Raw genomic sequence first — 72,089 nt, 5'->3', positions numbered from 1 at the left:
GTGGCAAGTTCTAGATTTGTAAGAACCGAGCGGCTATTCACACAAGAAACGAAAAATGAGCATTTAGTCTAAATATGTATATTTTTATGCTCAATAAAGGCTCAAAACTCACTTTTGTGGGAATGGGTTTTTAATGTGACCAAGTATATATAATCAAATTTTAACTAGACTTGTTATGCCGTTTCATAATTTTCTTATGTTGGTTCTTTTTTTATCACGACGCTATCGGTTGTAAACTTGTAAAAATATAACCTTTTTAGAACTTGTTATTCCCAACTTAAACTAAGACAAGTAAATAAAAAATTGAAAAAGTTTTTGAAAAAATTTGGGGTGTTTAGCGGTTCCAATAGAGTTTTGTGTAAGGCTTGTGTTTAGGATTTTGCAAAATTTCAAGGTTTTAGCATCCCCCCCACACTTAAATTACACATTGTCCTCAATGTGTCCAAAAATAATGTTTTTGGTTGATTAGAATTTGTAAAAGTGGGTTTAAAAGCAAAGGTTTATGTTACTGGCAGTCTGGACACGGCCCCGTGTCCATTGGACACGGCCCCGTGGTGAACTGCCAGTAACGAAAACTTACAGAAGGTGAACACGGGGTCGTGTCGGCTGGACACGGCCTCGTGTCTGGCAAAAAATTGCAGGTCAGTAGCCAAACAGCAGATCTGGGCGATGAACACGGGGGCGTGTCGGCTGGACACGTCCCCGTGTGGACAGTCTGTTAGCCTGAAAAATAGGTTTTTTCTCCCGGTTTCTCCATCTCGGGGCTGCAAGTGCTAATGTTTAGCACTCTAACCCTTGCATTGCACCTGTTTAATCACTCAATACCAAACCAAACAAGCACAAACCATCTTAATTTACCATCGTCAAGCGTCATCCAAACATAAAGTAAAAATAAAACAAAGATAAAAAGTAGTTAGAGAAAGTAAATTGTTCGACAAATGGCACGCAGGCCATGAATTGTTTGATAGATAGAAGGGCACTTAAACCTGTGGGCTCATCACCAACCAGCCCCTTGTTCCTCCAAGCCTCCTACTCCATGTCTTCATCACTACCATCACCTCCGCCCCCATGCCTCGCCATGTACTCCCAGATGCTACCGATATCATCTTGTATATCGTTAACGTTGCGCTCGATAGCTCCAACCCGGTGGTATGTGTTGTTGGCGAGATTGTAGGTGTTCCTGGTGCACATAAGGTTTTCCTGCAAAAGATCATGTAAACTTTGAAAATTAGGAAAACCACCTCCTTGAGAGGAGGATTGACCCGGATCGCCTTGGGGTGGGTACTGAAAATGGGGATGTGGTGCATGAAGAACTAGAGCCTCCTGTGGGTTCCATGCATAGCCTTGCGTCCTCTGAAAGCTCACCGTCCCGTCCTCCGCTTCATAAAGCAAGTTCATGGATCGGCAAATGTGGTAATCGACCCGTCCCGACCATGGACTCCTTTCGAAGGACCTTGGGATATTCGTGAAGTGCTTGAAAAGACGGTACACCCATCCTCCGAAGAAGATCGGTGTAGGAGCGTGAGCAAGGCGGTTTAGGTGCATGTTTCGCAGTAGGAGGTATGGAACATCGAGAGGCTTCTGGTTGTGGATGCAGTGAAGGACAACCAAATCTTTCAACCCAACAACGCCACTACTGTCGTGGCGTTGGTTCAGCGAGTAGGAGAGGAGCCTGTGAATGTAGCGGTAAAGCGGGTCCCTCAGTTTGGTGCTTTTGGTGCTGCTTGGGTTGTAGATTCCTTCACCTATTTGAGCCCATGCGGCTTGACGTTCAGTTGCATCCAAGTCTCGTAATCCCCCAGTATTCTCTTCATTCCCCGCTTCCTCTTCACTATATAGCCCAATGATGGCTCCAAACTGTGCCATGGAGGTTGTGAACGTGGTCCCTCCACATCGGAATGTGACGTAGTCGGGTGGTCAACGCGACATGCAGTGGACCCCTCACAATGTTGTTGAAGCGGTCAAGTTGATTCACCATGGTTAGCAAGTCAGTACACGCCCGCCTTGGGTACTCTTCCGGTCTTGTTTGTAGAACCTTGTATCGTGCCCTAGCGTCCAGTTCACTTGCGTTAAACCTTGTGAATTTAGCCATCTGAAAAGAATACATAAAAAGTTAGTACGAAACAAGGAAAATCAGAGTGATACTGCAAACAGTGGGCTGGACACGGCCCCGTGTTCGGCGGACACGGCCCCGTGTCCAGGCGTCTGTAACCCAAAAATTTCATTTTTCGTTCCGGTTTTGAAAACCTGAAAATTTTTAGCCCAATAGTAGCGGTTTCCCCCGAAAATGAAACCCTAAGTGTCATTTTTCCCAAAACAAACCGTTTACCCTTTCAATTTCGTGTTTTTCGGTTCAAGAACAAGGGTTTGGTGTTTTGGTTGGAAATCGGACAAATCTATCAACAATACATGCTTATTTACTTTCTACTACTCTAATCTAAACTACTGCTAACAAATTTCATCAAAAATTTTGAGTTCGATCCGGATGAACATGAAGAACCCTAGATTTTTCCCCAATTTTTGATGTTTTAACTACATGCAAGTAACTAATCTAACTACTAAGGAGGATAGAATCATACCTTGACGTTGTTAGATTCGGTGGTGACGTTGAAAAACTGCAGAAAATCGCCTCAAACCAGAGCGTTTTCGGCTAAACGGGGCGTGTGGAATGGTGTAACTGATAGGAAAAGAGGGTTTTATCCCGACAGTCGCCTCGACACGGCCCCGTGCCGAGCAAAGTTTTAAATTTTTTTTTTATATGTGCTCGTGTGCATGCCCCTTATTTCCGAAAAATGGTTAGAAGATTTACCGGTTTTTAAACGTACACTTACCTGTAACATGTCGGGTATGAGTCTATTCGTTAACCGTTTGAAGTGAGATCTCCTCTTCCTCATCCTCAATGGATCCTCGGTAGAGTTTCAGCCGTTGGCCATTGACTTTAAATGGTGTCCCATTTCGAGTTTTAATTTCTACTGCACCGTGTGGAAAAACATGGGTGACGGAAAAAGGTCCTGACCACCTAGATTTTAGCTTACCAGGAAATAACCGAAGTCGTGAATTAAACAATAGAACTTGATCTCCAACCCGAAATTCATTAGATTTAATATATTTATCATGTAAATTTTTCATTCTTTCTTTATAAATTTTGGAGTTAGAATATGCATAATTCCTTAGCTCGTCTAATTCATTTATTTGACATAATCGATTTTTACCTGCATTTTCTAAATCTAAGTTTACGTTTTTTATTGCCCAGTAGGCCTTGTGAGCTATTTCTACTGGCAAGTGACAACTTTTTCCATAGACGAGTTTATATGGGGTTGTGCCTATAGTGGTTTTATAAGCAGTTCGAAAAGCCCGTAAAGCGTCGTCTAACTTGTCGGCCCATTCTTTTTTATTTATTCCTACGGTTTTTTCAAGTATTCGTTTTAAACCTCGATTAGTCACTTCGGCTTGCCCACTTGTTTGAGGGTGATATGCTGTTGAGACCCGGTGATAGACCCCATACCTTGTTAATATTTTTTCGAGTTGATGATTGCAAAAATGGGTACCTCTATCACTTATTAAAGCCTTTGGTGTCCCGAAGCGAGAAAACAGTTTTTTCAGAAATTTTACCACTACTCTCCCATCATTTGTTGGAAGAGACTCGGCCTCTGCCCATTTAGACAAGTAATCGACTGCCACAAGTATATATTTGTTTCCCTTTGAAGGTGGGAAAGGTCCCATGAAATCGAGTCCCCACACATCAAATATTTCACAGACGAGAATGCCGTTTTGAGGCATTTCGTTTTTGGAAGAAATATTACCTGATCTCTGGCAGGCATCACATGTCTTTAAAAGGTTTTGTGCATCCTTGTAAATGGTTGGCCAGTAAAATCCCGAATCAAATACCTTTCGTGCGGTACTTGCGGCACCATGATGTCCTCCGTATGGACCTTCATGACAATGACGGAGAATTCTTCGTGCTTCATTACCATGGACACACCTTCGGATGAGCTGGTCGGCACACATTTTGAAAAGATAGGGGTCTTCCCAAAAGTAATGCTTTACATCAGCAAAGAATTTCTTTCTTTGATGATGTGGCCATCCTTTGGTGACTATACCGCTAGCTAAGAAATTAGCGTAGTCGGCATACCATGGTTCTTGTCTACTTTCCATCATTTCCAAGGATTCCGTGGGAAATTTCTCGTTGATTTGCTCGTCTCTGGTTGTTTCCAAAGCTGGGTCTTCTAAGCGCGAGAGATGATCTGCAGCAGTGTTTTCTGCTCCTCTTTTGTCCTTGATTTCAATGTCGAATTCTTGGAGGAGTAGAATCCATCTGATCAAACGGGGTTTTGCGTCTTGCTTCTTGAAGAGGTACCTGATGGCTGCATGGTCTGTATAGACTACTGTTTTAGAAAGAACAAGATAAGAACGAAATTTATCAAAAGCAAATACCACTGCTAGTAATTCTTTTTCTGTAGTTGTATAATTTTCTTGTGCGTCATTAAGAGTTTTACTAGCATAATAAATTGGGTGGAAATGCTTTTCTTTTCTTTGTCCCAAGACTGCTCCAACAGTAAAGTCACTTGCATCACACATGATTTCGAAAGGAAATTTCCAATCTGGCGCTATCATGATGGGTGCATTGACTAGCATTTCCTTGAGGGTTAGAAATGCTTGATTGCATTCCTTGTCAAAGATGAAGGGTGCATCTTTTTCAAGTAATTTTGTTAGAGGTCTTGAAATTTTTGAAAAGTCTTTGATAAACCTTCTATAAAATCCGGCATGTCCTAGGAAACTTCTGATTGCTCGCATGGAGGATGGAGGAGGTAATCGAGAAATAGTTTCTATTTTTGCTCGATCAACTTCCATTCCTTCGCTTGAGATTTTGTGACCGAGTACTATTCCCTCTGTTACCATGAAATGGCATTTTTCCCAGTTAAGGGCGAGGTTAGTTTCCTCACATCGGGATAGCATTCGTTCAAGATTATCAAGGCATTGGTCATATGAGTCTCCAAAGATGGAAAAGTCGTCCATGAAGACTTCCATTGTCTTTTCGATCATATCATGGAAAATGGCGACCATACAACGTTGAAATGTTGCAGGCGCATTACATAGACCGAATGGCATGCGTCGATATGCAAAAGTTCCGTAGGGACATGTGAAAGTTGTTTTCTCTTGGTCTTCTGGTGCTATTGGTATTTGAAAGTAACCTGAAAAACCATCTAAGAAACAATAAAATTTATGACCGGATAATCTTTCTAACATTTGATCAATGAAGGGTAAAGGGAAGTGGTCTTTCCTTGTCGCTTCATTTAATCGCCTATAATCTATACAAACTCTCCATCCTGTGATGGTTCTCGTTGGTATTAATTCATTTTTCTCGTTAGTTATTACCGTCATACCTCCTTTCTTTGGGACTACTTGAACGGGACTTACCCACGGGCTATCGGAGATAGGGTAGATTAGTCCGGCGTCGAGTAGTTTGATGACTTCATTCTTAACCACTTCTTGAACATTGGGGTTCACTCTTCGTTGTGGTTGAATTACCGTTTTGTAGTCATCGTTCATTAAAATTTTGTGCGTGCACATGGAAGGGCTTATTCCTTTAATATCTACAAGCTTCCAAGCGATCGCGTTTTTGTGTTTTTTAAGTAGGCTTATTAATTTTTCTTTTTCTAAATTACTTAATTTAGATGAAATAATTACAGGTAAACTACCATCTTTGCCTAGAAAAGCATATTCCAAACCTTTAGGAAGTTCTTTGAGCTCAACGGGTGGGTCTTTGGAAGACACCTTATTTTGTGGCTCATCTAGATTAAGAATCTTAAAGGTTTGTTCTATGGCTATCTCTTCCTCGACAAAGTGGTCTTCTTCGTTGGTTGTATCGGGTGGTTCAGCTTCATCTTCAATTAGGGGTCATTGTTACCAAAAGGATATTTCATTGAACGCTCAAGATCTATGCTCCTTTTGAAAGCCCCTAATTGAAGAGGTAGATTGTTGAATTTCCGGTTTTTCAAAGCTTTATGAGTTTGTACAAAAGGTTTTCCCAAGACTAAGGGGGCGTCATCTAGGATGACGAAGTCGGTTGGGATTACCATTTGATTTGTTTGAACCAAAACATCTTCAACTACACCGATTGATTTCATTACTTTTCGATCGGATAGAAAAATGGGTATTTGAAGTGGAGTAAAATCACTAATACTTAATTTTTCAAAAATGTAGTTAGGCATTATGTTAATACAAAGATCTTTATCAATGGTGATATTACTAATAAATGAATTTTGAAAGAAACATGGAACCGGTGTAATGTTAATTTCAAAAGGATCTTCTTTTATTAGCGAGGTTTGATCATTAGTTAACTTAACACTTACTAAGTCTTTGATTTTAGCACTAGTGTTTAACTCTTTTAAAAACTTGGCATGAGGGGTTATTAAACAATGATTTTCGAAAGTAGGTGATAAGAGATTAATTTCTTCAAAATTAGACTCTTCTTGAATTTTGACATTATTGGACTCACCTTTTTCGTTGTTTAACTCATGTGTCGGTTTTTCACTTTCTTGTTCTTCCATTTCTACACTTTCAACTACCTCTACGTTATTATCATTTTTTAGCTCTTCTCTTGCGCGGGATTCCTCTTCCCTTGCGCGAGATTCTTTTATATAACGTTCGATAGTTTTAAGTTGTTCCAATATCCTATTAGTTACTTCGGTGAGAGAAAAAGAATTTGGATCCTCAAAGCTTGAATCCGGTTGTTCGATCCTTGGTTCCTCATAATACTCATATGAAGTAGATGGTTCACACCATTGTTCTTCATTATAAGCATATGATGGATAAGGGTCGAAACTTTGTTCTTCATAGTACTCATATGAGGTGGGTTGTTCACGCCATGGTTCCTCATAATAAGAGTATGAAGGTGGTGGCTCATATCTTGAATCTTCAAAGTATGAGTATGAAGGTTCATACCTTGGTTCATCAAAATATGAGTACGAGGGAGTAGGTTCATACCTTTGGTCTTCATAGGATGTGTATGAAGTTGATGGCTCGTACCTGGGCTCCTCATAATGGTTGTATGAATTGGATGGTTGATATGAGTTATTATATTGAACCGAGCGTGCGTTACGACAATTAGTGCAATAATTACCCCTATAATCATCCTCATCATAGGTGTAGTTGTAACCTCTTGAGTATTGATCCATAAGAATCACTCAACAGACCACAACTGAGTCTCGGGACCAGAAAACAAAAATAAGACGGAAACAGAAGCTGGTCACGGCCCCGTGTTGAGTGAACACGGCCCCGTGTTCAGGGTCTGTATCTGGGCGTTTTAATTAAATTTACTGGTCACGTTGAACACGGGGGCGTGTTGAGTGAACACGGCCCCGTGGTCAGACTCTGTATCTGGGTATTTAAGTAAAAATATGCAGCACGGGAGCGTGTTCAGTGAGCACGGCCCCGTGTTCAGGCTACTGTAAATGCAAAACTAAACTAAAATGCAGAAAAATGCGCGCGTTTTGAAAAAGTTTTGAGAAACTGATTAGGCCGTCGATTTTAAGCTTTCTTAAAATCCTTGTGTCCCCGGCAGCGGCGCCAAAAACTTGATGTGCGTGAAGTGTGTTATATTTTTTATGAGTATTTAAGCCCTTTTTTTTACACTTTTAGCCAAGTTTTAAATTTATAAAACACGATATTCACTAACACTAAACACACATATGGGCAAGTGCACCCATCGTGGACGTAGTATAGTGTTGGTAAGATACCGAGGTCGTCCAAGGACACAAGAGATTTTAATACCGGTTTATCCTCAACGTCTAATCAAATCAAAAAGTTAGAAAAATGTTTTAAACTAAGAAAAATAAAAACTAACTAAATGCTGAAAATAAAAATAAAATAAAAACAGATAGACAAGATGAATCACTTGGATCCGACACGTGTATTAGTATAACCTTTGATTATTTTTGCACTTTTGCACTTGTTTAAGAGATTATCTTAGTTATTATAGTAGGCCCCTCTTTTGAAGGCGACGTTACCCTCAACCCAGTAGTTTGAGTCAGCAAGGATACAATCCTAAAGGGTCGGATTATTGAAAGATAATGAATTAAGTTATTAATGCAAATTGTGGTAGGCCCCGCTTTTGGCGGTGACGTTACCCTCGGCTAAGTAGTCTGAGTCAGCAAGGATACAGTCCTAAATAGCCGGGTTATAGTATTAATAGTAGTTAACTTATGAGGGGGTCAAAGAGTTTGGATCCCCGCCATCCAATACCTATGGGCATTGAAGGAGATCCTACTAAATTTGACCCAGGTCCCAAGCAGGACCTCTAAACGCTGAACAAGGGCAAGACCCTTACCAAACCGTTCCCTTAACCCCCGACCAGGTAGCCAACATACCTCCATATAGACCGTGGAGATATGAATGGTGAAAATCTTTTATTTTATATAGACAGTAAAATAATGCCAAGACACCACGGACAAACGATAAGGAAAGATCACCTTCAACATAAGTAACTAGTTATTAAAGTCATTAATACAAAACCAAATAAAAAGTGCAAAAGATTAAAAATAAAAAGTATTATACTAAACACTTGTCTTCACCAAGTGATGTAAGAGACTTAGGCAAACATGGCCTTGATTGTCAAGAACTCTTACGATCAATCTTGGATCCCGAGACGACTCACACACTCTACGATGGACAATGGATGATGGTGGTGGATGATGGTGTTATGGTGGTGGTGGGTGGTGGATGAAGTGTGAGAGAGGTGGTGTGCCAAGGGATGAGAGAGAATGAAGCCAAGCTTCTCTATTTATAGGCTGAACAGAAGGCTGGACACGGCCCCGTGTCCGCTGGACACGGCCCCGTGCCCGTCTGACATTCTCTCTCTTCATTAATTGTAATTCGCAATTACAATTAATGCGCCTGCTGTACTTTCACCACGCCCCCGTGCCCGCTGGACACGGCCCCGTGGTGGGCAATGGAAGCTTCTACTGGTTTGTCTTTTCTGCTGCTTCCTGGGCACGCCCTCGTGTTCGCTGGACACGGGGCGTGTTCAGACTCTGTTTCTTCTCCTTTGCTTTGGGAGGTGCCGTTGAGGGTCCGGGCAGTCTACTTTTGTTCCTTTTCTTGTATTTATGGTAGAATTAGTTGTCTTTTTGCTTCTTTTGTGATTTTGAGCTCATTTCATCCTGAAAATACAAAAGGAAGACAAAAACACTCTTTTTCCAACATTAGTACTTAAAAAGGGTTAGTTTTATGCCTTAATTGATGTGATTTATATGTTGCATTTTACACACATCAACCCCTGGACCAAATATTCAAAACACTGTACATTTTGCACAATCTGTAAACCATGTCCCTGTACAGTATGGCCCAACTACTGTTCCTCAAGTGCAATATATTTAGGTACCAATTTCACATATCCAGGCACCACCAACTACCCCAGCCCCTACACCTACAGAGGTTAAACAACAAAGTTTCTTTACTCAAGGCTTTGTTGAATGGAGTAATTTGCCTGAAGAACTCACAGATAAAATTTTTGCCCTCATGGTAAAACCTGTAAAGGAATATGTGAATCTTTATCTCATAGCACTTGAATTTATTGAAGAAGAAAATGAGCTTGAAGAAGAAATGATTAAGACTGAGGCTTCAAATGATGATGTTGAGAATGTAGTCAACTTAGTACAAACACTTGTTTGTGAAAAAAAGGTTGATGGAGAGGTTGTGATAAACAATGATCCCTCGAATCCCAGTGAAAGTGATTGTGCATTGATGGTTGCTACTGTAAGACCCCGACCACGTGGAACTTGTGACGGATATCACACCCACTCGTAGGTGGAAGTGCAAGGTATGATCGTGATTGATTCTCATTGCATACGATAAAGTAAACATACTAAATGAATAAAACAAACTCTATATGCCATTGTCATAATAGTTTCAAAACGCAACACACGGTTAAGTATATTGTTCACAACCTTTCGAATGAAAACAAGTTTTCAAAATGTCATACAACACAATGCAAATTTTTAAAGTTCAAGGTTTTGTTCACTATATCACCGCAAGGAGGCAGAATATAATGAGCAAATCCTCCAAAATATGGCATGGAGTTCCAACACTTGCTATCTTGACTCGAAATCCCCGCATAGTCCACTAATTTCCTGAAATACGTGTAAGTTTAAAAATGTCAAAAAAGTTGGTGAATTCATGCAGATGTTTTTGTATCAAATGAATCTTTAAAATGTGAGATGTATTTGTATGAAATCCGGTATGTAAAAGCGTTAATGAAATCGTTGATCATTAATGTTTAGCTATGACATTAATATGTGTGACGACATAGGAAGCAATCCAACCTTTGACAAACTTTGTGTCGATTACCCTCGACTGGGACACAAAAGCACTCTTCCGTGTGGGTCCCATGGACCAAGAGTGGGGCTCGCCAAAACCCAGTAGATCTACCCATCCCGTTCCTCGGTCTAAATGTGATTAATGGTGCTTAAGTACAACCTTATTCGCATATGATCTAAGTTGTACATGTATCTCTCCCAAAAGTTTAAAAACTAGAAAACGTTTAAAAGAGAGGACATGAACTCATTGATTGTGTTCCTTGTGTAAGCTGTTAGAAACCAAATGCGTTTTCCTTGTATGTGACACAACCTATAAGTGTCCTAAATTTGTTAGCCACTTTGGCTTATGATAAATATATACAAGTTGTCCATCTTGAATGTGTATTAAGTTGTATGGAATTATTGTGTATCAACTATGTTTTAGATGTATAAGTTTTTAAGTTGTTAATATATATATTTCACAAAATATATATTTTTGCATATTTGTGAGTTGTATGAACGGGTCTGGCCCTCTTGTGACTTCGTGCCTCCCACGAGTATTATGTACGTGTCCACAACATGTGTAGGGTCGAGCCCCCTTGTAGTCGGGTCTCACATGTTTGTCTTGTTGACAACGTTAGCGAATATATTATATATTCTTTAAAATATTTTTCTTGTTTAGTATGATCTTGGATCACTTTTCAAGTGTGTTTCAAGTATATATATATATATATATATATAGGGTGAAGATCATTTCAGAACCATTATTTTTTTCAGAACTTACAGAACTAATTACAACCCTTAGATTATATAATCAATGATTCAAAATAATAGTGGTAGTATCGTAATTAAAGGATGTCTAATGGACAATTAATAAAGTAAAAAGGGTAATTTGGGAAAATCTAAAAAATAAACTCCTTATTTACCTCCATGTATTTCTCAATTTCTCTCTCTAATCCCTTCGTTTCTCTTTTAGATCTGAGTTGCACATCAATTGCGTATTAGAATAGTGGAGACCGAATGCTTTAGTTTCTTTATTTTATTAGTGGCATTTGTAACCCTATTTATCAACAAAATAAAATCATTTCATAACCAGATTAAAAAGGATTTTTTTAATCAAAAAGTTTGGCACTGATTATAAGATTGGAGATAATTAATAAATAAGTTTGTATGGGTTGAAAAAGCTTGAGAGCTAAGTAATAGTGTTTTGAAATAGTTATATAACAAATGCAGACGTTGAATGGCTGCTTTATTAATTTATATTGCTTTTCACTAAATAAGTTTTCTTAGTAAAAACCTTTTATATGGGATTGTTGTTTTAGGCTACAGGTCTTGAGGTGTTCATTACTGTTTGGGAAACACCACAAAAATCAACGGAAAAAGAGAGCTAGTTGAAGATGCATAATGAATGTGTAGGTTAAAAATAATTTGTATATTTTTTAATAGTTTGAATGTGCACATATGTAAATATCTGTTCTTTCTTATTTACACGTGTGTAAAAATCTATATACGTTTGTGTAAATATTGATTTGAATGTGTATATATCGATTTGAATTATGTTTGTTGATATAGATTTCTTATATCTGTTTTTTTTGTTACACACATATGTGTAAACATTTATTTTTAGTTACATGCATATATGAAAATGCATGTAAATAGTATAGATAAACATACATAGAGTATTGACATGTATGTAAACAGACAGTTCGTTATGTTATCATTTAAAAATTGAATGATAAATTTAAGGGTTTACATGTATGTAAATGGGAATCAATCTGTAAATATAATATAATAATTGTGAAGATCTACATATATGTAAATACATTACCTTTTTGAAAAATCACTATGAAGATTACTTGCCAAAGAATTACATATATGTAAATAATATACTTACATATGTGGAAATATGCACTTAGTCAGTATCTTCGTAAGCAGTTTAAAAAAACAAATGATTGTATTAAAGATGAGTTTTGTTGTTAACATATACATAAATCCATAAAAATCTGATCAAGAGAGAGAAATTAGGAGAGAGGTTTAATTAACTAATTAGAGAGAAATATTTGGTAAATTACTATTATAACCTTTTACTTTAGTTTTAAATTTTTAATATTAGAAATAATGAGTGGTTTAGATTAGTTCTGTAAGTTCTTCTTAAAATTAGGGTTCTGCAAAGAACCCAACCCTATATATATATATATATATATATATATATATATATATATTTATATATAGGGTAAGGATAGTGTAAAAAGGGCCTAAAGTGTGAGAAGTGTATTATAACACTATATATAATACTATATAACACCATATAAACACTGTATAACAATATGTAACACCATATAATATCATATAACACTATGTAACACTATATAACATTATATAACACTATACATCTATCATAGACATGCTATCAGACAACCTATAGTGTTATATTTGTTATATAATGATATACAGTGTTACATAGTGTTATATGGCATTATATGGTGTTACATATTGTTATACGGTGTTTATATGGTGTTATATAGTATTATATATAGTGTTATAATACACTTCTCACACTTTGAGCACTTTTTACAGGATCCTCTACCTATATATATATATATATATATATATATATATATATATATATATATATATATATATATATATATGGGACCGCTAAAATGAAAACCACCTCCAGTTGTAAGAACCATGAGAACTACACTGTACGGGGCGAGTTGGACCAATTTTTTTTCATAAACGTAGATGGGTGTATTATAAACACATTTGTAAAAAAAATTCAAAAAAAAAAATGTCGTGTGTGTAGTTTTGAGCACCACAAGTTTGTGTTTACGGGTACCGTTTTTTTTTTTTTTTGAATTTTTTTTACAAATGTGTTTATAATACACGCATCTACGTTTATGAAAAAAAATTTTGGTCCAACTCGCCCCGAATCAAAAAGTTCTCATGGTTCTTACAACTGGAGGTGGTTTTCATTTTAGCGGCCCCCTATATATATATATATATATATATCCATATATTTGTCCATTGTCCAAATGTCCATAATTTTTATAAGGGAATATATAAATATATATTCTTGTATTTTGTCCATTTACCCATATATGGGTAAGTATATGCATTTTTATACTTAAATTATTTTTCATGGTATTTTGTATTTGTATTTGTATTTTTGTAAGTATTTAGTGAATAACAATTTCCTACATGTACACTAAATACATAATGCACATAATATACACATAAACACATAATTTTAGGTGACCACTAAATATATATAATTTTCCCTAATTATGTATTATTTATATCCATTTTTATCTTTAAGAAAACTGTATTTCTTAACTTATATTTTTGTATAAAAAATTGGGAAAAATTATGTTCAACATCTTTAAACATTTAACCAAAAAAATCTTGTTAAAAATATATTTTCTAAGTGTTAAATTTCTACAAAAATTTTGCCATAGTTTCCCCTAATTTAGGGGTTTTCCCATGTTTAAAACATGTGTTTTTGTATCTCAAAACTCAACAATATCATCCAACAATTTTAACAAGACTTTCGATTTAATAAATTTTCCAACTTATATGTATGAACTTGTAAACACATCAACTTTTAGATCTATGCTTTCCTTCTGTTCATCACCATTTTAAACAAGTTTATGTTAACCTTGAAAGCAAACTTTTTCAAGAACAAAAAGATCTTTAAATATAGTTATTTGTTACATCTTCTAAAAATTATTTTTATACCATTTTCAAGTTCAGAACATCAAGTTGGTGGATCTTGCTTGATCTAACAGTTTTCAGTTAGATCTATGTTTTTAACATAATGTTAACAAGATCACTTGGTCCATAACAACCATCTTACATGATCTAACACATAATCAACTCAAACAATCAAGTAAACAACTTATATTTTTAGTGTTCTTTCATGTTTACCAAGTATTTTATGATGAGCTTCAAGATGGATTTCTTGTATTTTATAAACAACATATGATATGAAGCTTAACTCAAGTGTTAGATGACTTACTACAAGAACTAGTGGCTAGGGAAGAAACAGTAAGAACAAGAAGATGAAGATGATATAAAGATGGTGGATAAAAGCTCCTTGAAGAGGTCCTTGAAATTTCGAGTCTTGAAACCTTATTAATATGCCTTACGACACCTTTGATTATAATTGGAATTGTTGTAAGATGAATGAAAAATGGAGTTGAATGGGAGGTGGTTATGGCCGTAGGTTATGGGAGGAGAGGAGAAGAGGGGAGTTTGAAGTTTTGATGTTTGGAAAGTGGTGAGTGATGTTTATGATAAGGTTTCTTTATATTATCATGCAAATATTTCTACCATCATATAAGTGGATTAACCAACAAGTCTTCATCCATCATCTTTAGACAACATGCGGGCTTGGGGGACCCACATGTTGACCGTCAAAATGAGGGGGCCTAGTTGAGTTTGAATGATGGTTAGTTTAATTGGTTAGAATTCAAGGGGTTTAGTTAGGGGTTTAAGTTTATTAGTGGTTTCTAAGTGTAATTAGGTGCTTAGTGGATTAAACTAGTCTTATAATGTCAAAACAATGTTAACTAGTTCATATTCTATGTTTAGATGTAGTTCGGATACTTGCTTGGTGCTAGTTTCGTTAACGGGTCGTTAAGATGTTAAGTTACGAAACTTGTATGATATGATATGTTTATGTATCAAGATGATACTTTCAAAGTCTTTTATGTAGATTATGATGTTTAACGTCATTTTTGGACATTGCGTTAGTTATCAAATGCTGAATTTTGCGGACAAATTGTTATTTATGCTCAAAATCGGACACTTTTAGAGCTAGTGTATTTTCCGGAAAGCATTGATGAATATCCTTGTTTTTCCACTTGGGATTTGATATAATTTTTATGTTGGACTTAAATTGGTCCTAAATCTATCGTTTAGTTGAGTACCGGAGCTGTGCTGACATAACTAGTCTAACCGGTAAGTCTACTAATTGTTTTAGTGCACCGCTTGAATTGTTTTCGAAATGCGACGAATAAAATGAATGACATGCATGATCAAGATGTATTCTGTGAGATTTCTAAATGTATGACATGTAATATGCTATATTGACGTTTAAAACACATAACTGCAGCATATAATTAATTGTTTGATTGTACGAAAGTTACCGGAAAGTGTTGTTTGTCGCAACAGAAACGTCGGTGAGTCACATTACAAATTGTTCACAACACATGGTACTAAAGTTTTATTATATTGCTTACATTGTTTTACAAACACAAAGGAGCACACGTAATTGTTTATGAATTTAAAAGCAATCTAAAGCCCAAGTTCATTCCTATGTGAATCATGCTTGAAATATCATCATGTATCAATACCTAAAACATATATGAAAATAGACGGTCAACAATAAAGTTGGTGAGCGACATAGGTTTTGTAGCCAAGTATTTGGCACAAGTTTTGTTATTGCAATACATTGTCCAACTGCATGAGTTGATGCGTGAAAATAGATTTGTGTAGCCAGGTATATGGCGAAAGTTTAGCATTGCAATACATTGTGTTTGATAGTAAAAGTTTTGTGACAAAAGTGTACTGTGGATGGAAAAATGTATAAAACCAAGCAATTTGTGTTAACAAAAAATGTACATTGTATTTTGTTTCAATTGTACTTGTTTGCACATACACACTTAGCATAGAAACTAATCAAGAACTTGTGAAAGTACTTTTAGAAATCCAATCAAGGATTTAGAATAGTACTTTGAATATCCAACAAGGATCTAACTTGTGATTTGTACTTTGTTTCACCACACAAGATTTGCACATAAACACTTAGCATAGAAACCAACCAATAACTTGTGAAAGTACTTTTAGAAATCCAATCAAGATTTAGAATAGTACTTTGAGTATCCAACAAGGATCTTCCTATTTGCATGGAAAGATCCAACAAGGATTTTGGGATTTGTACCTTTTTTCACCACAAAAGTTGTACACAGAAAGAGCACTTAGTAAACACATATGCCATAATTTAGTATTTGAGAAAATATGGTTTACACATATGAATCACCCCAAAACGATTTGAAAACGGAAAAGTGGGAACTATGTACTCACTTAGATTGTCGATGATGTGTTTACACGTGCTTGCAAAGCACAAGTGTTTCCTAGTAACAAGGATTTGTTCGTTAAAGTTTTGTTGCGATGATGTTTGTGGATGAATATGGGTTATGGAAATATTGTAAATTTGAAAATGTTTAGATTCTTAGAGAGTAGGAATTTTGATAGCCTTCTGTGTTACCTTTGTAAGATATGTTACAAATAGTAAATTTTATCAAAAAATTACAAAAAATTTTAGTTAACTAAATTAGAATGTGATCTACAACTTCCATTTATAAAATTTTAATGTTTGGAACTCGTAAAATGGTCAAAACTGCGGATCTTTGCAGATCGTCTAGTTTTGACCTTCAGTTTGGTTTTAAACGATTGAGGGTCCAAACGGAAGTGTTTTTCAGCATATAATATATCGTTTAAATTGTTTTTTGATGTAATTAATCATGAAGTAAGATTTTACTTCATTTGGTTAAGTTTTGACCAAGTTATGGTCGTTTAAAGTGACAACACGGAATCTGTCCAAAACAGGAAAGAACACTTATGTGTTCCATTGGTATTTTTACTATGTGTAAAACTACGAGTTTGGATGGAAATAAGCTACGAACCTATTTGTTTATTAAAAGAGCTAAAGAAAGGAACTTACTAACTTTAGGGGACCTCTCCAAAAGACTAGAAGAGAAAGCTCAAAGTAAGTAGGAAAAAACTCTTTAGAAGATTCCTATATGAAGTGTTTGTATTTTGAGTTGGTGTAAAGAAAATGGTGATCAAAGGATGCTATTTGTAGTGAAGGGAGGTTAAGGAGATTAAGACAAGTGTTCATTGAGGCCTAAGAATGTGATTAGTGTCCATTGAGGTGTCAACACTAGAAGAAGTGTGGCAAAGGAGAAGATAGGTGGCAAAACAAGGGTAAGACAAGTGTTTATGGGTGTCTTAGGAGATGATTAGTGTCCTATGATGTGTTTAGAGCTTGACAAGTGTCCATGAGTTAAGTGATTAGTGTCTTGCTAGGTGGCATAACATGGTAACTTAAGGTTTTTGGTATTTTTAGTCCCTAGACTTTGAGTTTTGGTGTTTTGATGATTCTAATCCCTCGATTAAATTTAGGAAGGTTTCAAGGTATGTGATACTTAGATTTTGAACGTACGATTACAAAACTCGTAATTCAGAAATAGAATTTCATTCAGTTACGAAAATAATCAAAGGTTTAAAAATCTAGAATTTTTGCTAATACATTTGTAGGGATAAACCCTATTTATTTAAAACAAAAACTCCTTTTTAATTAGGTAACTTTTATAGCCACTTTTCCAAGCCTTCAGTGCTCTCCAGTTGGCTTCTATTGGCTTTCACATTTGCGTTTAAAAACATTTTATCAGCAAGAAATACTGGCGAGTGTATCTCAGTTTAATCAAAACAACTTTTATAATTTCACAGTATTGAGAGGGATTACAATGTTTATATCTACACAATTACTCATTGGCTAACTCTTTGTCCAATAGTAACGTCTTTCACATTTTGTATACAAAACCCCAACATACCGGCAGTAATTGAAGAATACATAGACTCAATCACTATTAATTTATATCTTAAAACATTTGAGGTTTTGTAAAAACAGTTTACAAAAAAGGTGACAAAAAAGTAAGATGTACTCACTTTGTTTACTTATGTAAAACTAAAGCTTCCTGGGAATCTCCTGGTTATTATCTATTAAAATTAAACAATGCACACGTGTTAGTAAAATAACCCAAATCACATTAACCGTACAACTCGAGACAGAATTCCAATGACTGAGTCAGGCAGAGCTGACATGCATTACGGAATCCTAGATCAACCGAGTGTAACACGTGATAGAATTCCAATGACTGAGTCAGGCAGAGCGTTGACATGCATTACGGAGCCCTAAACCGATCGTGTAGGGTAACAACAGGGTTATAGTACTTACAACGTGGTAGAGCTTCGCTTTATAGTGGGTATTATGCCCGGGTATAATAATTACTATCAGAAAGTTGAGAGAGAATTTTGGAATTGAACGAATTCAAATGAACTCTCGACCTCCTTTTATAGGCTGATCAGCTACTCCACCGCACCTCGCGACCAAGTAGGCCTCGGCCGTCGCGGCCCGCGAGGGCCCACGTGTCGCTTATAGGTTTGTCGAGTCAGGGGTAGCCTTGTCGTGTCATCAGACACGTGACAACATTGTGTGCCGGCCAAGTAAAGGCTATCGCGCCCCGCGAAGGATCTTCCTTCGTCTGTCGCGGGCCGCGAGCGACTGCTAAACTTGGTTTTTCTTGATTTTTCTAAGCATAAGGGTATTTTGGGTTTGTTTCTCGCATATGGGGTATATTTAGGGACGTTTTAGGGTCACGTTAAGCGTTCTAGGAGGGTTGTTATAATACTACGCCAACGATGGATGCACTTGCCCTAGCGTGTTATAGAGAGTGATAGTGTTATATTGTGTTTTAGAAATTTAAAGCTTAATAAATGAGTGAAATATCAAAAATTATATCACGCTTCGACCACTTCACAAACCATATTATACGAGATCCTTCGCTCGTTTGGTTATAACCACATTCTATCTGATCTTCCATTTAAGCCACAATTTACATTAACCATATGATCATTCAATATGTTAGGAAACACTTGAGTTTTGCTAGCACTATTAATCAAGTCATCATCAACCAAGTGAGTACATAGCTCCCCACTTTACGTTTTCAAATGTTTTGGGGCGATTCATATGTGCATAATGTTTTCCAAGTTTTCAAAACTACATATATGGTTTATATATAAAATATGCTTTCAATTTGTGGTTACATATACATAGTACATTGTATTAAACATGATGGAAGTTGAATTCGACAATGATACATTCATTAACTTTGGCTAAGCCGACCGGCGGTATGTTACAGCGCTATAGGATTGATAATCCCATTCCCGCTTCCTAGGTCTGTTTGAAAGTTTCCTATGGGAATGACAGAATTTATGAAACCCAAATTGATAAACCCTTTTTAGGGATTATCCGACAATCAACAAAGGCTTGAATGTATTCGCCAACAACCACACTAGTTTATACAAAATGACATGTACAAACGGATCTGCCGGTTCACCAATCATTGATGGTTCTAGAACCGCTAAGCCTACGTTACATGCAATCGTTATTACGAAACAAGACATTTGGTTTATACAAAACAAGACATTTGGTTTATTACAAAACAAGACATTTGGTTTATTACAAAACAAGACATTTGGTTTATACAAAACAAGACATTTGGTTGGTTTATACAAGACATTTGGTTGGTTTATACAAAGTCACAAATGGTTTCTAATTAAACCATACAATGTTCTTTTTTAAATTGATTCATGGTTACAAAGATTTATTTAAAACATCAACTCTTGTAGTTGGATAACATATTTCAATATTCAAAGTCATGGGTCTTGACCACAAAACCTATGTTACTCACCAACATTCATTGTTGACCGTATTTTCACATATGTTTCAGCTATAAATGTTTGATGATTGTACAAGTATGCTACATGTAGAATTCGGACTCAGACTCGGGCCTTAGTCTGCTTTAAAATAAAGAACATTTGTTGTTTTTTTGTTTGTGTTCATATGATAATGTAATTCTAACTAATTCAATAAAACATAAACTTAAGTACCATGTGTTTGAAACAACTTGTAACGTGACCCCCTACGTTTTGGCCGCGGGTTATTATATGTGGTCGTGGTGTTACATCGGCTAGGGCTAGCTCCAGTCTTGGAGATTTTATAACATGTAACTGCACCACAAACTAAGCAAATCGCATCTGATCCATCAACCCTTCGTGAGCATTGTTTCGAAGTTGAAAACATTGAGTAGGTTCAATCGTTTGATTTGGGTGAGTTTAAATACCAGCTGAACGATTGGGGGATTGGGGAATCGGGGAATTAGAGCTTGTATTGGATAAGAAATACACTTCAGGGCTATAATAGTCATTTACTCATATTTTTTACTGTCAAACAATTGTTTGACTTACGGAAGGAGGTAATGTGTGATGAAATGCAGCCATGGGGAGCCGAAGAGCAAAAATGGAAGACAGGGAGGCAAAGTGTAAGCGCCGGGAAAACATAAGGAGGCAAATTGCAGTTTACTTAAGATTAATTTACAGCCAGTCCAAATAATAAAATTTTCAATCAAAGACATCATACCACAAAAACTATGTGTGTGATCAACTCTTAATATAACATAGGAAGAAATTGAGATTTCGTACAAACCATGTTAATTGTAAAAATGTCGAAAACAAATCTGGGTCATCTAGATTTTTAATCAATGGATGGTATTGGTTACACATCAACCCAAAGTATTAGTTATCTCAATTGTTAGTTTTAAGGGTATTTTATTAATTGCATTAATTGTATCAAATAAAAAGATTCAAGGTATGTTGACTTTTTCCTACTAGTTCCACAATATTTTTAAAATATAATAACTTTTATATACTTTATTATTTTTTTAAATACACCATAAAGTTAAGTAATAATCTTTAGTATGTGTATAATATTGCTATATATTTTTCTAAATGACATTTTCAAAAGTGTAAAAAGAGCACTTCAAAACTGTTTGTGCTGATTTCGAACTTGTTTTGTGTTGGTTTCGAAACTATATGCTTTGGCTTCAATATTGTTTCTACTAATTTCAACCTGTGTTGTGTTGGTTTTTGTTTCTACTAATTTCAAACTTGTTTGTGCTAATTCTAACTATGCTAGTTTCAAAACTATACGTGTTGGTATGCTATATAACAATAGATAAAAAGCGAAAAATTTTGTTTAATATTGAGATTGAAGAACAATGAATGAAAATGATATTTTTGTTGAAGAATATCATATACGAACTTAATGTATAAAAACTAGTTACCATAGCTATTGAGATTTACATATAACTAATAAGATTAAAGTTACTATTTTACCCTTTTTTAATAAAAATAGTTGGATGTTATGTGTCAAACTTATCACATTAATATCTTCCTAAGACCACGGGCCACCACCGCCCCCAAACACGTTAAGTGGCATTTTAGGCTATCTCTCGTGGTGGTTTTGGTCACAAGTGAAAGAGATAAGGAGATTGGTTAGTTTAGAAGAGAGAGAGAGAGAGAGAGAGTATGTAAAGTGGGTATTAGTTGGTATAATAATTAACAAAGGGTGTGAACCACTACACTCTTTTACCTAGTAAAATGGCCTTGATGGCGTGGACGACACATAACGGAAGATAGTATTTCACTTGGCTTACCACTATACATGATCTAGAAGGGTGTTAATATTGATACACTTTTCCTCTTTATCTCTCTCTCTCTTTATATATATTTATATATATATATATATATATATATATATATATATATATATAGGGTATGAGTTGGCTACAAACTCTACTTTTCCTACAAAGTGTAGGAAGCAATCTTCTTGTGACATGTGACATCTAATGGTTTTTTTTTTATACTAAATGACATTAAGTTAATTGAGTAATTGTATTATTTATGAAAGATTTTATATCATAAACAATAAAATGTTATTTTTATGGAACTATATATTTATTAACTATTTATAAAATCGACAATTATATCCTTCATATCCAAGATTGATTCATCCGAAGTTTGAAACCTAAAACAAATTCGTTATTTCTTGATGTTATGATTTAACAATTTACGGTTCTTCATACTGTGTTATATAAAATTTGACAACTAAACACACCCTTAAGCATTTCAAAACATAAAACACATTCATTATTTCCTGAGGTTGCATTTTATTAGTTTCTGATTTCTTCAAATTGTGTTATATCACTTTTCACAATTAAACACATCCCTCACACATAAAACACACAAGTGTCTTAATACAGAATAAAAAAACACACCAGTCTTTCTCGGAAATACACAATATAAAACACATCAGTGTTTGATTCGATGTAGACATACCAGTGTCTGAAATACACAATATAAAACACACCAATCTCCGAGGTACACAATTTAAAACACACCAGTGTGTGAATAATAATAAAGTTGTCTTTTATTGAATTCGTTGGCGACTGGTTTCCACGGCGAACAAGTTGAACAAAGAATCATTAATCTTGTTTTTTAGTATAGAATGTGATGAGAGAGAGAGAGAGTTTCGCAAGAATTAAGGAAGGTTTTATGGAATGATGGTTATTTGCTTTTTTAAAACACGTCAAATGACTTTTTTATACTCATCAATTAAATCTCTTGGCCTAGTAGTCAGGAGAAGATGAGAAACTTAGCTTCTTTTGGAGGTCCTGGGTTCAAGTTCAGGCAAGGGGGATTTTAATAGTAATTTGATGATACTAACATACTAACTACTAACACAGTTAACGACATCCTAACCGTACCCCATTCAAAAAAAATATTAAAAATAAATATTACTAAAATACCACCAAAATAATCACAAACCATAAAAAACACTCACCCAATCATACAAAACACAAAACGCTTACTACACTTTGATGAAATAATAAATTGTAGCAACAGCCTTCCTAAGAATACAACTACATTTTGTTAATTTTCTATCCAGTCAATTCAGATAAAACAGCATGAACCATGTCTCGGTAACATTAAAATTGATAAACCCGAGGATGACCATGACCTTCACCTTACCTACATTTCATATGCTACTTTTCACCTCTTCATATCAATCAATCTCCTCTCTGGTTTCCACTACAATCAAATCAAAGGCATGAATAACCCACCTGAATCCGATCAAAATCACACCGAATTCGTTGAAGTAGATCCCACAGGAAGATACGGTCGGGTACAGCCCTTATTCCCCCCCCCTTTTTTTCATCAATTTCTTCATTTTTTACTAACAATCATCGTTTAAAGTTCAAATTCGTTGTAATTTATTGTAATTTGTTGTTCCAGTATAATGAAATTTTGGGCAAAGGAGCTTCCAAGACAGTGTATGTAGTTTAATTCGCTTAATTTGTAGTTTTAGAAATTAGGGTTTTGATGAGTGATTTTTTTTTTGGCAGGTTTAGGGCATTTGATGAGTATGAAGGGATAGATGTGGCATGGAATCAGGTGAAATTGTATGATTTTCTTCAAAGTCCTGAAGATCTTGAGAGGTTGTATGGTGAAATTCATTTGTTGAAGACTTTAAAGCATAGTAATATCATGAAGTTTTATACTTGGTGGGTTGATACAGACAACAGGAATATTAATTTTGTTACTGAGATGTTTACTTCTGGCACACTTAGGCAGTAAGTTCAGGTTAAATGATTGCAAAAAGTGTTTGTTAAACTCGGAAAGTAACTTATTGATTGTGTGTCTTGTTGATTTGGTTAGGTATAGGCAGAAGCATAGAAGGGTTAATATCAATGCGATCAAGCATTGGTGTAGGCAGATCTTGAAAGGGTTGGTGTATCTTCATAGCCATGATCCGCCTGTGATTCATCGGGATCTTAAATGTGATAATATTTTTATTAATGGTAATCAAGGAGAGGTTAAGATTGGTGATTTGGGCCTAGCTGCTATCCTCCATAAATCGCATGCCGCCCGCTGTGTTGGTAAGTCTCCTATCCTTAGATTAAGAAAGCGCGTGTTAGGCGCACGCCGGAGGTTTTACATATAGCTCGCATTTTAGGTCGTACATAGAGGTTATTTATATTTATATAATATATATATAGGGGAAGGTTTAAATGAGAATGCTAAATATTGTGAGAACCGTGAGAACAAATGAAAAAACCGCGAGAACTTGGCCAAAAACAATTCAAATTCAAAATTTTTTTCTACACTTATCATTATTATTCGAATACAATGTTATGAATTTAATTTACACGTTTAAATTTACGTGAATTCGTAAATAAAGAAAATTTACACATGTGTAAGTTTGCCATTTACACATGTGTAAATCTGTTATATTTACACGTGTAAAAAATCTAAAAAGAGTGATTTTGAAAAGAGAAATGAATTATTTGATGTTGTAAATTCGTTTTTTGATGTTGTATCTTAATTACAATGAGGTTTGTATTAAAAAATTTGGTTTTGATTGTTTTTTTCATTGTAATTATTTGATAACCCTCCCCTATATATATATTAAATTGTAGATATAGACTTTCATGTGATATGAATCATCATTGCTTACCACACCTGGAACTTGTAACCTAATTGAAACTTGAATACGTAGAAACCACAAGGAGGTAGGTTATTTATAGCTTTTTGGTGGTACATAGAGGTTATTTATATATTAATTGTAGATAGAGGTTATTTCTATCTAAATTTTTGGTACGACAGAAACCTATAATATACATAAATAAATCATTAAATCTATATAAATACCTTGCGCCTCCCGTATATGATGCGTGCGTCTCTCGCCTTGGCTCTGGGGACCCTATTGCCTCGGTGTGGCTTGCGTATTTTAAAACCAAGCCCTTATCCATGTTTCAAGAGGAAGAGATGATCACACTTGTGATGTATTTGCCACAATTGCAAACAGTTGAAGTTAATGTGGATCTCGATTTGTAATTTGTATCGCATATTAATAATGGATTATTTTGTTTCCTTCTCAGGAACACCTGAGTTCATGGCTCCAGAGGTTTATGCTGAGGAGTACAATGAACTGGTTGATATCTATGCATTTGGAATGTGCGTTTTGGAAATGGTTACCTTTGAATATCCGTATAATGAATGCACCCATCCAGCTCAGATCTACAAAAAAGTTACTTCGGTATGAACTTTCTAGCTTCCATTTAAATAATCGAATTCCTAGTCAAAGATATGCAAGGTGTTCATATGGACGGCTTGATCAAAACGGCTAACTATTGATATGGGTCGGTTTGTGTTGATCCATCAACACTTTGTTGTCCCTTTTTGTTTTATTATTTTTAAGTAATATATTAAAATTTTATTCACAGAAACTATTATGTTAAAATGCTAGTCTAATTCTTTTGACTAAAGTGATTAAGAAGGTTGCAAGGGGCGAACCTTGGAGCAATGGTAAGGTTGCTGCCATGTGACTTGGAGGTCACGGGTTCGAGTAGTGGAAACAGCCTCTTGCATAAATGCAGGGTAAGGATGCGTACATTAGGCCCAAGTTGGCCTGACACCCCCCGGACCCCAATCATGTGGGAGCCTCTTGCACTGGGATTTAGAAGGTTGCAAGCATTTGAATCTATGCAGTTAATGCGGTAAAAAATCCGATATCGGTCAAGGACCAATATTTGAGATATCGGTTATTGTTTTTTTTGAAAAGAAAACTTCATTAACCGAAACCGACCAAACCCCGAAACGGGGCGGCCAAACAAAAACAAACTACATATTCACAAAACTACACCAATCGACCCAAGAGATGTTCCTATCTTTACTTCTATTACAAATCCAAAGGAAACCGAGCGATTTGTTTTCACTGATGATATCGGCCACCTTCACTTGTTTATTTTCAAACCTGAGATTGTTGCGCGCCCGCCAAATGCACCAGCAAGCCACTCACACAATCCCGCAGAAAACGTCTCTGGCTCTACCCGCAAGACCAACCTGATTGTGCACTTCCAGAACTTCCTTGACCGAAGCAGAGATGACAGGAGCAATCTTGCACCATCTTGAAACCGCAAACCAAACTTGGGCAGCAACGATACATCTGGTGAAAAGATGATCAGCGTTTTCTTCACCCGAGATATCGGTTATTGTGGTGGGATATTGGTAATTTTAGTATCATGCAGAATTTATATATATAGCAATAACAATTCAGTATACTCTCCTATGCCATCATAACAAATAAACCTTTTGCAACTTGCAAAACCCTAACATTTGTAGCAAGTAGGAACTTATTAAGACTTAAAACCTAACATTTAACACTAACAATTAACAACTAAGGCTTAAAACACTATTTGCAATAATAAGAAGAAAGACGAATGATAGAACTAAGAAGAAAGGTACTAATATTGGGGAAAATCAATGATATATCGCTCAATATCGCCAATAATATCGGTACCGATATTTGACACCGATATTTTATATGGGGACCGATAACCGATATATTGGTGATAATTGCATAGATTTGAATACACTTTGGGCTACTTTTGACCGTTTACCATTTTTGCCTTTTTGTTCATAGCTAAGTCCTTTAGTTTTGCTCATTGGATATGAGAATTGCCAAAATCGACAATTCGACATGTTTTTTACATGTAAATTCCACTGACAAATTATTTTCTCACAAATAGGGGAAAAAGCCTAATGCTTTCTACAAAGTTAAGGATCCCGAGGTGCGCCAATTTGTCGAAAAATGTCTCGTTACAGTTTCTCAACGACTTCCGGCAATAGAGCTACTTAAAGACCCTTTTCTCCAGCCTGATGATTATGGGTATGATTTGAGAGCAATCGATTATTGTAGAGAGTTCAATGGAATAGATCTCATGAATAACCATCATAGTAATGGTTATCCTGTTGACAACGATTTACATGATTTTGGTTATGAATGGGAAACCGACTTGGATTATCAACAAGGTGGATTTGAAACAACAGAAAATGGACTAGTCACCAGTCAAGAAGTTGACCATCTTGGTGAAGTCAACATTTCTATCAAGGGAAGGAGAAACGAAGATGATGATATTGTATTGAAGCTACGGATTGCAGATAAAGAAGGTATCCCTTTTTTCGTGGGCCCATTTTTCTCAACTAGATGTAGCAAATACGACCCGTGTACTTGTGATTGTGAATGGGTCAATTAGGTCAAATGAAAATTAGCTAATAGATAACTTGTTAAATGTTAAATTGTGAGAACTCTCTAAAAGGTAGACAAAAACATGTTTGCGGTTCAACCCGACCCGACCCCTTTTTGGACTTGTGTTCTATAAGGGGAGTGGATCAAAGTTAGCCAAACGGAATAAAAGTTCGAAAGTGAATTCCTAATTTAGTCAACTTCCTAAATTGTTCTATCCAAAAGTTTAGGTGTTTTATCTTCTAATTATATGGTTTCGTCATAATAAAAAATAAAGTACAAAGATGCTCCCTGTAGTTTATCAAAAATTTTCATTTAGTTCCTAGCTTTCCAAAAGTATACAGATGATCTTTGTGGTTTGCTCTTTGTAACGTATTTAGTCCCCAGTTTTTTCCAAAAGTACATGGATGGTCCTTGTGGTTTGCACTTTGTAACACATTTAGTCTCTAACCTAGACATACTAAAACCTTTAGATTTGTTGGCTGGGGACTAAATGCATTACAAAGGGCAAACCAAAGGGACCATCTGTGTATTTTTTAAAAAGCTAGGGATCAAATCCAGAGTTTTGGTAAACCACATGGACCATATGGACCATCCGTGTACTTTACTCTAAAAATCACATTAGTTATTTATTAAAAAAAGTTTTTGAGTGAAAAAATTGTTTGTGAGGTCAACTCAACCTGGCCTGTTTCGACTTTTGACCAACTTGTTACCCAATCTACCCTTTTTGCCACCGCTATCCACAATTTTTAATTTGACTAACATAAGTGTTTCACGGATGATTAAACATTGTAGGCCGAGTTCGGAACATTTACTTTCGGTTCGACATTGAAGCCGACACAGCATTTGACGTTGCAAATGAAATGGTTGCTGACCTGGATATTGCGAATCAAGATGTTCATAAGATAGCCGACATGATCAACGGTGAAATCTTATGCTTGGTGCCAGAATGGCAAACAGGATTAAACTTATTACAAGAAGATCATCAGTCAGAAAACAAGTTAGAAGCAGCCAACGGTTCAAGACATGAGTGTGCATCCATTCATGGTCGGTTTGAAGAAATAACATATCAAAATGATGTTTCTGAGCAATGTGTCACAGATGGTGCACCGGTGCTATCGAGCCAGTCAGATGATATACACTATTCTGATACATGGCTGCAACACGAACCACCTGAACCCGAATTGTACCAAACGAAAGTGCGCGATGATTATGAAAACGAGGTTCAACAGGAATTAAGGTGGCTCAGGGCCAAATATCAGATGCAGCTTAGAGATCAACAACTAGGACTTGCATCGAATCCGTCTCGCGGTTTTAACATAAATTTGGATAAAAGAATATGCATGAAAAACGAAAATGAGACGTTTAATGGTTATAGGGAATTGCTTCCTCAACATCTTCATAGGGCTATTTCCCTTCCTGTTGATCCCATTGATGTTTGAAATTCTTCTAACTATTTTTAGCAATATATTTTTACCTAATAAACTTATTTATATTAACTTTGCTGTCAATAACCCAAAACACGACATGACCCTACACAAAAGTGGTTAGGTCTAATTAGGCTGTGTCCACGTTAACATGTTTAAACGTTGATTAAATGGGCCTGTTGACTTCTGTAATCCGTCTAAAATAGTAAAATTAGAATAGAAAATTTATTTTTTTAATAAGGTCAACCTAATTATGGCTCCTGTTTAGCCTGTTTATTATAATCTTTGTATAGCATATCAACCGGTTTGTCTCGTTTACGGTTACGTACATGGATTATATGATTTAAAATGTATTTGAGTTGGATTCTATGTTTTTTACATGAATATATATTCTTGTTTTTTTATGGCTAAATTGCACTTTTCGTCCTTTATGTTTCAGGGTTTTTGCAGGCGCTGTCCTTTAAGTTTAAAAATTACACTCTATGTCCTTTATGTTTGTAACCTATAACAGGCGGTGTCCTTTCTCATAAACCTAGTTAACTTTTTTATGTTAAAACCCCTCACCTTAACAACAAGGACCATATGTGTAAATTTATAAACATGAGGGACCTTTAATGTTAAAACCCCACTTCTTCTCCGACCATCTTCTCCGGCCAATCACTGTACTATTGACTCACTCTTTCTTTCTTTCTTTACCACTAACCCACATCAAATGTGGGATTTTTCAACTACCCATTTGCAAATTTTCAATCTTTATGTTGTTTCCAGATCTCCTTAACAAGGGTTTTCAAAATTTTGAAAAATAAATGCCAGTTTCTTCATCTTTTTCTTGGAACAAGCCCACAATGTGAAATGAGTCTTTAACAAGTTTCTTCATCTGGGTTTGCTTTTTCTTTTTCTTTTACATATTTATTATTAACAACAATGGTGGCTGCAATCTCTGAAACTACTAACCAAACAAGACCCCCATTGTCAGTTCATGAGAAGTAAGGTGGATAGTAGTGTAGGGGATCATGCAGAGAATACGAAGCCGTTGGATCAGCATCGGTGGCCCGGGCGTGCGCGCCAGTCGAACCAAACGATTTTGTCGAAAAGCTTGAGTTTGGATTGTGGGGTGGAGAAGAGTGGGATTGTTGGATCTGGGAATGTGATTAGGGCTTTGCATCAGTCGATGAATTTAGAGGGTCGACGGTTGTCGGTTGATGGCGGGCGGTTGAGTCTTGATTTGGGTAGTTCTGTGGTTCCGGTTCAGCCGAGTGTGAGTGGGAGTTTCGGTAATGGTTCGTCCATGGTGCAGTCTGATCTTACTTCGGATACGGCTTTGAGAGTGACGAGATCTGAGATTTCGGCGAGCCTTGGGAGGTATTGAGATTTGACGAAGATTCCGGAGAAGAAGGCCGGAGAAGATGGCCGGAGAAGAAGGCCGGAGAAGAAGTGGGGTTTTAACATTAAAGGTCCCTCATGTTTACAAAGTTACACATATGGTCCCTGTTGTTAAGGTGAGGGGTTTTAACATAAAAAAGTTAACTGGGTTTATGAGAAAGGACACCGCCTGTTATAGGTTGCAAACATAAAGGACATAGAGTGTAATTTTTAAACTTAAAGGACAGCGCCTGCAAAAACCCTAAAACATAAAGGACGAAAAGTGCAATTTAGCCGTTTTTTATAGTATTAGTAGTCATATTAAATATTGGGTTATTGCATTTTATCATTTTAAACCATTGGCCATTAGCCTCTGCCACTCCTAACTAACACTTTGACGCCCGACACCCCCTAACTTAACATTTGGGATGCGATATCACTCCTTAGTTAAATAGATTCTAACTGAGTTAGTTTTTTTTTTTGCTGACGTGGCATATTTGTCTTACGTGGCAAGATGATGTGGCAGTTTTATTATACGTGTTATGGTGGGGTGTAATTTTTTCTTAAATCTTTATTTATTACTTAAAAAAAACTAATTAAAAAAATTAAAAGAAAATTATAACCCCACCCCCTCTCTCTTTAACACCACCATCTCCTCCCACCACCACCATTATCTTCTCCTGCCACAACCACCCTCACCAAAGCCCAAAATCTCGCCGGCAACCAAAAAAAAACAAAACCCAAAATCCACTACCGTCTCCGACAGCATCTCCACCATGATTAAATCCACTTTGTTGGTCAACACATCGATGAATCTCCGCCATGACTAAATCCACTACCGTCTCCGGTAGCATATCCACCGTATCTCACTCACTGTCACCATCTCTATCCTCTTCTCTAACCTTCCGACTTCTCTCTCACCTCACAGTACCACAACAACAACCATATCTCAATATCAACCAGATTTCAACACAAACGCTTTCGAATTCCACGAAAGCGACGTCGTTTGGTCATCATCATCCGACGATAGCGCATCTGAACTTCTGTCTGACGACCAGCTCCCCTCCGTTCAACAACCGGATCTCAGTAACTCCGTCGCAATTCGCTGCCACTGCTGCGCGGACGATTCTGCCGGTGATCACAAGACGTTCTTCAAAGCATTCTCCAAGTTATCACCAATTAGCGTCAGTGAATGTTTCGGTTTGGTTGAAGAACAAAACGAGCAGTTACTTCGGAGCATTCTCCAGGTTATCACCAATGCGGTGGTCGTGGCAGTGGCTGGTGGGTGGGGTGGTGGTGGTGGCTAGTGGTTGGTGGAGATGATGGTTTGTGCCTTTGTGGTGCTTTCGGAGATGGTGGTGGTTGGTTAAGTGATGGTGGCAGGCGAGGTGATGGGGGGGGGGGGTAGGTCCCCTTAATCCTATGGATCTTTCACAGAAGCGTCTATCTCATAGTCACATAGTTTGCGGTACGCTCTGGTACGGGAACGTGGAACGGGATCGGAATTCGCTAGGTCCCTAAAATTCGGTACGAGGGTGGGTAGGTTCATTTCGGATCGTTCCGGTACGATGTACCAGTTAAAATTCGTGTTATTTTTTTTACATCATTTTTTATAAGTAACTTAAGGTCTGATGTTAAAATTAGGCCCAAATAAAACTATTTAAGCCCCATTACCCAACTTAATGAACTTATAGGACCATTCTAAAAAAACAATTTTGGACTCGTAACTTAAAAGACACGTTCTCAAAAAATTAGGGTTTACTCTCAAACAACATCCTATTGCAGCCGCGCCCTTTCAATACCTCTATTCTTCATCTCTTTCATCAAATGCTTCATCCCAAGGCTTGATTTCATGAATACGCATCTAGAATCGAGATTGGAGAGACTTTACAAATTAGTGACTTTCCAAATTTCTGTCTGACTTACCAATTTTGGTTCGGTCCGATGTTCCGATGTATATGAATACGTGCTTCGAATTCAAGCAAATCGCGATCCCAATAGTGTGCAATATGATTGAATTGATGAGTTGGGAACGCCAATTTCAACTTCAAAATCGCGATCCGGGTCGATCCGGGATCGCGAACGTACCGCGAATGGGATCGCGCGAACTGGATCGCAAATCGTGGGCAACCTAGCGAATTCTGTGACTATGGTCTATCTAACCTAGAGTGCAGAATTCTCTAGATCAGATTATCACAGAACACGAGTAGAAACAAAAATATTAAACTGTCTTTTATTGATTATCCAATACAAGTGTTTACAATCAATTTAAGACACAGAAATCTCTCAGCCTCTCCCTATAGATTTCTCCCTCAATCTCACGTCCTCTCCCTGGGTACCTGGGTAACTGAAAAACTCTTAGAATCCTAAACCCTAATGCAAAACATGTTTATATACTCCATGTTTGCATACTGGGCTAGGCCATTCTCCAAGCCCATTATAACTCTAAACAAGCTAAACACAAATGCTAAGCCCAATACAAATATCCAAAGACTAAACTATTAAACTATTAAGTTGTTGTCACAAAATATGCACCAACAGACTCCCCCTTGACAAATAGCTTTATAGTGTAACTTTGTCTTCAAACATCTTGCAATCTTTTGGTCTTTTGGTCTTTTGATAGCTTCAGCTGCACACAATTTCTGACATCAATAGGGGGGGGGGGGTTTAAAGGGACATACCAGCCTTTTAAAGGGACCTTGTGCCTCGTAATTATATCCATGTAGGAAAGGGTGCCAGATAGTTATATACACGTAGGAAAGGGGTAGATACGTAGGCAAAAAAACCTTACTGAGTTAATGCTCGGTTAATAGTGTTGCAACAAAGTTGCCAGTAAAGTTAATATATTTCTTTTACCAAATACATACTATAAATGAACAAAATTTGAAGAAAAATATATTTCTTTTACCAAATACATACTATAAATGAACAAAATTTGAAGAAATAGAGATGTGATTGTTCCCAATTTATTTGATAAATAGTGTTGTTAACTATTGAGAAATTTAAATCGGGCGACACGGTTGTTCAAATTGCTCGAACTTCGCTCGACGCTCGCTCAGAATATTTACTGCTCGAAAAACGCTCGCTTGATTTGAGGCTCGGTTTTAAATGAGCCGCTCCGCTCGGTTCGGTTTGTAAACGAGCCAAGTACGAGCAAAGGTCCGCTCGGTTCAGCTCGGCTCGTGAACAGCCCTATATATAATAACGTTGATATCAATAATATACATATATGTTTAATCCCAATTTTCTAATTTATAAAACCATGTAGTTTATAAATTATGAATATTTATAATACAATTCACTTAAATAACTTGTTGATGCGATACATTGAATAAGAATAATTTATAAATGCGTTTATAATATAAGGGAAAAGATCAAATAGGAAGTTAATTTTCGCTAGGAAGGATAGGAAGCCATAGGATTATGACATGTGGCAAATTTTAAAATAAAGAGAAAGGGTATTTTAGTCAATCCAACTCCTTCTTCTTCCTTTTTCAAAACCCAGTAAATTCAAAAACCCACCATTTTCAAAACCCACCATCTTCAACTATTTCTTCACTTTCTATCTCAATAATCACTACATTATAGTGCGATTTTCATCACCAATCAATGATTCAGAACCCGATCAACGTGTTCTTTAGCTTTTTTTTGAAGAAAACCCAGTTTAATTTCATAAAAAAATCTCGTTTTTTCCGGTGATTTTGGAGATAATCACTCGATTCGTTCGATTCGAGCGTTGATAAGTGTTTCTATCATTCAAAATTTGTCAATTGATGAAGAAATCGGCTTCGATCCATGTAAGAAATTCTTTAATTTCATTTTCATGATCTGGGTTTTTGATTTAGTCATTGCGTTTTACAATCTTTGCGGGGGTCCGGGGGCGGCAGCCCCCGGTAGCGGGGTCCCAGGGGCGGCAGCCCCTGGCGGGGTCCAAGGGGCAGAGCCCCTGGCTCAGGTCAGCTCGGAAAATTTTTTTTTTCGATTAAATTGCTGTACTAAAAACGCATCAGAAAAATTAATTTTCCATAAATTGGCTCATTTCGAAGACAGTAATTCGTAGACAATTCAGACAGTTCACAGTGACACATTTTTTAGGTGTTTTCAGTCCATTGCGTTTTAGAATGAGTCATTTTTAAGTGTTTTCTGGCCATTGCGTTTTACATATAAGACATTTCTTTGTGTTTTTGGTGCATTGCGTTTTAGGTAAAACACATTTTTATGTGTTTTCTGGCCATTGCGTTTTACAAATAAGACATTTCTGTGTGTTTTCTGGCCATTGCGTTTTACAAATAAGTCATTTCTTTGTGTTTTTGGTGCATTGCGTTTTAGGTAGAACACATTTTTATGTGTTTTCTGGCCATTGCGTTTTACAAATAAGACATTTCTGTGTGTTTTCTGGCCATTGCGTTTTACAAATAAGTCATTTCTTTGTGTTTTTGGTGCATTGCGTTTTAGAAAAATGTCATTTTTTAGGTTTTTTTTTTCATTGCGTTTTACGTAACTGGTGGTTTTTCTATTGCGTTTTACGCAACTGGGTTTTAATTTTTTTTTTTTAAAATATAGCAATAGTATACTCGTTTTAAAGAAAAAAAACGCTCGTTTTTTTGGTGCAATTTTTATAAAAAAATAATGTCGTATGAAAGAGTTATTAACGTTTAAAAAATGGGGGGGAATTGGAGGAGAGAGAAACTATTGGCTTGGATTGACTAGAATGCCCTTGAACAAACTCACGCGCCTCTTTTATTCTTTTCAATTTCCCTGATTTAATCTTAGCCCTTGATTAACTTAATGAATGGTCAAGATCACTTCCTATCCTTCCTAGCCAAATAAACTTCCTATTGTATCTCCACCCTATAATATAAAGCTAAAATCATATTAATTTAACATTTTAACCAAATGAGCCAACAAGGCTCTCCAATAGAAAATTTGATAAAATTATTAATTTTTATTTTGTTTCCTCTTTTCCCTGTCATTATAAAACTAGGGGTAATAATTTTCGATACGAAATTAATTAGGTTTTGGGTTATGATATCTAACTTATTTAATCAACAGGTCATGATTGAGATGTTTTAGGTACTTTTAATAAAAATATCAATCCGTCAACATAATTAGGTAAACCCCCATGGCCTTACTTATAGCGACAGCGGTGAAATGTGATGCCGGGGTTCTATCCCTATAAGTGGAGGTTGATTAAGTGATATTTACGAGCAGTGACGGATCTTGCCCGTTGAACGTGCGAGGGCCGAAAGACACGGGCACTAAAAAAAGCCCGGGCAAGCCCGGGCCAAACATAGTATATATTTAAAATTTCGATCGAAATACGGAAAATTAGCACTACGGCCGAAAAACTTGCCTGGGCCGTGGCCCTCCCACGAGCCTTCTAAGAACCGCCCCTGTTTACGAGTAAAAAATTGTTGTTAAAAAGGTAAACATATTAATCCGCTACCCCGTTTATTTTTACTCGTCAAATTGAAACTTGACTTTTACTAATTTATCATCTCTACACTCTCATACTTTCTCTCCTTAAAATCTGTGTGGTGATGGTTAGAGTAAAGAAAAAACAAAAGACAGAGAAAGAGCTAAAAGATAATATTTTATCTTTTAAAAAGTCTAACTTGCTTTGGCGTAATACGAATCCCATCACACATGTAACGTTCAACATATTGTTGCTTGTTGAGATCTCCACACCATAACTACGTGTGGAATCCAAATTCATATTTTACACTACAATACAAAAAATCTCAATCATGTGATTTCTCTAAATTTAAATTTCAAAAGATAATATTGTGTGACATTGTTTCTCTATAACGTAGTTTATCTTATGACACTAAATATACCTACACACCATGGTGTTAGGTGTTTGTAAGATACCTCCGGATCAAGTGGTTATGAATTCGAGTTCTCGTCTAGGACAAAAGAAGAATAAGTTTAAGACTAAAAAGTCAATTTTTTACCAACTAGATTTCCTATAAATCAAATCCATATACAACAAGCATAAAAATCAATATGAATTGGTAATTGAAGTTTTTGCATCTAAAAAGCTATAAAATTGGTGTTTTACTTGTAATAAACCTTCAAAGATACGTTACACCAATGAATATGTACTAAAATTATAAACTAGGGTGTTTGCCCGCGTGTTGCGGTGGTACGTTTCCGCTAGCATTTGCTCGGAATTGGTTCAGTTCAATTTGTTATAGTACCATTTAAAAATCATAATGAACTGGTAACTGAAGTTTTTGTATCTTAAAAACGCTATAAAATCTGTTATTACTTGTAATAAACCTTCAAAGATGCGTTACACCAATGAATGTGCACTATAACTATAAGCTAGGGTATTTGCCTGTGCTTGTGGTGGTATGTTACCGTGGTCATTCAATAGTACCGGTACCATACATGCAATCGGTATACAAAACTACACATGTTTTACATTGACCGAAAACGATAATAATAAACACAGTTACCAGCATCGATGTTGTTCGAAAGGTATCGAGCAGTTTAGATCGTCATGGTACCAGTACCAGTATTCATTATCGCAGACAGAGTTGTATAAATGAAAAATTATCGAAACCGGAAACCATAAAAATGAATATAGGTAACGATACCGATATTGTTCGGTCGGTTTCGTTTCGATTCACTATGGTAGCGGCACGGTATCCGTAACCATAATAAATATGGGTACATGTATCGTTGTTGTTCGGTTTGGTTTAGTACGGTATGGTAGTGATATAGTGTCAGTTTAGTTTATTGAAAGCAAAAAGAAATACGGGTACCGATACAGATGTTTGGTCGGTTTTGGCTCTGTTTGTAACGATAATGACATAGTATCTGTTTTTAATATAATTTATATCGCAATATTGAAAAAAATATGAAATGCACGTTATTAGAAAATTAAATTAACTGAAGAATAAATATATTAAGAATGAAATAAATACTTAAAAATAATGAATTACTATTTATCGGTGATTTCAGTTTGATACGATAGGACACGATATTCTAATAAAATTTATATTGCAATGTTGAAAAAAAAACATAGCTGTGGAGTTAAATTTTTTAAAGGTGTTAATGTACGCAAATTATTAGAAAAAAAAGCAAATTAAAATGATAAATAAATTTTAAAATAAATACTTAAAATACTAGAATCTATAAGATATATTACAAAAATCAAAACAAATATTTAAAATATTAGAATCACTATTCATCGACTTTCAAAATTCATATATACGAGCTTTTAAGACTCATGCGTTGCGGCGAGACCACTAAACTGAACAAAGAACAGACGTAAAAGCGTTGAACCACGCATGCGTGTTACGGCGTGTTAACTCATCAAATTTAGACCAAAACGTAAAATATCATTCTACAAAAGCCTAAACTTTACTCTTCTCAAAGCGGAAACAAATTAGATAAACCAAAAGGTATGAAAAACCTTGGAGGCTAAATTAAGAAAAACAAAACCTTATTACAATTCTCAAAGTGAAAAGAAAAAAAGTTGATAATCAAATTCTAAAAGCAAAAACATTATGTAAAACTTTGATGGCCAATTTAGAAAAAGAAAAACTGCACAACAAAAGTTGTGTCCAAATAAAGAAAAGAGTAAAATGTCTGGTCGGTACATGTGGTTTGCAGATATTGAAGACTTGGTCACAGTGCTTCAATAATTATAAAGCTGGTCCCGGTGGTTGCAACATTCGCACTCGGGTGATCCTTATCACTAACCCATGTTAAGTTTCTCAGTTAAATGTGTGCGAAATGACTAGATTGTCACTAAACAATAAAAAATATAAAGATGGCCCACCCTCATCTTCTTCTTCCTCTCTCTCTCTAAAACCCACCACCTCCTCCACATTCAACCCACCACCACCACCTCCACTTTCAATCCACCACCTCCACCATCACCCTCGACCCACTACCACCACCACCTCCACTTTCAATCCACCACCTCCACTATCACCTTCAACCCACCCCACCCTTCAATTCACAACCACACTCTAACTTTGCCTGTTGTTAATAATAACATATCTAGGAATGGTACACCGGAGAGGAGGCCTATGACGCCGGTGAGGAAGTTAGCGAATTTGAATTCGATTGATCAGATGTGGTGGTCTGCGACGGAGAGATCACGACATGGGAGTTTTATGATGAGGAGTGTGGATTTAACGAATGAGAATGTGAAATTGAGTGGATCTGGAACCGCTATTGTTGTTAAGGCATTACATAAGTCTATGATCGGTGAGAGCAAATTGAAAGGTAATAAGCCTGAGGTTCTGGAGGTTAGTAAAAGTATTGATAAGCTTTTTAGTGAGTTTGATAATGCGGATTGTGTGAATTTGGATGTGAAGAGTGTTTCCTCTACGGTGAGTGAGCAACTTGCTGGAGTTGGAGTGTGGTTGTTAATTGAAGGGTGGGGGTGGGGTGGGTTGGGTTGGGTTGAAGGTGACGGTGGAGGTAGAGGTGGTGGTGGGTTGAAGTTGACGGTGGAGATGGTGGTGGGTTGAAGGTGACGGTGGAGGATTGAAAGTGGAGGTGGCGGTGGTGGTTATGGGTTGAAGGTGACGGTGGTGGTGGGTTTTTAGAGAGGGGGGGGGGGGGAGAAGAAGATGAGGGTGGGCCATCTTTATATTTTTTATTGTTCAGGGGCAATCTAGTCATTTCGTACACATTTAACCAGAAACTTAACATGGGTTAGTGATAAGGATTACGCGAGTGTAAAAATTGCAACCACTGGACCAACTTTGTAATTATCGAAACACCGGGACCAAGTATGCAATATTTACAAACCACAGAGACTAACCAGGTATTTAACTCTTACGAAAAAATAAATTTTATTATTCCTAAAGCTTATGTATAAAAAACAAATACATGTAATAAATTTCGAGACAAATAAAATGACAAAAAAGTATGTATATATGCAATACTATAATATAACAAACCGAAATAATTTTTAAAATTAAATTTGAGTTAAATTCCTGGTTGCGGTTGGTCTCAGTGGTTTGCAGATATTGCGGATTTGGTCCCAAGGATTCAAAAATTACAGAGTTGGTCCTAGTGTTTGTAATTTTTACACTTGTTTGATCCTTATCACTAACCCAAGTTAAATTTATCAGTTTAGTGTGTGTGAAATGACATAATTACCCCTAAACATAATACCTTTATTAAGAAAAACAAAAAGTAAATTGTGGGTCCCACCCACTACTACTTCTTCTTCCCCAGACTACCATCACCACCATCTCACCTACACCACACCCATCACCGTTTATTCTTCCCCATACTACCACTACCATCTCACCTACACCACCGCTGAACACCTACCACCACCGTCTCCCCTCCACCACCACCGTCTCCCCACCATAACCATTGTCAACCAACCACAACAGCCTCCACTGTCAACTAACCACAACAGCCTCCATGGTCAACCATCGACCATCTCACCTGCGACGCGTTGATCCTAGCGTAAATGCGTCCCCAACAAATCCGTCAAAAACACGGAATCTAGATTATTAGTCTTTTTTATTCTTTTTCGGTTTTTTTTTTTATTTTAGCATTGTATTTTTTATTTCTTATTTCGGTTTTTATTTATTTTAACAATGTAATTTAATGAAATTTTATTAGTTTTAATAAAAAAAGAGTTAATTACTGTTTTCGTCCTTATGATTTGTCAAAAATCAGCATTTCAGTCCATTAGTTTAAAAATTGCGATTTCGGTCCCTGTGGTTCCACTTTCGTAACCATTTCAGTCCACCTCGTAACCATTTCAGTCCATATACTTACATAATAAATGGATTGAAATGGTTACGAAAGTGAAACCACAGGGACTGAAATGGTTACGAAAGTGAAACCACAGGGACTGAATCGCAATTTTTAAACTAATGAACTGAAATAGTAATTTTTGACAAACCACAGGGACGAAAACAGTAACTAACTCTAAAAAAATTAGGAATTGGTTAATGATTGATCGGGCATTATCCCCACTACGCCCATTTGTGAAAAACGCCCCATAACATCCCTTTGCTAACTAAGATGACACGTGTCAGACAATGCCCATAAAGAGGGGAATTATTCATAACAAACAAACAAACTATCCACTCAATCCACCAAAACCGAACCATTATTAAATCGGTAGACGGCTGGTCAGCCGATTTACCCAACCGAATTAGTAAGGTTTCTTGTTCTGAGTCACCTGGTTTTAAATAGCTTTTAAATAGCTGACCCCATCAAAGATTTATCCCTTCAACCTCACCAAAAGTCCATTTTCTGTCTATTCATTTATTTATTTATAAATACAAACCCTCTTCTAAGCTGCCTCTAACAATTACTTGCTCTTGTAAACGAAGGTATCTTTTCATCGTCACTTTCGCTATTCGACATGTGATTTGCAGATATAATAATATAGTATTTGAGATCTTATCGATGATTGACCTCGATAAACCCGTGGCCAATATACTACGATATTTCCTATCTGTCATATCGAATTGTAATATACTATATTAGTAATATAGTATTTGAGATCTTTGCTTTTTAATCATGCAATCCAGCACATAACTTTGTTGAATTGATTACCCTTGTTTCTTTGCTTTTCAATAGTTGATTGATTATCTTTGAATAACTGAACAAGTTATGGCTGAAGGAAAGAGTGGGATCGCTAAGGATGTTACAGAAGTAAGCTTGTGTTTTTCTGGATTGTATGATGTTGGTTTTTGTAAAAATGTTGCATACTAGATGTTTGATTATATATATATATTTATACATGCAGTTGATTGGTAACACTCCTTTGGTTTATCTCAACAATGTTGTGGATGGTTGTGTTGGCCGTATTGCGGCTAAACTGGAAATGATGGAGCCTTGTTCTAGTGTTAAGGACAGGTGTGGTTATCACTTACAAGAATTTGGATTTATAAGTCAAAGTTGGATTAGTTATGGTTGTGTTTGTTTGTTTTGGGTGTGTGTAGGATTGGTTATAGCATGATTACGGACGCCGAAGAAAAGGGGCTCATAACACCTGGAGAGGTTTGTTAGCATCATATAAGTTAGCTTATGTTGTTTTACGCTAAAAAGGAAACAGTCGGAAATCAATTTAATTTGGGAAAAAATCTTCATTGGCGAAAACTGGAGCCTTGAGTTACGGGATTCGGGCCTGACGGGTGCCACATGATCGGGCTCGTCGTGAGCTTCGCGTCCGCTGCTTATGGGCTCTGTAACTCCACTCATAGCCCAAGTTATGCGTTTTTTTAAAAGTTTGAGCCTTTTGTACTCTAGTTTTGTTCAACTGGTCCAAGTTAGAGTCTGCTAGCTCTTGGATCAGCTCCGTATCAACTTAAGTATATCAAATACAATTAGTTTAAGGGGCTGTTTGTTTACCTCTTAATGAGGCTCTTAATGGTTCAGACCTCTTACTGGTTCAGCACTTAATGGTTCGGACTGTTTGTTTCGCGAGCAGATGTCTGAATGGTTCAGACATTTGCCTCTGAATGGTTAAGCATTATACTAAGTCTGAATGGTTAAGACCTCTAATCTGAATTGGTCAGACATTTGCCTCTAAACAGTTAAGCATTACACTGGCTCTTAATGGTTCAGACCTCTTACTGATTCAGCAATTAATGGTTCAGACCTCTTATTGGTTCAACACTTAACCATTCAGAAGTTACCAAACAACCCCTAAGAACGAATCTTAGATGCTATATTATTGTAATTCAGTTACTTAGTAACCGTCTTTAGTGTTCATAGTTATGATTGTTATCTAATGGTGTTATAGCATAGTAAATCTCAAAATCGACTTCATCTAACATATTTGTTGTAAATTATTGCTAAAGAGTGTCCTTGTCGAACCAACAAGCGGCAACACTGGCATTGGGCTAGCTTTCATGGCTGCGGCAAAGGGGTACAAGCTCATCATTACGATGCCTGCTTCGATGAGCCTTGAGAGACGAATTGTTCTCCGTGCTTTTGGTGCTGAGTTGGTCCTTACTGATCCCGCTAAAGGAGTGAAAGGTGCTCTCCAGAAAGCTGAGGAGATTATGGCTAAAACGCCAAATTCTTACATGCTTCAGCAGTTTGAGAATCCTGCTAATCCAAAGGTAGTTTATTTTTTATTATTTTTTTTTTATAATTGTTGTTGATATATTTATGTTACGACGAATATTGATTATCTGTGTCTCTTAGATCCATTACGAAACAACTGGACCTGAAGTCTGGAAAGGTACAGGTGGGAAAATCGATGCTTTTGTTTCCGGCATTGGTACTGGCGGTACGATTACAGGTGCAGGGAAATATCTTAAAGAGCAGAACCCTGACATAAAGGTTTGATTGCTTTTACTTGTTCAGGCCTAATTTGACATTTAGAGGTGTTAGGATGCGGGTCAAAGCAAGTCGGGTTGGGCCGAACCGCCAATACTTTGTTTTATATTTTGGTTTGAACTTTATAAAATATTAATACACTGTAAGCATTAGAATACACATGAGACAACTTTTGACCCGTTTCATTTTTAGCTAACTTTAACCCATAAAAACCATCACTACAAGTAGTATATCCTTGACATAATAATATATTTTCTTTTCTATTTCTGTATTTCATCAATGCTTCTATTCTCCACGTCTTTTTCATACCGCTAATTAATTAATTTAATTTTTGTCATCAGCTTTACGGCATTGAGCCTACTGAAAGTGCTATTTTGTCTGGAGGAACCCCTGGTAAGCTACACCGATGCTTTATTTATTTTATTTTTTCTTATCTTGTATTAGAGGGCTTACGGTTTTAACTACAAAATAGTACATTTTTTTAGAATCGTTTAAGAGAAGTTCCATATATCCTATTTTCTGTCATTTTTATGTTAAACCAATGTATAAAATTCACTATCAGATGTTTAACGTCTTGATTATATAAATATGAAGTGGATAACAAAACCAACCTGAGCACCGAAAGCTAATCATCATAGGTTACATGAATCTTAAAAAAAACAAATGGGGTCATCTATATCATGTTCAGTGAACTAATATACTCATCTTAATGAATATTTTTGCATTATTGATTATGTGTATGGTGCCTAAGGTCCACATAAGATCCAAGGGATTGGTGCTGGATTCATCCCTGGTGTTTTAGAAGTTGATCTTATTGATGAAGTTATTAAAGTAAGACCCGCCCCTCGTTATCCTCTTTTTATCACTCTACTGTATGGCTTTTTGGGTTTTATTTTTTCACAACTAGAAGTTGGGGGTTGTCAATTGTTGATTGTTCTAATTAAAGTGATGTTCTATGCGTAAGGTTTCAAGTGAAGAAGCAATTGAAACTGCAAAGCTTCTTGCTCTTAAAGAAGGATTACTTGTAAGTTAGAGTTACTATTCTTCATATGCATCTTTGAACATGTTAAATTGCTTCATTTGGTAATCTTCAAAAGAGGTGACACGTTCGACCCATTTACTTTTGAATGGGTCAACTTGGGCTATGTTTTATCTTCTGAGATGGGTTTATCTGTTGCAGGTGGGGATATCATCTGGTGCAGCAGCCGCAGCTGCAATCAAGATTGCAAAGAGGCCAGAAAGTGCTGGAAAGCTGATTGTTGTAAGTTTCTTCATTATTTTTCCGGCTTTAGGTATTCGTATACTATTCCATCAAGTTTCCCGATACGTTTCAAATTCGCAATCGGTTTTAATTCTATGTTTGCAATGTTCTTTACGTGATGTGAACATGGAAATGAGCTCCATTTATCAATTTGATATTAATGCTCTCAATATAATATCATTGTCAAATTGTCACAAGACTAGAGATAGCAAATTCGACCCGTGTACTTATAAATGGGCCCAACTAGATTAAGTTTATCTCTAATTGGTCAAAGGGTAAATTTGAAAAAAAGGTACGAAGCATGCCAAATGTATTCACATAGTTTTAATTATCATATTCAACACACAATAATTACCAGTTTTGACCTGTTACCCAACCTTTTATACGAGCCTGCAGGGGTTTCATTTCTATATTAATTACGTGGTGTGCGTATGTAGCTAATGATATTTTATGTGCAACCAAATGCAGGCTGTGTTCCCGAGTTTCGGGGAGCGGTATCTGTCTTCTGTGCTATTTGATTCGGTGCGAAAGGAGGCAGAGACTATGACTTTTGATCCTTGAATACAATGAGATTGTGTTATTAAGAGGGATCATGTCAACATATTTGAAGTTCAATTTGTAACTGATGTCTTTTTTTTTCATGGGGCACCTTGTTCTATTTTTGGTCCCGTTGTATGCTTGTTTCGAATGTTATATCATGTGGATGATATCTTTTTCTACCTTGTTGTGGTAATTATAAATAACTGATCATTCAAAACATAGTGACTTGGCAATTCAAACCACATTTTCAACAACTACAAATGAAAACTACAAATAAAAGTGTCAGCGGGAATAGTTCCTGTCCCCTATTAGTTTAAATGGGTAGCATAGTTAACAGTGCCAGGCAGACAACTACAAATGAAAGTGTCGGCAGGAATAGTTCCTGCCCCCTATTGGTTTAAATGGGCGGCATAGTCAACAGTGCCAGGCAGCTGCCTGACACTTCCTTATTGGCCTAACAAATTTACGATTTTATCCCGCCTTAAAATTACGATTTTGCCATCAGTATAGAATTATGTTTTTGCCCCCACTTAAAAATAAATTTGCGCTTTTACTCCTAGCTAAAAATTTCGATTTTGCACTCGGTTAAAAATTACGATTTTGCCCTGTTTAAATTTACACCCTTGCCATTAGTTTTTTTCCCTTATAATTACGATTTTGCCATCAATTCAAAATTATGTTTTTACCCCCACTTAAAAATAAATTTGCGCTTTTGCTCCCAGCTAAAAATTTCTATTTTGCCCTCGGTTAAAACTTACGATTTTGCCCCATTTAAGTTTACACTTTTACCGTTAGTTTTTTTCCTTAAAATTACGATTTTGCCATCAGTTTAAAATTATGTTTTTACCCCCCACTTAAAAATAAATGTACGCTTTTGCTCCCAGCTAAAAATTTCAATTTTTCCCTCGGTTAAAAATTACGATTTTGCCCCGTTTAAATTTAGAGTTTTGCAATTAGTTTTTTTTCTCACAGCCAAATTATGATTTTCCCCCCAACTTAAATTTACCTTTTCTCCATCGTTTTTGTTTGTTTTTCTGGTTAAATTACAATTTTGCCCCCAGTGTAAATTTGCAGTCATGCCGGCAGGTGCCTGGCACTCCCCCATTGGTCCTTTTAATTTACGATTTCATCCCTGAATTAAAATTATCATCTTGCCCTCGGTTCAAAATTACACTTTTCCCACCGTTTTATTTTTTAGCAAAACTATAAAAGTTTTTTGTTTTAATTGGTTTACTCCATTTATTTTTTTTTTCGTATCAAAGAGCTGCCTAACACTCGTTCATTAGTCCTGAAAAATTACATTTTTTCCCTGAGCCGAAAATTACGGTCTTATCATCGTTTTAGTTTCTTCCCTAGCAAAATTATAGTTGTGTTTTTTTAGTTGATTGAGAATTATTTGGCCATCGCCCAGCAACGCGGACAGGACGTCAGCTAGTCTTCAAACATTTGTGTTCACATAAGATCCAAGGGCTGGTGCTGAATCATAAAATAAAAGAATTGGTGGCAAGTAAAAGTGTTTTGTTCCCACATCGGAGGTGTGAGAAACAGTGGGTGGGTATTGTGGGCTATAAAAAAGGATGGTGGGTCTTTTTTAAAGCTTAACCCGTCCTGTCAGGGTGAGAGGCGACCGATCAATGATCGTATAGAGACGGTGGGTCGTGCCGACACCTAAGACAACGAACACACTTTTTTAAGGCGAGCGAGTCTGCTCTACTTTAAGTGGGCTTGCCCGTCAATTTTTGGAAGCCCATTTTATTGGGTCCCAACAAATAATTTAATCCACTAGTTTTGTTAGAGGGCTTGCATGTCACGCATTGGATCTGATTTATCAAGGGGGTTCCATTGGATAATTATTTGTGCTGGAAATCCTTTTCAAGATAATATATCTAAGGGTGAAGATATGTTAGCTTAAGTCCAAGGCATGAACGGGAAGAAAATGACAGGGGCTATTTTTCAAGTTACGGCGTGGGAGAAATGAAAGGTCTCCCACGAAAGGTTAGAAACGAGAAAACTTTCAACGATCGGCACCTTAATTTTGAGAGAACAACAAACATTATAAAAAAATTTCTTTTATTTTGTTAAGCAATTGGTCTAAATTTTGTGATCTTGATTGGGCTAGATGGGTAGACTTTAACATTCATGATGTAATCTTGTAATGTTTTTTCGGGTCCCAGTTTCTTGCTGGTCCGTTTTCTATATATTTATATAGTGGTTTCGCCGTTAAAAAAACAAATAATTTAGTCACACATTTTAGCACTTCTGGGTAAAGTGTTTGTGTTTATTATATTTACTAGGTTATCACCTGGGACTGCTTCCCGGGTAGTTTAATTTTATTAGTTAAAAAACTTGTATTTTTATTAAAATGTAACATATTATTTCATTAAATTTTATCACAAAAATGTTGAAATACTTAAACCAAACAAATAACTACCAGTTGTGAACATTAATATTGGTAATTATGATTTTTTAGGTGCCAAAAGTTTTAACACTTAAACTAATCATCAAATACTCTTTTACTAATTAAAGTCATACACGGCCCAACACTTTTATAACATTAAAGGCCCAATTTTCATTATCAATAACATAAAAAGCACAAGAATATAAGAACTTGTTGAACAAATACAAAATAAACCAACTAAGTAACATCAATAGAACAGAGCTGTTACCTTTATCATTTAATTTCTTTTTCACTTTTATTTTATGCATATGTATAATTGTCATGAACCATCTATATTGCTTTAAAAACTTTATTATATGTTTATGATTTTGAAACGAAATTTGAAGATGTGGTTTGAATTACCAAATCACTATGTTTTGAATGATCAATTATTTATAATTACCAAAACAAGGTAGAAAAAGATATCATCCACATGATATAACATTCGAAACAAGCATACACCGGGACCAAAAATAGAACAAGGTGCCCCATGAAAAAAAAAAAAGACATCAGTTACAAATTGAACTTCAAATATGTTGACAAGATCCCTCTTAATAACACAATGTCATTGTATTCAAGGATCAAAGGTCATAGTCTCTGCCTCCTTTCGCACCGAATCAAATAACACAGTAGACAGATATCGCTCCCCGAAACTCGGGAACACAGCCTGCATTTAGTTGCACATAAAATCTCATTAGCTACATATGCACACCACGTAATTAATATAGAAATGAAACACCTGCAGGCTCGTATAAAGGTTAGGTAACGGGTCAAAATTGGTAACTATTGTATAGTTGGATTGACCCAGAACACCTTTTCTAATTTTTTTATAAATCCATAGTGTGTTGAATATGATAATTAAAACTATGTGAATACATTTGGCATGCTTCATACCTTTTTTCGAATTTACCCTTTGCCCAACTAGAGATAAAATTAATCTAGATGGGCCCATTTACAAGTAAACGGGTCAAATTTGCTATCTCTAGTCTTGTGACAATTTGGACAATGATATTATATTGAGAGCATTAATATCAAATTGATAAATGGAGCTCATTTCCATGTTCACATCACGTAAAGAACATTGCAAACATAGAATTAAAACCGATTGCGAATTTGAAACGTATCGGGAAACTTGATGGAATAGTATACGAATACCTAAAGTTGGAAAAATAATGAAGAAACTTACAACAATCAGCTTTCCAGCACTTTCTGACCTCTTTGCAATCTTGATTGCAGCTGCGGCTGCTGCACCAGATGATATCCCCACCTGCAACAGATAAAAGTTGACCCATTCAAAAGTAAATGGGTCGAACGTGTCAACTCTTTTGAAGATTACCAAATGAAGCAATTTAACATGTTCAGAGATGCGTATGATGAATAATATTAACTCTAACTTACAAGTAATCCTTCTTTAAGAGCAAGAAGCTTTGCAGTTTCAATTGCTTCTTCACTTGAAACCTTACGCATAGAACATCACTTTAATTAAAACAATCAACGATTGACAACAAATGCCCAACTTCATCTATAAGATCAACTTGAATAAATAAAACCCAAAAAGCCATACAGTAGAGTGATAAAAAGAGGATAATGAGGGGCGGGTCTTACTTGCATAACTTCATCAATAAGATCAACTTCTAAAACAGCAGGGATCAATCCAGCACCAATCCCTTGGATCTTATGTGGACCTTAGGCACCATACACATAATCAATAACGCAAAAATATTCATTAATAAGAAGTCCAATTGACATGAATATATTAGTTCACTGAACATGATATAGATGACCCCATTTGTTTTTTTAAGATTCATGTAACTTATGATGATTAGCTTTCGGTGCTCAGGTTGGTCTTGTTATCCACTTCATATTTATAAAATCAAGAAGTTAAACATCTGATAGTGAATTTTATACATTGGTTTAACATAAAAACGACAGAAAATAGGATAGATGATAGAAATGAAATAAACTTTGGGAGGGTGTAATGTATAAAACGATTTAGACGGGAATAAGTTTTGTAGTTGGAGCTCACCACTAGCACAGTGTATATATGGAACTTCTCTTAAACGATTCTGAAAAAAATGTACTATTTTGTAGTTAAATAAAGCATCGGTGTAGCTTACCAGGCTTTCCTCCAGACAAAATAGCACTTTCAGCAGGCTCAACGCCGTAAAGCTGATGACAAAAATTAAATTAATTAATTAGCGGTATGAAGAAAACGTGGAGAATAGATGCATTGATGAAATACAGAAATAGAAAAGAAAATATATTATTATGTCAAGGATATACTACTTGTAGTGATGGTTTTTATGGGTCAAAGTTAGCTAAAAATGAAACGGGTCAAAAGTTGTCTCATGTGTATTCTAATGCTTACAGTGTTCTGATTGTATTGTTTTAAAGAAAATATATTATTATGTCAAGGATATACTATTTGTAGTGATGGTTTATGCATTAATATTTTATAAAGTTCAAACCAAAATATAAAACAAAGTATTGGCGGTTCGGCCCAACCCGACTTGCTTTGACCCGCATCCTAACACCTCTAAATGTCAAATTAGGCCTGAACAAGTAAAAGCAATCAAACCTTTATGTCAGGGTTCTGCTCTTTAAGATATTTCCCTGCACCTGTAATCGTACCGCCAGTACCAATGCCGGAAACAAAAGCATCGATTTTCCCACCTGTACCTTTCCAGACTTCAGGTCCAGTTGTTTCGTAATGGATCTAAGAGACACAGATAATCAATATTCGTCGTAACATAAATATATCAACAACAATTATAAAAAAAAAATAATAAAAAATAAACTACCTTTGGATTAGCAGGATTCTCAAACTGCTGAAGCATGTAAGAATTTGGCGTTTTAGCCATAATCTCCTCAGCTTTCTGGAGAGCACCTTTCACTCCTTTAGCGGGATCAGTAAGGACCAACTCAGCACCAAAAGCACGGAGAACAATTCGTCTCTCAAGGCTCATCGAAGCAGGCATCGTAATGATGAGCTTGTACCCCTTTGCCGCAGCCATGAAAGCTAGCCCAATGCCAGTGTTGCCGCTTGTTGGTTCGACAAGGACACTCTTTAGCAATAATTTACAACAAATATGTTAGATGAAGTCGATTTTGAGATTTACTATGCTATAACACCATTAGATAACAATCAATCATAACTATGAACACTAAAGACGGTTACTAAGTAACTGAATTACAATAATATAGCATCTAAGATTCGTTCTTAAAGGCTTACATAATCTTAAACTAATTGTATTTGATATGCTTAAGTTGATACGGAGCTGATCCAAGAGCTAGCAGACTCTAACTTGGACCAGTTGAACAAAACTAGAGTACAAAACACTCAAACTTTTAAAAAACGCATAACTTGGGCTATGAGTGGAGTTACATAGCCCATAAGCCCGATCATGTGGCACCCGTCAGGCCCAAATCCCATAACTCAAGGCTCCAGTTTTCGCCAATGAAGATTTTTGCCGAAACTAAATTGATTTCCGACTGTTTCCTTTTTAGCGTAAAACAACATAAAGTTTAAATGCAAAATGTTCCTCAAGAATATGCATATATGATGATAACAAACCTTTCCAGGTGTTATGAGCCCCTTTTCTTCGGCGTCCGTAATCATGCTATAACCAATCCTACACACACCCAAAATAAACACAACCATAACTAATCCAACTTTGACTTATAAATCCAAATTCTTGTAAGTGATAACCACACCTGTCCTTAACACTAGAACAGGGCTCCATCATTTCGAGTTTAGCCGCAATACGGCCAACACAACCATCCACAACATTGTTGAGATAAACCAAAGGAGTGTTACCAATCAACTGCATGTATACATATATATATAATCAAACATCTAGTTTGCAACATTTAAAAAAAAAACAAACATCATGCAAATCACAAACACAAACTTACTTCCGTAACATCCTTAGCGATCCCACTCTTTCCTTCAGCCATAACTTGTTCAGTTATTCAAAGATAATCAATCAACTATTGAAAAGCAAAGAAAACAAGGGTAATCAATTCAACAACGTTATGTGCTGGATTGCATGATTAAAAAGCAAAGATCTCAAATACTATATTAATTAATATAGTATATTACAATTCGTTAGCTTTAGCCCCTTTCAACTAATGTGGACCCTCAGTTTTGCAGTCCATTTTTGTGTACTAAACGTACCAACGAAAATATATTAAACTCTTTGATAAGTTTTTAGTTGATGAGTTAAAGTTGTATTAATTTTCTAGACTGAAACTATTTTCCCAAACCAAAGAGATTTGCGTTATAAATAGTAGCTCCAAATAAGAAGGAATTTGTTTGCAGAATTCGCGTATTTGAAAAAAAGAGTTCGCGATGATGATGATTCGTATACTCCTGAACTAGAACGAAAATATATTAAACTCTTTGATAAGAACTTAATCATTTTTTTAATGATGAGTTAAAGTTGTATTAATTTTCTAGATTGAAACTATTTTCCATCGGCAGTAATTAAGTTGTCAAGAACGAATAGCGACAACCGTGATGTTGTGCATTAGTGGGAGCTGCGCAACATCTTCTTGCTACGACCGAAAGTAAATTTAAAATTGCAAAGTATTCCATCAAAACAACACGTTACAAACATCGTCCACTGCCACCCAATGGATGGATGTAAGGGTTGTTCTCACCCTTTTGGCTCCCCTCTAATATCCAAGGAAGTCTTCACTAATACGTTTGTCGTCGTATTTATGTATACAACTGCTTTTTTACTTTTTCACTCCTTGAATCATACTTCAATAAAGTCATAGGATTCATAGTAATCGTGAATTGAGTCTTACGTCGCTTGATTGGTATATTTATATTTTCCCAGGTCATATTACTAAGGCTCATAAATATTGTGGAATTGAGTCTCTAGATATTCGAAGTCGTGCATTGGAATTTTTTACTTACAAATGATCATTTATTAAGATAGCTTTAATTTCTGCATTGCAATGGCTAGTGTGTCTTATTGACGTGTGTGTAACACCCTGCGTTTCTAAAGTCAAAGTCAAAGTCAAAGGAAGTAAAGATTGCTAAATGCGATCTGTCACTCTTTGCTTAATTATTGATTGTACTCTTTGACTTGTAATCGATACTCTATTTTGTGTAACTTTAGTTGTATTATGTGGAGTAAATGCTAATGATCGCAGTTATCACTAACTGACTTATCGCTAATTTCATCGCTATTGCATCGCAACTCGAATAATATGTTCTGGATTTTGTTTTACGTGTGTGTGCTATTTATGTGTTACTGGTGCATGTTTATATTTGTTTGTGGTGATTATTCGCAAACGCAATCACAACTCTATCACAAAGCAATCTCATCACAAACTCGAGATATAAGGTTACTTTTATGTATTATGTGTTAGTTAGGTTATTTGTGTAATTATTGGTTAATACTATCGCATAGCTTACTCGAAACGCATCGCAATGCTCAACGCACGAAACGAAACATCGAAACTCAACTCGCCGGAGACATTCGATCGAGTGGTCATCTGTCCAGATGGCCATCCGATCGGACTACCCTCTGATCCGTCACACTACACCACCTTTCCTCTTTTGTCACCTATAAATAGCACATGTCACATCCTAAACAGTGATGTGACAGCTCTCTCGTCCGACCAGCGCACTTTGGGCTATTTTCTCTCGATTTCTCGCGATTCTTGTAAGTTTCTACCTCAAATCTTGTACTTCTATTATCTACACACACTCTTTCATCTTCTTCACCAACAAATCTTCACTTTCCACCATGAAATCGGCTGGTTTGAGGTGTTCTAGGATGATGTCATCATGGGGTTCTCATGAACTTCAAGATTTGACCTCATTCCACCAAGAACAACTCAGATCTAATAGATTTCAACATATTTAAACACTGATTTCACCTAAATCTAAACATTTTCAAGATTAAAAGGATTGAAAGATGTTTTCATAACTTTCTGAGTTAAATGCTTGGTTGGTCCTTGTGGTTTTCAAAAATTGTAGACTTGGTCCTAATGGTTTACTAATTACACGTGTGGTCCTAAAATTTGTCAAAAATGAACTCGGTTGGTCCCCAGCCCTAACATCAGTTAAATTTCTCAGTTAACTATCTGTGAAATGACTATATTACCCTTAAACAATTAAAAGAAATAAAAAAACATATTAAAGAAGACTCATCTTCTTCATCAGGCAATGATCCCATCCCCTGTTCTTCCCTCTCTCTCTAAAACCCACCAGCCACCATCTCCACCTTCAATCCATCACCACCACCACCACCTCCACATCCACCGTCACCTTCAACCCTAATAAACCCCAACTGAGATATACAACAACCATAAACACCCTAACATAAACCAATACTCATAACATCTACAAAAATAATGTCTCCACTGATAGCGACAAAACCATTATCTGCTTCTACATAACTCAACAACCACATTATCAGGTCTCACATCCTGCACAACTCGTTCAACATCACCAGCCGATTTCTCTGACACATGATTCGTCCCAACCAACCAAATGCACTCCGGCTCCACAAAATCAGCCCGCCACGCCGGAACCGGACCGAATTGGCTCTTTCTTATGACAACTAAGCTCCCTTCGTCTGCTAAATCGAGCAGTTCCGAGTGCGATTCAGCAATTAGGGCTCGAGATCCGGTTAATATTTGGGTCCTGAAGTCAAGTTCTGGTGGTGGAGGTTTGATTGAAACTTTTGTGCGAATATTGTGTCTGGTGGTGGGTTTTTAGAGAGAGAAGGGAGGAAGCCACCAGGGGATGGGATTAGGGTTGAAGGTACGATTCAGCAATTAGGGTTGAAGGTGACGGTGGATGTGGAGGTGGTGGTGATGGATTGAAGGTGGAGATGGTGGCTGGTGGGTTTTAGCGAGAGAGGGAAGAACAAGAGATGGGATCATTGGTCTGATGAAGAAGAGGAGTCTTCTTTATATGTTTTTTTTAATTGTTCAAGGGTAATATAGTCATTTCACACAGAGTTAACTGAGAAATTTAACTGATGTTAGGGCTCGGGACCAACCGAGTTCATTTTTGACAAGTTTTGGGACCACGCGTGTAATTAGTAAACCACTAGGACCAAGTCTGCAATTTTTGAAAACCACAGGGACCAACCAAGCATTTAACTCTAACTTTCTTTCAACTCTTTTACACTCTTGCACTCAAAACTGATAGAATCGGAGCTCATTCAGGCCCTCCACTCATGCTCTAGTGAAGTGTCGGTTTGGGAACTGATTCCTATCAAAGAGACAACTGATTCAAGGGTTGAACATGAACCACCGTTAAGAACAGTTAACTGGTCAGACAGGGTGATTCCCATCTGACCGATAACTTGGACTTGATGGGGTTTCCGGTGTTTAACGCGTTGTCGTACCATCTCAGTCAAACCGCAACTTTCTAAACTTAACAAAATGTTCCAGATTTCAAAACGAGCAAGTCACCCAACGGACTGTCGTCCGATCGGATTGCCATCCGATCGAACGACACTCCGGTCGGATGACTTGTAATCTCAACACTCAAACATTTTTACAAATTATCAAAGATCATCAATTTCTGGCGAATAGTCATCCGATCGGATGACCATCCAGTCGAATGACTATTCTGCTGTGAACTTGTTCTCTATGAAATGTCTCACTTGGAACAGATCGCCATTCGAGCGAACGGCCATCCGATCGGATGACCATTCGACCGGACGACTTGAAAGGTAGAGATACTTCTGTGATTTTAAAATGCTCCAACGAAAACTTCAAAGCCATCATACACAAACACATCCATCCTAAACGAATGACAGTCAGACCGAATGGCCATCCGACCAGATGACCATCTGTCCAGATTGTCATCCGATCGGATGACCCTCCGTCACACTTTACCCACGCGCACCGTTTAACGCACCGTTCATCGTTTACGCCATCGTTAACTATTCAGGCTAATCCCTCAGCGCTCCCTTCAATCCAAGAGAGTGTTTATTTACTAAACATAATCCGTGAGTATACTCGATCCCTTTTTGCTTTACGCACTTTTGGGTGTTACATACGTTACTTATATCAAATCACATCGATCACACAACGCAAACACTTTTATACGCTAACCGACTCTGCATGTTATACGTGTTATTCGATGAATGCTTGTATGTTATGTTTACACATGTAACACCTCGAAATTTTGTGTCCAATAATGTGTTGACACGTGTCATGAGTTTACACGTGGCATTAAATATTAAATAAAGGACTAATGTTGACAAACCTTGAAAGTATGTAAATTCGAGGGTTATTGTTGGTGCACTTGTGTCTGTACTTTGTCTGTATTTTGTAATGTCATAAAACGATGTCTTTTGTTAGTCGTGTTTACGTCTTGTGGTGGTTTGTTTATGTGTTTGATTGTAAGTTTGACCAAGTCAACCATCCTCCTGGTTTGACTTGGCCAAACAGTCAACACTTAGTGTGTAAGTTTGTTTGTGTTCGAAGGATGTCATCGAAGGATATTTATATCCTTCGATGACCTCGAAAGACAACCTTCGATGGATACAGATGGACCTCGAAGGATATATCATCCTTCGAGGTATGTATGGATCCTTCGGTATGATTCTGGTCGATAGATTATCTTTCGACCAGACTATCTTATCCTTCGAGCATGCAATCTGTTATGGGTATATATATACCATGTATGGTTTCACTTCACAGTTAGACCTGAGAAAAGTCCTTAGACAGTGTATGTGAGTGAACCAAGTCTTGTAGAGAGCATTTTCAGTTTGGTCAAGGGCTGTAACCGTGTCCACTGAAATACAAGGGAAAACTTTGATATCTTGCGTGTCTACTCTTTCTCTTTGTTGCTTGTGCTTTCATCTAAACTATCGGTTTGCATTCTAGCTTGGATTCCGCACTTGCTAGAGTGTTAAACATAACAAGGATAAGGTTTAACCTCAACCTCCGAGGGACCTACAAGTGGTATCAGAGCCGTGGCTGTTTTCCTTGTTAAAAACCGGGTTTGTACAAGACTTTGGAGTGTTTGGACAAAACTCACTTGGTTTAGCACCCGTTTTTGGTGTTTTTCTTGCATTTATAAACTTAAAAACGTGTTCTAAACTAACCGGGTGTGTTAAGGGAAGGTTTGGGTAACTTAAAATCTTGTTCTAAAAGGTTTGGTAATTTCCGGCCAAAATTCCGGCTTACTCCGGTGACCGGTTTCTGGATAAGAAGCTTCCTTTTTGGGCAATTTTTTAAAAGTCAAATCTGAGTTGGTAGAAAGTTGAGGTCTGAACATACCTTCTGCCGAAAGTTGTCTACCAACCCCATCACCTTTTCACCAACCTGTCTACTTTGTGTCAGTGTGTCAGTTGTGTTCGAAAGATATCCTTCGAAGTCGAAAGATCATCTTTCGATCAAGGAGGTTCGACAGATACCCATCCTTCGAACATCTTTCGAAGTCTGTGAGTTATCTTTCGAGCCAAGGAATCTTTTCGAAGGATATATCGTTCGAGCTACTGTTTCTTTTCGAAAGATAAGGATCCTTCGTCTTGGAGAATCTTTCGAAGTCATTGTTCGAAATTCAACAGTGATCTTTCGAACACTGTTGATCCTTCGAACAGGTGTTATCTTTCGATTCTTATCTGTTTAAGTTAACAGTTGTGTTTTTCAGGTCTTTCGATCCAGGATCTTTCGGCTGTTTGTTTCATTTCAACATATTAACATAGTTTGTGAACATTGAATTTTTGAAAAAGGAAAAACTTGTTTTTCAAATTTTAAATCAATTTTCACTTAATATATTAATTTTTATAAAATGGGAACAAACGGTCAGTGGGATCCATCCGCGTGGACTACAACAACTTTGACTCCACAATCATCAGCTACGCAATCATCAGCCACACAATCTGCGTCAGAGTTCAACAAAACTGCATGGATGCAGGCTATTGCCCCACCTCAAGCTGCAATGATAACTGCAAATCAATGGGCATTGGTCACAAATCAAAGCAGCAGCATTCAAGCAATGATGCAGAACGACAGTGAAACTGGTACAAGCACAAAACCGCCAAAACTAAATCACATCAATGATTGGGGATGGTGGAAAGAAAGGCTGAGAACTTATGTTCAGGGGCAAGGTCAAGATCTTTGGATGTGTTTCTTCACCCCATTTGAAAATGAGTTGGAAGTTGCAGGATCCAATCCAGAAACTTACAGCACTATGTCTGATGATGATAAGAAGAAATTTGAGTTAGAAAAGAAAGCATTCATGATTCTCACACAAACTCTTCACAGAGACATTTACCACCAGTTTGTTTACTGCACGACTACTAAAAGCTTGTGGGATATGCTCACGTTACGATGTGAAGGAAATGCTCAATCTAGAAAGATCAAGCAAGAATTACTGAAGAAAGAGTTTGAAGGTTTCACGTGTATGGAGAATGAGGGTTTGGCAGAGTTATCTACAAGGTTCCATCACTTGTTGAGTGAGATGTTTGCCTTTAGAGTCACTGCCACTCCACAAGAAATGGTGAAGAGATTCACTGATAGCTTACCAGCAAAATGGAGCGGTTATCTTGAAATTCTCAAGGAAAATGGTGTTCTGGACACAATCACCGTTTATGAGTTAATTCAAAAATTGGAGAACAAAGATGTAGAAGAAAAGCTAAAGGCAAAAAGAACAATAACTCCTCAGAATCCAGAGATGTACTATGGGATTGCAGGTGGTATTAGTGGAGAAAAACCAGCCTCTCAACATGCGAAGCTTCAAACAGCTTTCATCTCAAACACCGGACCTTCCACAACAAATCAGTTTGATCCTTCAGCATACACGATGATGTATTCAAGACCAGATTCTTCTTCTCAACAACAACAGACAACTCAGCAATTCACACCACCGCCTTTCTTAGACCCAAGCAGAGCTCAGCAGCAACAACCGCAACAGCAAGGGTTTTATGGAAACTCTTCAAACTTTCAAGCCACTTCCAATCCGAACACAGTCAGATTAGACACTTCCAACTTTTCCAAAGTCACTGTTGAAATAGCCAAGGAGCATATGGAGATGTTGAATACCTTGGTTAGTGCTTATTGTGGATTAGTTGCAGGTCAGATTGGGAATATCAATCTAACCAATGAAGACTATCAGCAAGTGGATAAAGAAGAGTTTGAAATGATGGATATCAAATGGGCTCTTGCTAGTGCAATTCGAAGAGCAAAGGAGTTTATGGAAAGGACGGGGAGAACCAACTTGGAAAGCAACAACAACACCAAGTATGGTTTTGATAAGAATGCTGTCACTTGCTTCAATTGTGGTGAAAAGGGTCACTTCAAGCGGGAGTGTCAGAAGCCACCTAAGCAAGGAAATCAGAATCCCTTCAGGAATCAAGGACAGCCACAACAGCAACAGAACAACAATACTGTCAGATCAATAGTTCCTGTTGGAGGAAATACATCTGGATCCGCAAACACTAATCCCCACAGAGGATTGGTTGTTCAAGCTGATGAAATCTGTAACTGGAATCTTCAGCTTGGAGAAGGAGGAAATGGTGGAACAGCATGTTATGCTAAAGTGGTTGAAAAGGTAGTTGAACCCGTGTCTGCTGGTGAATCTTCGGAAGATGAAGATAGTTCGGGTTATAGTGGGAGCATGGATGGGGAATCACTTGATGCTGGTGATTTATCAAGTGATGCTTTAGATCTGGAGGTTGATGAGTTGTTGGCTGAAGCTGAAGCATTATGCAAAAGGAGATCTATTCTTTGCCAGAAATCTGCTGGAACTTCCGAGAAGCTTGCTCAGTTTTTCTCTGAAGATGGATCTTTTTCTTTTCATACAGCCTTTATGGCTCACGTAGAAGGTCAAACTTCTCAGGTATGTGATACTAATTCTGACTCTATTTCTGCTCCTATTGAATGTGCAAAGTGTTTATGTTGGTGCAGTCATCTGTCGTCTTCGTCTCATGTCGAGTCTCAGTCACGGTGCGGATCCGATCGGGCATGACATCACGAGTGACATCACCTAGGTGACATCACAAGTGATGTCATGATTCAAAATTGATGTTGGCCGTTTAATGACAAAAGTCACAAGAAATATTCATGTTCACAAAATGTCAAATTCAAGCTTTGTTGTGATTGGACCACTAGGAGGTCCAATGAGGACTCACCATTCCATGGACCAATTATATGAAGCTCACAAGAAGACAAAAATGTATGTGGTTCAATGAGAAGATCAACTTGAAAGACTAAGGAATTGAGATGGATCGCCTTTATTGCTTACATGTCAGACCGCTTTTAATGGCAATATATGGATCGCTTTTTGTACAACTTATAGGATCGCTTATTTGGTTTTTATGTGAACCGCCTTTATGTCAATGTATTTCGAGCGGTTCATAACTAGTATATATAGCTAGTCTTGCATTTCATTTGAACAGATTTCAGAATTGATACCGAGGTATTGCCGGTTTTCCTTGTGAATGTAAACATTGTAAAATCAATATACAAGAGGATTAAAGTGTGAATCTAGCTGTGTACGCATCTGTTTCTTTGTTTCCGCCTCTGAAATGGAGTTGAGCTCTTCCGAACGACTCGTTTAGGTCGAAATCCGATCCTACAGTTTAGAATATGCAGAAAAGGAAATGCAGTTTGAAATCACACACAAACACAATCAAGAATTGATTGTAGATCTTTCTAAAGCAACTGAAGCTAACTTGTTTTTAACCAGAAATGAAAAGGAGTTTAAAGCAACAATTGCGTCATTAAAACATGATGTTTCTGAATTACAAAAGGCTGTTTTGAGAAAACAACATGCTAACAATAATCTAATTGACACAATTGAAAAGCAAATGGTAGAGTTAGCAACAGCTCGATGTGAATGTGAGACAATTAAGCAGAAATTGGAAAGCTATTCCAATTCCCGCTATGTTTTGGATCACATTATTGATGTTCAAAAGAAAAAGGGGGATGCAAAATGTATTGGTTACAAATCATGTCCTCCCCCAATGAATCACAATTACTCCAAATTGCCTGATGACGAGGATATGCCCCGTTTTGAACCTGCTGTGCCACTCGGTCTAGATGACTTTGCAGCAGGCCTCGGGTTCACACTGGTACATCATCCTCGGGTAAATCAGAATCTGAGAATGTGACAGATTCATCGTGTGTTAAGGAACAGAGTCCTCCCATTATTGAGGATGCTGATTCTTCGGACGATGAATCTGAAGAAATTGTGAAACAACAGTCTAACTCGGTTACAACAGATATTCCTATCGAGAATCACATTCTGTGTGATCCACCAGTGAAACCGAGTAAGACTAAAATGTCAAAAGCAATGGAATCCCTTGTAGTTAGCTCTGAAGGGAATAACTTGTTGTATACGCTCAAAGGAGACAACAAAATCTACTCTAACAAAGATTTTCCAATTAAAAATGTAAATCAAGATTTAATTGAGCAAATTTTTGAAGGATGCACTGATAAGTTTTTGGGGAACAAAAGTGGCAAAGTTACAGTCACTCAATGTGATCCAATTCCGTGTGAACAAATTAGAAAACAATACGGAAACCAAAAACTACCAATTGAGCGAAAACAACAAGTCAACTCCGGAAAGGGTAAGGTACAGGGAAAGAAGGCTCAGAACAAGAATGTTCAAGCACCTAAAGTTCAGCAGCCTAAGACTGAACAACCAAAGGTTCAACAACCTAAAGCTGAACAGTCTAAGGCTACTCAACCTAAGGCTGCACAACCTAAAATTCAACAATCAAGGGTTGAGCAACCTAAGGTTCAACAACAAAAGGTGCAAAACAAAAGAGCTCATGTTAAGAAACAAGAACCAAAAATGAACTTTGTTGGATCCACTGGTTCAGACAAACTTGAAACATTTCAGGATAAATCTAACGTTGATTTTGTAAAACAAGTTAGAATTTTAAAACGAAATGATCAAAATAATTACACCCAACACACCAACGGATGTGATTTAGGTCCTAGTACGTCTAGATCACAAAGTTCATTGTCTGGTTCTCCGTCTGGTCATCAATATGTTTCTCCGAGGTTTGTAGAGCGGAGAACGTGCTTTGAATGTGGCACAATTGGGCATATTGTAAGATACTGCCCATACCTGCAAAAGTTGAAGGCAAAAACGAGTGCTCCCCAAGAAACCAATTACCAAAAACGACCTATTTCCCCGAAACAAGACCCACGTGTCTTGAAAGAAAGGGAAAAGAAGTTAAAACAAAAGAATCAAAAGGTAATTGAGAAGGCCTTAAAATCAGAGGTCAAAGAAGAAAAACCTGTACAAGCAAAATCTACAACTGTAAAACCAGTAAATGCTAAAACAATTAATACAAATACTGGTAAAGGACAAACAACTTGGAAACAAAAACAGGTAATTCAATCAGGGGGAGCACCACAGGTTCTTTTTCCTAATCATCAAGTGATTGAAATCACTTTCCTTGATGATCAAGAAGACCCAAGTCCACAAAGGCTTGGGTCCCCCTCTCAAACTGATAAGTTAGTTGCGTGTGCAGGCGGCTCCAGGAGGAACTATTAATAGTCTTTGGATTGTTGATAGTGGGGCTTCCAGGCACACGACGGGCGACTATCGTCTTCTTTTCGATGTGCGAAGTATAAGAGGAGGATATGTTGCGTTTGCTGGAGACAAAGGAGGGTATATCACCGGCGAGGGAATGATCTCAAATGGAATTGTGAGTTTCGACAAAATCAATTATGTGCAACAGTTGGATCACAATCTCCTGAGTGTCTCTCAGATCTGCGACAAGAAGTTCACCGTGCATTTTGATGATGCCGGTTGTTATGTGCTGAAGCCAGGATTCAAGATTCCCGCAGAATGGATTCTCTTATCAGCACCAAGAGTTAATGATTTGTATGTCCTTGATATGAGCCAAGCAATAACTAAGTCCAAACAAGTTACTTGCTTTATTTCAAAAGCCACTGAAAAGGAGACGATCTCTTGGCACAGACGGATGGGTCATATTCACCTCAGAAAAATGAATCACCTTGTCAAAAACAATTTGGTGAGAGGTGTCAATGTGAAGAATTTTCAACTTCAAGATGTCTGTGTGCCGTGTCAGAAAGGGAAGCAAATCAAGAAATCACATCCATTGAAAAAGGTTAACACTGTAAACATGCCACTCGAACGTCTGCATATGGACCTTTTCGGCCCAGTCAAACACAAGAGTGTGCACGGGGAGGTTTTCTGCTTGGTAGTTACTGATGACTATTCAAGATTTTCATGGGTTGATTTCATGGTTCACAAGAGTGAGACTCCAGAAATTCTAAAGAATTTGATCACCTTGTTGGAAAATCTTTATAATCTAAAGGTGAGGCGAATTCGAAGCGACAACGGAACCGAGTTCAAAAACAGGGTTATGGATGAATTTTGCACTGCAAAAGGAATCCTTCATGAATACAGCTCTCGGTACACACCACAACAAAATGGAGTCGCTGAAAGAAAGAACAGAACCTTAATTGAGACTGCAAGAACCATGTTGGTTGAGTCTCAGCTTCCAGTTCGATTCTGGACTGAAGCTGTTGCCTCGGCTTGCTACACGTTAAACAGGGTTCTCACAGTGAAAAGACATGGCAAAACGTGCTTCGAACTCCTACACAAGAAGACTCCTGACTTGGAATATCTAGAACCTTTTGGTGCACCATGTACCATGATTGAGCCTGACGGGAAGTTTGGTGCCAAAGCTATTGAAGGTTACTTCCTTGGGTATGCTACTCCTAATCTGCGAGTATGGAACCTGACTACCAAAAGGATTGAAGAATGGGGTGAAGTAAGAGTTCAAAGATATTCTAATCCACCGAAGCCTTCTGGAGATCCATGGATGTTCGATTATGATGGTCTTTTCGACTCATTTAATCTGCCGACATTTGATGATGACAATGCAATTGCTCAAATGTTGTCTGAAAGCGAGAATGCGACTGGCTCTCAGTTAGCTCGCCCAATCATTGTTGACTCACAAGCATCTTCTTCTGTCAACAATCTCGTTTCAAATGAGGTGTTTAATGATGCTGTCAATTACAATGTGTCATCGGAAGATGAGGAGTATGTTGATGCAAATGATGGTGAAGCACCACGTCCGGTTCAAGGTACTTCAGAAGCAACGGATCCAGTGTCTGCGCCAATTATCCAAGAAGAAAATGCATCATCGTCTACAACTCAACAGCTTCAGAATGATATCGGGAATTTAAATATCAATAACTTGAGGTCAAATGTTGAAATTCCTCCAGTTTCTGAAACCCGAATTCATAACATTCATCCTCAGCAGAATATTATAGGTGATGTTCTCAGTGGTGTAAGGACAAGGAATCAAATTAGAAATAACGAAAATGCTGGCTTGTATGCTGAGATACGAGAATCGGGACAACAAAATGATTGGTCTTTCGCCTGCTATGTTAGCCAAGAAGAGCCTAGATCTTGGAAGGAGGTATTGAAAGATGATTCCTGGGTGGAAGCCATGCAAGAAGAACTTCAGCAGTTCGAGAAGTTGGGCGTATGGAAATTGGTTGATAGGCCCGACAACTACAAGAAGATCGGAACTCGTTGGGTGTTTAAGTGCAAAAAGGACGACCGTGGGATTGTTGTCCGAAACAAAGCAAGGTTAGTTGTTCAAGGCTTCAGTCAGATAGAAGGTATTGACTACAATGAAGTGTATGCACCTGTTGCTCGTCTGGAGGCTATTAGAATCTTTCTAGCCTACGCATCTTTCAAGAAATTCAAGGTGTACCAGATGGATGTTAAAAGTGCTTTTCTTCACGGAGTAGTCGAAGAGGAAGTATATGTCGAGCAACCACCGGGGTTTGAAGATCCATTACATCCTGACAGGGTTTTACTACTTAACAAGGCATTATATGGTCTTCATCAAGCACCCAGGGCCTGGTATGAGACACTGTCTACCTACCTGCTGAACAACGGGTTTAGACGGGGTTTGATCGATTGTACCCTCTTCATCAAAGAAAAAGGTGAAGATCTTCTGTTGGTACAAGTGTATGTCGATGACATTATCTTTGGTTCTACCGATGATAAGTTATGCAAGGAATTTGAAAAGGTGATGCAAGATCGATTCGAGATGAGTGCGATGGGTGAAATGACGTTCTTCTTGGGTTTGCAAGTTAATCAGTCCGAATCTGGAATTTTTATCCATCAAACCAAGTACGTCGGAGACATCTTGAGCCGGTTCCAGATGTCCGATTCGAAGCCAATTTCTACTCCTCTTCAGCAGAATCACGGGATTACTCCGGATGAAAAAGGGGATGCTGTAGACTCTTCACTTTATCGTGCTATGATTGGATCTTTAATGTATCTCACCGCATCAAGACCCGACATTATGTATCCAACTTGTCTTCTCGCAAGATACCAAGCAAATCCGAAGGTCTCTCACTATGCTGCTGTCAAAAGGATTTTTCGTTATCTGAAGGGTTGCCCTGACACCGGGTTATGGTACCCTAAGGATGATAACTTCGATCTCAAGGCTTACAATGATTCTGATTTCGGCGGCTGCAAGAAAGATGGAAAATCAACTACAGCAGGATGTCAGTTCTTAGGCAATCGCCTAGTCACTTGGCAGTGCAAGAAGCAGACATGTGTGGCTACATCTACATGTGAAGCGGAATACATTGCTGCGTCTAGTTGCTGCTCCCAGGTTCTATGGATCCAACAACAGATGCGGGACTACGGTTTTGAATTCCTAACTACTCCTATTTATGTTGATAATGAAGCTGCTTTACAGATCACTAGAAATCCTGTACAGCACTCAAAAACGAAGCACATTGATATTAAATATCACTTCATACGTGATTGCTTTGAAAAGAGACTTATCGATGTGGTTCACATTCATACCGATCACCAACGCGCCGACCTTTTTACCAAAGCATTTGATAAATCAAGATTCGATTATTTACTTTTGGTAAACGGCATAAAGGTGAAGCAAGAGTAACCGACATCGGGAAATCGTTTTTGTAAATATTTTTCTAAAACCAAAAATCCAAAAATATGTTTTTACTTTATTTTATTTTTGAATTTTAGGGGGAGAAAGTTTCAAGAAAAATACAAAAACATTGAAAAACCACAAAAATACAAAAATATGTCTTTAATTTATTTACTTTCTGCATTTAAGGGGGAGAAAATTCAGTAAAACACAAAAACAATAGAAAATCAAAAATGAGTTTCTTGGTAATATAAGAGAAAATGATATTACATCAGAGGTCGGTCGAAACATGTTTCTAGAAATCAAAAGAAAAAGAAAATGATAAGTAGCTCTACTAATGATGTACCGGTAGACTCACGATCACTTTAAAGTATGCAGGAGATATAAACATAACGAACTGAAAACCGCGTGGGAACCGCTCATTGGCATATGGTCTTGGTACCGAAATTTCGTTTGATAGATTGCCGAGGTTCTGAGATATTTGGGGTTTATGTTGTTTATCATCTGGGTATCATGGTTGTTTCTATAAAAGACAAAGTCTAGTTCTTCCATGATACCATACATACGTGTACATATTCATACTGCATTCGACCTCAATAAGTGATAAACAATCACATGTCCATACAAAATAAGTGATAAAATATCACATTTATCCGGGAGTCAAGTTCGTCTCTCTGCTGTACGGAAGTACTGACCTGTTCACGGACTTGCTCCTGTGCCCTCATGCATCGAAAATCAAGTTCCTCATCAATAAGTGATTCTATCACATAGGGCTTGTTTTCAACTCAAATAAGTGACTTGTTCACATGTTATATACGTTAAAAACGGATGATAAATGGTATACTCCCCGGTAAGATGAACTCTCGTGCATACCTTGATACGGGAATGTGTCGTGAGTGGATGAACACCGGTCGGTAAGTATAAATCATACCTTAAATGTATCTCATTGTATTATGATTACACTTGATCGCTGAGTTTAAGTGGATAACAATATCGGTAATTGTGGTAGAATACTTATCCGCGTCTGTAAAAGAATTTTAAAGGGAAATGTGTTTTGACAAAAGACCGCAAGCTGATATGATTCTCTTCGCCAGAAACTCGCAAAAATATTGTTGTGTTTGTACATATTTATTTACTGCTTAGTTTTATTGTCTTATTTTAAACAGTTTTGTCGTTTGGTGCATATCAGCACGACATTAGCGGTGATGTCGTTTGATAACATTCAAAGGATATTAAAATTGTTGTCTTTTATTTCATCAAAAATCCAAAAAGATTTTCAATTTAATATTATTTTTGATTAACTGATGTTGGTGCTCGATCCGATACCTGGCAAGCCGAGATACTTCATAAAACTAACCTTTGCAGAACTTCATAACGGACAATTTTTCAAAATGGTCAATTCTGAAAACCTCTAAATTTTTGAAGGGTTTGAATCGGAAGTACTGACCTGTTCACGGACTTGCTCCTGTGCCCTCATGCATCGAAAATCAAGTTCCTCATCAATAAGTGATTCTATCACATAGGGCTTGTTTTCAACTCAAATAAGTGACTTGTTCACATGTTATATACGTTAAAAACGGATGATAAATGGTATACTCCCCGGTAAGATGAACTCTCGTGCATACCTTGATACGGGAATGTGTCGTGAGTGGATGAACACCGGTCGGTAAGTATAAATCATACCTTAAATGTATCTCATTGTATTATGATTACACTTGATCGCTGAGTTTAAGTGGATAACAATATCGGTAATTGTGGTAGAATACTTATCCGCGTCTGTAAAAGAATTTTAAAGGGAAATGTGTTTTGACAAAAGACCGCAAGCTGATATAATTCTCTTCGCCAGAAACTCGCAAAAATATTGTTGTGTTTGTACATATTTATTTACTGCTTAGTTTTATTGTCTTATTTTAAACAGTTTTGTCGTTTGGTGCATATCAACACGACATTAGCGGTGATGTCGTTTGATAACATTCAAAGGATATTAAAATTGTTGTCTTTTATTTCATCAAAAATCCAAAAAGATTTTCAATTTAATATTATTTTTGATTAACTGATGTTGGTGCTCGATCCGATACCTGGCAAGCCGAGATACTTCATAAAACTAACCTTTGCAGAACTTCATAACGGACAATTTTTCAAAATGGTCAATTCTGAAAACCTCTAAATTTTTGAAGGGTTTGAATCGGAAGTACTGACCTGTTCACGGACTTGCTCCTGTGCCCTCATGCATCGAAAATCAAGTTCCTCATCAATAAGTGATTCTATCACATAGGGCTTGTTTTCAACTCAAATAAGTGACTTGTTCACATGTTATATACGTTAAAAACGGATGATAAATGGTATACTCCCCGGTAAGATGAACTCTCGTGCATACCTTGATACGGGAATGTGTCGTGAGTGGATGAACACCGGTCGGTAAGTATAAATCATACCTTAAATGTATCTCATTGTATTATGATTACACTTGATCGCTGAGTTTAAGTGGATAACAATATCGGTAATTGTGGTAGAATACTTATCCGCGTCTGTAAAAGAATTTTAAAGGGAAATGTGTTTTGACAAAAGACCGCAAGCTGATATGATTCTCTTCGCCAGAAACTCGCAAAAATATTGTTGTGTTTGTACATATTTATTTACTGCTTAGTTTTATTGTCTTATTTTAAACAGTTTTGTCGTTTGGTGCATATCAGCACGACATTAGCGGTGATGTCGTTTGATAACATTCAAAGGATATTAAAATTGTTGTCTTTTATTTCATCAAAAATCCAAAAAGATTTTCAATTTAATATTATTTTTGATTAACTGATGTTGGTGCTCGATCCGATACCTGGCAAGCCGAGATACTTCATAAAACTAACCTTTGCAGAACTTCATAACGGACAATTTTTCAAAATGGTCAATTCTGAAAACCTCTAAATTTTTGAAGGGTTTGAATCGGAAGTACTGACCTGTTCACGGACTTGCTCCTGTGCCCTCATGCATCGAAAATCAAGTTCCTCATCAATAAGTGATTCTATCACATAGGGCTTGTTTTCAACTCAAATAAGTGACTTGTTCACATGTTATATACGTTAAAAACGGATGATAAATGGTATACTCCCCGGTAAGATGAACTCTCGTGCATACCTTGATACGGGAATGTGTCGTGAGTGGATGAACACCGGTCGGTAAGTATAAATCATACCTTAAATGTATCTCATTGTATTATGATTACACTTGATCGCTGAGTTTAAGTGGATAACAATATCGGTAATTGTGGTAGAATACTTATCCGCGTCTGTAAAAGAATTTTAAAGGGAAATGTGTTTTGACAAAAGACCGCAAGCTGATATGATTCTCTTCGCCAGAAACTCGCAAAAATATTGTTGTGTTTGTACATATTTATTTACTGCTTAGTTTTATTGTCTTATTTTAAACAGTTTTGTCGTTTGGTGCATATCAACACGACATTAGCGGTGATGTCGTTTGATAACATTCAAAGGATATTAAAATTGTTGTCTTTTATTTCATCAAAAATCCAAAAAGATTTTCAATTTAATATTATTTTTGATTAACTGATGTTGGTGCTCGATCCGATACCTGGCAAGCCGAGATACTTCATAAAACTAACCTTTGCAGAACTTCATAACGGACAATTTTTCAAAATGGTCAATTCTGAAAACCTCTAAATTTTTGAAGGGTTTGAATCGGAAGTACTGACCTGTTCACGGACTTGCTCCTGTGCCCTCATGCATCGAAAATCAAGTTCCTCATCAATAAGTGATTCTATCACATAGGGCTTGTTTTCAACTCAAATAAGTGACTTGTTCACATGTTATATACGTTAAAAACGGATGATAAATGGTATACTCCCCGGTAAGATGAACTCTCGTGCATACCTTGATACGGGAATGTGTCGTGAGTGGATGAACACCGGTCGGTAAGTATAAATCATACCTTAAATGTATCTCATTGTATTATGATTACACTTGATCGCTGAGTTTAAGTGGATAACAATATCGGTAATTGTGGTAGAATACTTATCCGCGTCTGTAAAAGAATTTTAAAGGGAAATGTGTTTTGACAAAAGACCGCAAGCTGATATGATTCTCTTCGCCAGAAACTCGCAAAAATATTGTTGTGTTTGTACATATTTATTTACTGCTTAGTTTTATTGTCTTATTTTAAACAGTTTTGTCGTTTGGTGCATATCAGCACGACATTAGCGGTGATGTCGTTTGATAACATTCAAAGGATATTAAAATTGTTGTCTTTTATTTCATCAAAAATCCAAAAAGATTTTCAATTTAATATTATTTTTGATTAACTGATGTTGGTGCTCGATCCGATACCTGGCAAGCCGAGATACTTCATAAAACTAACCTTTGCAGAACTTCATAACGGACAATTTTTCAAAATGGTCAATTCTGAAAACCTCTAAATTTTTGAAGGGTTTGAATTGGAAATTCCCAAAAATCCAAGTGTTGGTGAAAATCTGATCCTTCGAGGAAGCAATGGCCTTCGAAAGATCAGATGGTCAATGAAAGTCAATGGAAGTCAATCATCTCAGTCGAAAGATGAATTGGTCAACGAAGGATTTGACCAATTTGATCTTTCGAGCTAATCAGATCTTTTTGAAAGATGGATAAGATCGAAAGATATCCTTCGAGGATCCTCACAAATATCTGGTATCCTTCGATCCAGATCTTTCAAATATTTGGTATCTTTCGAGCCAGATATGGATCCTTCGACCCAAGGCTGATCCTTCGAGACACCTTTACATCTTTCGAAAGGAAATTGATCCTTCGAGACGGTTCGACTTTCGAGGTCAGAGTATAAAAAGGTCATCTTCTTCATTTGAACATAACAGTTTCAACTTTCATCACTCAAAACCCTCTCATTACCCCGAAACTCTGCCAAAATCAAAACTAGTTAAGATCAGGATTTTTACATAACATTCACGGTAGGATAATCATTATCATCTTAACATACAGCGGCTCAAACATCAACATGATCATGTGTTCTTATTTTTCTAACTTTTGATAGGATAAAATGTGAAATGTGTATATGTTGTAAATGGGTCAATGGTAGAGTTTGATGATCATATGGTTTTCTTTTTATCTGTTTCTTTGTGTTCTGATGTTTGGTTTGAATCATGAAGTCAAGGGTTTGGGTTGGGTTAAACAGAGATTGTTTGGTTTTTGGTCTAAATCAGTGAATGTGGTTGTGTTTAGTGTCCGGATTGGTCTAAATTGTTGATGTTTTTAAATGATGTTTAGTGTAGTTTTTATCTGATATAAAACACACTTGAAACCAATTTAAAACTGTCACCGGAAATCACTTAAAAATCCCACCGGAAAATCGCCGATGAACAGTTGCCGGAAATCAACACGAAGGATGTTTGATTCTCAACCTCGAAAGATGTGCTGTAAAGTATCTTTCGAATTGAGACTCGAAAGATGTTAAGTCTCTCGAAGGATCCATCCTTCGATTGGTCAGACCTTTCGAATGATCAAGATATCTTTCAAATTCTTGATTCTTCGAAAGATGATCCTTCGATAAGGAATTTCATCCTTCGAGGAAAGTAACATCTTTCGAACAGTCTGTCATCCTTCGAGCCAATGTTTCAATCCTTCGATGGCTAAATGATATCTTTCGAGGGTTCAACACTTAGAAATTTTTCAAGAAATTGAAATTTTTCTAAGTATGAAATCCTTGATTGACTGTTTGACCTTTTCTCATTACGTGTCAATGTTTTGATGTACAGAAATGGCACCGAAAGTGAGGAAGGAACGGGCAAAGCCAACGAAGAAGGAAAAATCTGAGGTTGAATCTATGTCTGAACCTAGACATAACATGGCTGCTTATTTACAACCGGAAGGCAAAATCAGTCCGGAATTCACGGGAATTATGGAATATCTTCATCGCGCTCGTATCAACTATGCAATCACTACACAGCACACTGCTTATCAATCTCATATCAAGGAGTTCTGGAATTCGGCTGTGGTTGAAACAGTGGAGAACAAGGAAGTAATTAGTGGATCAGTTGCTGAAAAACCCGTGGTGATCACAGAGAACACCATCAGAGCACGTTTGCAGCTTGGAGATCAACCAGAAGATTCTACTTCTATTGATTTACAATGTCAGCGGGGCTTACTGATGAGGCTACGGTACAGCGATAATGTTCTTGCAAACCAGATCAACAAAAAGTTTATGCCGCTTCGATACAAGTTCTTATTGCATATCCTTATTCACTGCCTGAGCAACAAGCGATCTGGATATGATCTGTCGCCGATTGATTTAACGGGATTGTTTACGGCTCTGATTCTGAACAAGCCGTTCAACATATCGTGTTATATTTTCGATAATCTGAAAGAAAATGCTCGAAGGCCACTCCCGTCAGCAACCCAACGAACATCTACCAAGTTTTGGCTATATCCTAGATTCCTGCAGATGATGATTGATGATCAGATTCCTGATCTTCCTAAAGCTGAAGCAGATGTTCTACCTGTCAATCCGATGAATGAGCGTACACTGCTGATCTTCAAGTCCATGTCCAACTATAAGGAATCGGATCCAATTAGAAAACTTATTGGTCATCTCGATGTTCCGACCTACGTGGCACCGCAGAACAACAAATGGCGTCGAGATGCGAGTGATTCTGATGATGAAGAGCCAAGGTTAATCGCTTTGGCTAACACGCAGCTCGGGGCTAAGCATGGAATCAAAGCATCAAGCAAGAGATCTGCTGGCAGTTCTAGTGCTGTAGCACATGTTGAAGTTGATGTTAATGTTGCTGCTGAAGAAGTTCAGGGAGTGTTTGTTGATCCTGATGCTCATGTTAGTGCAGGTGGTGATGGTGGTACTGTAGTTGGTGAGACATGCGGTAGTGCAGGTGGAGATGGTGGTCCTGCTACTCAGTCAGGTGATGTTGCAACTGACAAGGGTAAAGGAAAGGTAGATGAGCCTAGGAAACTAGTGGATGACAGTAGTTCATCTTCTGAAGATGAAGGAGGTTCTGGTGACGATGGTTCGTCTTCTGAGGATGATAATCCTCCTCCTCCAGGAATGCGAAAGGTCTATGATAATCGCGGGAATCTCCGTTTTGAACGAATAGAGAAGACGGTTAGAACTGGAGAATCTGACAAAGATGAGGATTATATCCCTGCTGCTCCGGGTTTTATTAGAAAGAGGAAAGCAAAAAGACAGGGTACTCGTGCGTCAAAGAAAACGGCTGGTGATTCCTCTATTCCTGTTTCTATTCAGCTTTCAACTGCTCCAGAGCAACAGCTGCCTCCTGTTAGTGATCAACTGACTGCATCAGAGACGCTGGACCTGATGTCTTCTCCTCAGAGGTCTTCTGGGACGCGCACGGTGTCTGTTGATCAACAGCCGCCTGCAACTCCCGCCTCAGGTACACATGTCCGACCTCCTCTTGTTATTACTGGTCCCACAGGTGCTTCTGGTCAGGCTGGTCAGTCTGGCTCCTCAGGACCTGAGCCTTCGCGACCGACTCTGGTAGAGACTTTGTCTGTTTTATCTGAAGCTGAAAAGATTCAATTCCTGATTGAACAAGTCAGTGAATTGGGTTCTATAGTCGGTCGGCATACAAGAACGATTGAAGAGTATCGTGTGCAGCGATCACAGGATGTGGTGGCACACAACACGCTGTGTTCAATTGTTAATGCTCAGAACCTCAAGATTAAGGAATAGGCTCTGGAAATTGAAAGGTTGAAGGAAGCAAACATGGCACGTGACAGGGAGGTCGAAATAATGAAAGGGCATAGTACTGTGTTAGAGAATGAGGCGAAAGCGTTAAGGCA

At 37.1% G+C, this 72,089-nt stretch overlaps 3 protein-coding genes across 7 annotated transcripts; 2 read left to right on the top strand and 1 right to left on the bottom strand.

Annotated features, from left to right (window-relative positions):
* The first annotated feature begins 22,868 nt into the window (after positions 1-22,868).
* On the top strand, positions 22,869-28,568 carry LOC110885057 (probable serine/threonine-protein kinase WNK9). 4 transcript variants are annotated; one of them, XM_022132750.2, is made up of 7 exons: positions 22,869-23,166; positions 23,277-23,314; positions 23,387-23,545; positions 23,700-23,920; positions 24,923-25,080; positions 26,573-26,993; positions 27,865-28,568. In XM_022132750.2, exons 1-7 carry the CDS (start codon positions 23,092-23,094, stop codon positions 28,509-28,511), a joined length of 1,719 nt encoding a protein of 572 aa, XP_021988442.1. In that variant the 5' UTR covers positions 22,869-23,091; the 3' UTR covers positions 28,512-28,568. The 4 variants fall into 4 exon arrangements, with proteins under 4 accessions (XP_021988442.1, XP_021988441.1, XP_021988443.1 ...); XM_022132749.2 differs by having other exon boundaries at positions 23,387-23,614; XM_022132751.2 differs by having other exon boundaries at positions 22,929-23,161; positions 23,387-23,614.
* Positions 28,569-39,994: 11,426 nt separating this feature from the next.
* Positions 39,995-44,166, top strand: LOC110885058 (cysteine synthase). Of its 2 annotated transcripts, none has more exons than XM_022132753.2 (11): positions 39,995-40,186; positions 40,437-40,511; positions 40,606-40,715; positions 40,802-40,859; positions 41,663-41,926; positions 42,012-42,149; positions 42,488-42,539; positions 42,898-42,977; positions 43,111-43,170; positions 43,327-43,407; positions 43,876-44,166. In XM_022132753.2, exons 2-11 carry the CDS (start codon positions 40,470-40,472, stop codon positions 43,966-43,968), a joined length of 978 nt encoding a protein of 325 aa, XP_021988445.1. In that variant the 5' UTR covers positions 39,995-40,186; positions 40,437-40,469; the 3' UTR covers positions 43,969-44,166. The 2 variants fall into 2 exon arrangements, with proteins under 2 accessions (XP_021988445.1, XP_035834365.1); XM_035978472.1 differs by lacking the exon at positions 39,995-40,186 and adding an exon at positions 40,202-40,326 and having other exon boundaries at positions 43,876-44,126.
* A 2,610-nt stretch (positions 44,167-46,776) lies between these two features.
* Positions 46,777-50,440, bottom strand: LOC110885059 (cysteine synthase). The gene is made up of 10 exons (XM_022132754.2): positions 50,300-50,440; positions 50,099-50,208; positions 49,959-50,016; positions 49,186-49,449; positions 48,963-49,100; positions 48,502-48,553; positions 47,990-48,069; positions 47,783-47,842; positions 47,571-47,651; positions 46,777-47,051 (listed from the first exon to the last, which is right to left on the bottom strand). The coding sequence occupies exons 1-10, from the start codon at positions 50,339-50,341 to the stop codon at positions 46,959-46,961; spliced, it is 978 nt and encodes a 325-aa protein (XP_021988446.1). The 5' UTR covers positions 50,342-50,440; the 3' UTR covers positions 46,777-46,958.
* Positions 50,441-72,089: the final 21,649 nt, after the last annotated feature.

The sequence above is a fragment of the Helianthus annuus genome, chromosome 10, assembly GCF_002127325.2.
Source record: "Helianthus annuus cultivar XRQ/B chromosome 10, HanXRQr2.0-SUNRISE, whole genome shotgun sequence".
Lineage (NCBI taxonomy): Eukaryota > Viridiplantae > Streptophyta > Magnoliopsida > Asterales > Asteraceae > Helianthus > Helianthus annuus.
The sequence above is the reverse complement of the archived record's forward strand: the minus strand, read 5'-3'. Positions and strand labels throughout refer to the sequence as shown.

Bases quoted from the DNA above. Each gene is read 5' to 3' on its own strand.
- LOC110885057 (XM_022132749.2), top strand. From the start codon at position 23,092: ATGAATAACCCACCTGAATCCGATCAAAATCACACCGAATTCGTTGAA. The intron at 23,167-23,276 runs GTACAGCCCTTA...TTGTTGTTCCAG, and splicing joins CCACAGGAAGATACGGTCGG to TATAATGAAATTTTGGGCAA. The intron at 26,994-27,864 runs GTATCCCTTTTT...TAAACATTGTAG, and splicing joins ACGGATTGCAGATAAAGAAG to GCCGAGTTCGGAACATTTAC.
- LOC110885058 (XM_022132753.2), top strand. From the start codon at position 40,470: ATGGCTGAAGGAAAGAGTGGGATCGCTAAGGATGTTACAGAA. The intron at 40,716-40,801 runs GTGTGGTTATCA...GGGTGTGTGTAG, and splicing joins TGTTCTAGTGTTAAGGACAG to GATTGGTTATAGCATGATTA. The intron at 42,540-42,897 runs GTAAGCTACACC...ATGGTGCCTAAG, and splicing joins TTTGTCTGGAGGAACCCCTG to GTCCACATAAGATCCAAGGG.
- LOC110885059 (XM_022132754.2), bottom strand. From the start codon at position 50,341: ATGGCTGAAGGAAAGAGTGGGATCGCTAAGGATGTTACGGAA. The intron at 47,652-47,782 runs GTAAGTTAGAGT...TATCTGTTGCAG, and splicing joins CTCTTAAAGAAGGATTACTT to GTGGGGATATCATCTGGTGC. The intron at 47,052-47,570 runs GTAAGTTTCTTC...AACTAAATGCAG, and splicing joins GTGCTGGAAAGCTGATTGTT to GCTGTGTTCCCGAGTTTCGG.